Raw genomic sequence first — 60,034 nt, forward strand, 5'->3', positions numbered from 1 at the left:
CTAGTAATGCAGGTGTAGAAGCACGGTGGCTAGGAAAAACTCCCTAGAAAGGCCAAAACCTAGGAAGAAACCTAGAGAGGAACCAGGCTATGAGGGGTGGCCAGTCCTCTTCTGGCTGTGCCGGGTGGAGATTATAACAGAACCATGCCAAGATGTTCAAAAATGTTCATAAGTGACAAGCATGGTCAAATAATAATCAGGAATAAATCTCAGTTGGCTTTTCATAGCCGATCATTAAGAGTTGAAAACAGCAGGTCTGGGACAGGTAGGGGTTCCATAACCGCAGGCAGAACAGTTGAAACTGGAATAGCAGCAAGGCCAGGCGGACTGGGGACAGCAAGGAGTCACCACGGCCGGTAGTCCCGACGTATGGTCCTAGGGCTCAGGTCTCTCAGTTGGCTTTTCATAGCCGATCATTAAGAGTTGAACTCCAATGTAGTCATGTCAATGCACTGTTGGCTCTGAGTGAACCTGCGTCCCAAATGCCACCCTATTCCCTATATCTTTAGTGTGCATGGTCAGCTCTGTCATGGTGGTGTGACAGTGCCATTGGGTTAATGAAGTTTAGAAGGTTAAACCAGTACACCGGAACAAGCCCTATTTAATACATAAACTCAACATTCATAATGACACTTTTCCCCTAGAAAACCCCAAAACTGAGGTTTAGCCTATATTTTAACGCAAGCCTCATAGAAGACTGGATATGTGGGTGAGAGGTGGCCTTACCTTCTTGTGCCAGCATGGATATGAAGGTGAAGATGAACTTGTCATAATTATTGGTCCTCCTCTGGTCTTCGATCTGGTCAAAACATGGTTAGAAATCTTGATTAACACACCAACATACAAACACACACATACACTGAGTATATCAAACATTAGGAACACCTTCCTAATATTGAGTTGCTGCTTTACATGGTGTCGACTTTGGGTGGTGGACCATTAATGATACACACTGGAAACTGTTGAACATGAAAAACCCAGCAGCGTTACAGTTCTTGACACAAACCGGTGCGCCTGGCACCTACTACCAAACCCCGTTCAAAGGCACTTAAATATTTAATCTTGCCCATTCACCTTCTGAATGGCACACATACACAATCCATGTCTCAATTGTCTCAAGGCTTACAAATCCTTCTTTAACCTGTCTCCTCCCCATCATCTACACTGATTGAAGTGGATTTGACAAGGGACATCAATAAGGGATCATAGCTTTCACCTGGATTCACCTGGTCAGTCTGTCATGGAAAGAGCAGGTGTCCTTAATGTTTTGGATACTCAGTGTACACCGACCGAGATACTGTAGCTTTGGATGCAAACATACACAGGGGATGATGGAGAATTATTTTCTCTGGGTGCATATATTAATATTGTACAATGTGCCTAGAAGTCTCCAAAGTGAAACCATTGGAAGGAACCCATGTGGCGAGAGGCCTTGCTGACCATGGAGAAGTGTTGATGATATAACTGTATGTGACTAAGGGGGTTCAGCAGCACATCCTGGAGTCATTGCTACACCTCGTGGACATAGGCAGCAACTACACAGCATGGCAGCTTGGACATTCTCTCAACACTCACTCACTCATCCCAGTCGTGCTGGCTGGCGCATAGGGCCACAGCAAAGGCTCCTCAATTCTGTCCGCCATCTTCTGCACCGTGCCCCTGCTCTACTGATGTTGCTGGAGCTCAGTCTCGACTCTTCTCTGCTATGATGTCTTGGGCTTTCCCCTCTGGAGTACAATGGACAGCCATTATTGGAATGGAGTCTATTCTTCCTTAGAAAAGTATCCATCTCCAGCGATGTCTCAACATATAAAGCTATTGTAACGATCCTCGCTATATGATGCATGTTACAATTCCCACCAAGTAGATGAGTCCTATTGGCGCGAAGCATAAGTAAGGTGTTTGCATTTCACGCCTCAGCAGGTTCACTTTCTGCTCACTCCGTTCGTGACACTGAGGTCAGAGACGATGGTAGCGGACTTAACTCGGTCTGCTAAGAGGTTGGAAGTCTCTTTGTTAAAGTAATGGAAGAAATGCAGTCAAAGTCAAGTCCATGTGATTTTCTTTTATCTCACCAAATATATGACCCAGAGCATCCATCTATGTATGACATGATGAGAAGTGAGTGAGGTCAATAGTGCTTTTGTGGAGTTTATTGTAGTATTCATGTGACTAGGATAAAAAAAAACACTTATGTTACCACTGATGCTGAGCTGACACAAACAGATACATATGTACAGAAACATACACACTGCTTACACACTCCCCCACACATATACCATGCTCTCCAACGATTAGAATCTAAATTTAGAGATAATTTACAGATAAAAAAAACAATACGTGTAGATCTCCATTCATTTACAGGACCTCGAAAGAGATACAGGTTACGTCCCAAATGGCACCTTATACCCTATATATTGAACTACTTTTGATAAGCGCCCCAAAGGTAGTGCACTAAATAGGGAGCTACTTGGGACGCCCCATACAGTACTACCAAAGCATGATACAAGCAAGCAAATAGCAGTGAACAAGCCCTTCTTGACAGGAAAGAGGAGTCACATCACATGATCAGACCAACTCCAAGACTTCCAAGCAGCTTCCTGTGTCCCTCACAATCAGTTGTCACACCTTTGTGTTCATTAGGCACCAAATGGAAGAAACCAGACTGAAACAGGGAGGAACTTCCTGGAATTGCAAACACTCACTTTCGTTTTCCTTTGTAAAACGTTCAAAAAAGTTTGCCGCCGCGTGCCTAATGAACACGACCCAGTACACAGTGTGATGGCACAGACAGAGGTCCTTTTACATGGGGACTAAGTGTGTGTCCCAAATGGCACCCTATTCCCTATATAGTGCACAACATTTGATCAGGGCCCATAAAAAGTAGTGCACTATATAGGGCTCTGGTCAAAAGTAGTGCACTAGGGAATAGGGTGCCACTCGGGACACAATCTAACATACAGTACATACATCTGATAAAAAATTACTCTTCCTCTTACAGTAAAGCAAACATAATCTGATTAAATTAATCAACAGATGGTCCATTGGATGAAGTCAGAGACTGACATTAAAATACAGCAATATGAATGAGTCCTTTTCTCCCTGAAGTCACAGGACAGTGTCATGAGTGCAACAAGGGTTTTTGTATTTTCTCTGCTGTGATTGGTGATCGGTGACCCCAAGCAAGCACTTCCTGGGGTCACTGGCGCTTGGCCTTGTAGGGTCGCGAGCGTTTCCTGCGGTCTGGTTTCCTCTGTTTGTGTAGACGGCCGATGCTCACTCCCTGACGACGACGCACAGAGATATTCTGCTCGACCAGACTAGCCAACATGCCTGGGGAGAGAAGGAGAGCGAGAGATCAGAAAGAACTCCATTGATTTAAAGAGGTTCCTGTAAAATTGCCTCTGATCTAGTAAATGTTATATCACATTTTCCTACATGAAATCAGATAAAAACAGTTGTCAGAGAGGGAGATGTGGAGAGAGAGCACCATTTGTGGACCACTCTCAGACAGTGTGGGTCTCTGACTGCACAGCAGGGAGGTTAAATATAGAACTCAGGGATTAGCTAATAAGCAGAGAAAGAATAAGACCGGATGTGTGTGCATGCATGAAAATCCACCTTTTGTTCTACCAAAGGAAAGGGGTGAGAGGTGGCCTTACCTTCTTGTGCCAGCATGGATATGAAGGTGCAGATGAACTCGTCATAATTATGGGTCCTTCTCTGGTCATCGATCTGGTCAAAACACAGTTCAACATTTTCATTAACACAACAACATACAAACACACCACACATAACACACACATCATCACATAAACCCACCCACATAGCTTTGGATTTCTGTGATCAAACTCATTAACCCCACTACTTAGGAACTGTATTATTCTGTATAATAACCTTGTATTTCTTCCTCTTCTCCACCTCCTCCTTTAAAAACACTTCATAGTTGGCGATGTCCGCCTCCACACACTTGAGCAGAGCAAGCAGCTCCTGCAGGAAACAAGAGATAGAGAAGAAATCAACTAGGTGACATTTGGTTATAACATCAATCTGTTATATACAGCAAGTCAACCTCTAGCTCGAATGAGCCAATAGACACACAATACAGCGAAAGATGATGAATTTGAAAACAAAGAGAAAGAGATGCTAAATGAGAGTGGGAAAGAGGACAATAACTCCAAAGAAGAAAAAGAAAACGTGAAAAAAAGGATTGAGGAGCCATAAAATACAGAAATCTCCAGATGTTTCTAGCAAGAAAGAAAGAAAAAAATAGACTTACTTTAGGAGAGTATTTTTCCCCTGAGGGCTTGTTGCTTCCAACGGTTTCCGTGGAGATGACCTTTCCCTTGCTGGGCTTGACATCTTTGCTCTCCTCCTCTTTCACCTCCACCGATGGTCCCTCCTTACCTTCCTCCTTCAAACCTTCCCCCTTTCCTGCTGGGTTGCTCCCTTGCTCTTTGTCTTTTACCTTCTCTGGAGCGCCTGACTTTTCTCGCTTGGACCCCTCAGGATCAGCTGCACAGGCACAGAAACAACATCTATTGAGCAATAAACCCCAACAAAGATTCATCATTGCACACTGTATAAAAAAACCAAGAGTTTCTTATTAGACAAATTCAGGTAGTCCCTCCCTGTTTCAGTCCATTTTCTTCCGTTTAGTTTGTAGTGAACACGTCCCAGCTATTAACTCACCATCAGATTCAGCGGTGTCACCTTCCATACAGTTCTGTCTGGCTAATAGGAATGTGTATTTTTCCCTTTCAAGACGATTTGATACTTATCTAGATACATGGGCTCCGATAGGATACAGGAACGATACGTTTTAGTGCGATTCGGTTTGATTAGAGAGCGAATCGATGAGAGTCGGTTCGATACGATGCACTAACATTTGTTGCATAAAAATATTCATTTTACATTCAAAATTACAATCTGCTTCTGATGGAGCTCATGAGTTGGGTCTCTCTGAGCTGGATCTGTGTGTGTGTGTGTGTGTGTGTGTGTGTGTGTGTGTGTGTGTGTGTGTGTGTGTGTGTGTGTGTAAATGACGTACACTACCAGTAAAAAGTTTGGACACACCTACTCATTCAAAGGTTTTTCTTTATTTTTAACATTGTAGAATAATAGTGAAGACATCAAAACTATGAAATAACACATATGGAATCATGCAGTAACCAAAAATGTGTTAAACAAATCAAAATATTTTTCATATTTGAGATTCTTCAAAGTAGCCACCCTTTGCCTTGATGACGGCTTTGCAAACTATTGGCATTCTCTCAACCAGCTTCATGAGGTAGTCACCTGGAATGCATTTCAATTAACAGGTGTGCCTTCTTAAAAGTTAATTTGTGGAATTTCTTTCCTTCTTAATGCGTTTGAGCCAATCAATTGTGTTGTGACAAGATAGGGGGGGTATACAGAAGATAGCCCTATTTGGTAAAAGACCAAGTACATATTATGGCAAGAACAGCTCAAATAAGCAAAGAGAAACGACAGTCCATCATTACTTTAAAACATGAAGGTCAGTCAATACGGAATATTTCAAGAACTTTGAAAGTTTCTTCAAGTGCAGTTGCAAAAACCATCAAGCGCTATGATGAAACTGACTCTCATGAGGACCGCCACAGGAATGGAAGACCAGAGTTACCTCTGCTGCAGAGGATAAATTGAAGTCACAGACACATCTCAACATCAACTGTACATAGGGGACTGTGTGAATCAGGCCTTCATGGTCGATTGCTGCAAAGAAACCACTACTAAAGGAGACCAATAATAAGAAGAGACCTGCTTGGGCCAAGAAACACGAGCAATGGACATTAGACCGGTGGAAATGTGTCCTTTGGTCTGGAGTCCAAATAGGAGATTTTTGGTTCCAAGCGCTGTGTCTTTGTGAGATGCGGTGTGGGTGAACAGATTATCTCTGCATGTGTATTTCCCACCGTAAGCATGGAGGAGGAGGTGTTATGGTGTGGGGGTGCTTTGCTGGTGACACTGTCTGTGATTTATTTAGAATTCAAGGCACACTTAACCAGCATGGCTACCACAGCATTCTGCTGCGATACACCATCCCATCTGGTTTGGGCTTAGTGGGACTATCATTTGTTTTTCAACAGGACAATGACCCAACACAACTCCAGGCTGTGTAAGGGCTATTTTACCAAGAAGGAGAGTGATGGAGCGCTGCATCAGATGACCTCAACCCAATTGAGATGGTTTGGGATGAGTCGGACGACAGAGTGAAGGAAAAGCAACAAGTGCTTAGCATATGTGGGAACTCCTTCAAGACTGTTGGAAAAGCATTCCAGGTGAAGCTGGTTGAGAGCATGCCAAGAGTGTGCAAAGCTGTCACCAAGGCAAAGGGTAGCTATTTGAAGAATCTCAAATATAATATATATGATTCCATATGTGTTATTTCATAGTTTTGATGTCTTCACTATTATTCTACAATGTAAAAAATTGTAAAAAGAAAAGAAAAACCCTGGAATGAGTAGGTGTTCTAAAACTTTTGACTGGTACTGTAGGTCTATGGTGTAGGTACTATGTAGGCACCTGAGCTGAGCCATAAGGGAGACTAGGTACCACCCCACTACCAGATTAGAGGGGGGCAATGTAGCCAGTTTTCTGTTCCCCCACTTTGGTTCTGAAATCACCATCACCCACTAATTAACTTGTCATTTCTGCAGAAGTGTTTGAGCTAGTAATGCATCAAAATGTATCGATTCCAAATTAGCTATGACATAGCCAATGAATATAAAGCACAACTTTGGATTTCACCCCATCTCAAAATCGAATGGTTTTGACAATTTGGACGTTTTTACGGCGCCATCTTCTCCTCTCGCTTTGGCCATGCAGTGCACCTCGCAAAAGTGATTGCTGTCCTCATTATGCAATTATCACTTTACCCTGTATATCTAAAAATGACCATATACACTGACATAGACTGACCAGGTGAATCCAGGTGAAAGCTATGCTCCCTTATTGATGTCACTTGTTAAATCCACTTCAATCAGTGTAGATGATGGAGAGGAGACCGGTTAAAGAAGTATTTTTAAGCCTTGAGACATGTGTGCCAATCAGAGGGTGAATGTCAAAATATGTAAGTGCCTTTGAACGGGGTATGGTAGCAGGTGCCAGGCGCACCAGTTTGTGTCAAGAACTGCAGCACTGCTGGGTTATTCACGCTCAACAGTTTCCTGTGTGTATCAAGAATGGTCCACCACGCAAAGGACATCCAGCCAATTTGACAACTGTGGGAAGCAATGGAGTCAACATGAGCCAGCATCCCTGTGGAATGCTTTGGACACCTTGTAGAGTCCATGCCCCGATTAATTGAGTCTGTTCTGAGGGTTAAATGGGGGGGGTGCAACTCAATTTTAGGAAGTTGTTCCTAATGTTTGGTATACTCAGTGATTGTTTAAAGCTAAACTACCAAAACTATTGCTGATGGTGAACAATCAAAATAAAATATATTGTCAGCAGGTACAGCCAATGAAAGTTCTGTCTCCTATAGCTTACTTCTATTCCGGTAAAACACAATTTTCAACAGTGTATAGATAACTATAACCTAGCAAATGATATAGGTAGTTACTCAACTAATAAAGCCTAATATCATGCAAGCTATTTTAGCAATTGAATGCTGAAGGTGCCACGCAGATGTGCGAGATCAGGCAGCCTACCTCGCGTTGGTCAGCGCGCGAAGCTGGGCACAGTGTGCAGTTTGACTAAGCTACCGATATTGCCTGGGATTGTTCGGCATGCAAAATGACTGTCAACACAGTTACATGCAAATCAACACTGAAAGATGAGAGGTATTTTCAGAAGGTAAAAATAACGTAATATGAGCAAAACATTTTCGTGAACCGCCGATTCGTAACGTTTGAATCGATTTTCTGACCGATGCATGCTACATTTGGATCGGTTTGTGGTCCGCGGATCGATGCACTTGTATCGTAAACATTTGAATCGGGGACCGATGCGTATCGGTGAATTGTTACATCCCTACCAGTTAATGCATTGTTTAGCTCTTGCATGTCCAGAGCTGTGTCAGTCTGGTATTAGATTAGTATAATCCAGGTATTAATATGGTTTATGTAATTAGGTCTGAAGGTAAGCAGCTGCTCTTTGATAATAATCTTAAATCGAGTGCCCATGTTCACTTCCCCACAGGTCCAGTCTCTCACTCTACCTATCTCACACACACACACACACACACGTCCATCCATCCATCCTCACCGGGTGGCGGTACAGCATATATAACCCCGTCCTCCTGTAGATGCAGCAGGGCGGTGCTGACGGAGGGCCCCAGCTCTCTAACAGCCCGGTTGTGTCTGGCGTCCAGCCTCAGCAGACCCTCGTCCTCCCCGAACAGTACCCGGGACAGGTGGGACGCCACGGGGCTGGAGGGCCGCGTTGCCACCTGGGAGCGAGCCGGGGAGCGCAGTGGCGAGTTGAAGGCGCTGCCGATCTCCGAGGCGGTGTCGGTGCTCTCGTTGCTGGGCGTGGGCGAAGGCTGCGAGGCGGCGGTGATCACGATCCCCCCCGTGCGGCCCTCGGTGCGGACCGAGAGGGGCGTGGCCAGAGCGTCCTTCCTCTGGACTTCCTTCTTGAGTTTCTCGGCCAGGACACTCAGCGCCAGCTTGGTCTCCACGCCGCCGCCGCCGCCTACACGGCCCGTACGGGAACGCAGGCCCGCCTTCCGCCTGAACCTAAACACACACACACAAACTATCAAGTACCGAGGGGAACATTTTGGATTCAATTAAAAATAAGTGGTACATCGCTTTTTAGTCTGAATAACACCAAACACCTAAGGCCTTTACCACAGTCTTAATGGAAACACCATGCGATATGGAGCTGACCATAGAAATAGAATGGAAACATAATAGAATAGAATGACCATAGAAATAGAATGGAAACAGAATAGAATAGAATGACCATAGAAATAGAATGACCATAGAACTAGAACAACTCTAGTTGTGTGGAGCTGACCTGGTGGGTGTGCCCGCTGCTGTGACAGTTTCTACCTCCCCATAGTCATCATCATCAGAGTAAGGGGGCTGGTTTGTGCCAGGCACCCGGGGACGACCTACCCCCGTCACCCCTGCCGCAAGGTCCTCCTCCTCCTGTCAATCACAGAGAACAACCAATCATCTACCTTGTCACGGCAAACATATAGTATTGGTCCATGGGGCCGAATCCTAACTTGAGATATGTGTATGTAAGTCAAGCCTGTTGTGAAAATCATCACGCATTGATGTTAATGAGAGTTATGTGAGGAAATTTGAGTTGTGTCACATCATAACCAATCCCCCTCCTCCTGACCTGCATGGGGGACTTGGCATAGTTGTGGTTGTCCAGGAAGGCGGGCAGGCGCGGGACGATTAGGGTGGGGCTGTTGACAGGCTGCGTGGCTCCCCCTCTCCCCGATGGGGCGGTTGGTTTCCCCATGGCCTTCCCCTTGATTGAGGGGCTGGGAGTAGACTGGGACTGGGCTGCTGCACCGTCCGCAGAACAGGGGGAGAGACAGTCAGAAATTCATGGATGTCAGTGGAACTGTTGCAGCACATCATACCCTGAGACAGGATGAACCCCAAATGGCATCAAATTCCCTTTATGGTGCAGTACTTTTGACCAGAGCCCATATGGTTATGGTCAAAAATACTGCACTACATAGGCCAGGGGTTCTTAAACATTTTCAGCCTGGGACCCAAATGAGAAATTCTGTGTTTTCCTGGGACCCAAGCTTAGTGGGTCTATAACTATATGTAACTATATGTAAATATATATATATGTAAATATCAGTACATTACATTGCCCTTATGCCTAAAACAAATGCCATATAGACAAAATTCAAATAACAATGAAATTAAATATTCATATAAATATATATTCATGTTTATTTCCCCCATTAAAAACACTCTTACATATCTGTATAGGTTGGAACTGTTGCTGTTAAAATACAATAAATCATTTTTCATTCTGAACTGGAATAAACCGATTATAAACGAAATAAACGGAATAGGGTGCCATTTGGGACACACAACGGACTCACAGAAACCCTTCTTCGTGTCTATAAAGGTCATCTACATTGGGGAGGTTGGAGCTGAATGTAATACCTGTGGGAGGAGTCTGCTCGGCCCCCTGTGATGTAACAGGTTGAGGATCTGCCTCTTCTTTTTTGATAGCAGGGGGCGTGTCCTCCGAGGGGGAGGAGTCCTGCTGCTTTCTGTCCTGGACTAGCTCTGGCTGGGTGACCCGGATCAGCTGGAGAACAGGTCACATTCAAGTCAAGTCAATCAGACACACGTGGTCTATTGGTATGGGTGCATTCGTTTTAGCTCGCCAGGGGCACTGGTTGGGTAGAGTTTGCACATTTTAGACCATTCTATTGATCCTAAAGTGAAATCTCTGCTTAAACGGGACACCGGGCAAGCTAAAAGGAACACACCTGATCAGATACACCCCAGTGAGAAAGTGTGGGTGTGTGTGTATCAATTGGCTCCTCTGTGCGTGTTTCCTGACCTGCTGTAATCCCTCCAGAACGATCTGTCTGTTCCTCTTGAGGATCTCTAGTTTGGACTCATACTTCACCCTGCGGTCAGGAACCACTGCCATCAGGTTGAAGCGAATATCATGGTATGGCTCTCTGAGAGGCGAAAGAAAAGTGTGTGAGTGAGTGTGTGTGCGTAACATCTCATTCAGTGTTACTGAGGCAGGAGATTGGCCTCGGACTCACCCAGCTGTGGCCAAACCAATCCTCTCCATGATGACCCGTCGCGCCTTATCTGTCCACTCCTCCTCCTCTCCCCATGGCCCTGTGAGAGCGAGAGAGAGAGGCGAAGGAAGAAGAAAAGCTTTCATCTCGAGCCCATGTGGTCACCCTATTGACCCTGGCCAAGAGTAGTGGACTACATAGGGGATAGGGTGCCATTTGAGAATGAGCCATTGTGGTCTCACAGTAGTCATCAAGTGTTGTATTGTCACACAGTAGATTAGAGAAGTCATAGCAATGTGCTTTCCTTGACATTCCAGCTCTATGAAGACGCTAGGCCAGGGGTTCTTAAACTTTTTCAGCCTGGGACCAAACGAGAAATGCTGTGTTTTCCTGGGACCCAAGTTTAGGAAAACATGCAACTATAAATAAATATCAGTAAATGTCATTGCCCTTATGCCTAAAACAAATGCAAAATAGACAAAAACAAATAACAATGAAATTAAATATCCATATAAATATCTATTCATGTTTATTTTCCCCCATTAAAAACACTCTTATATATCTGTATAGGTTGGAACTGTTGCTGTTAAAATACAATAAATCATTTTCATTCTGAACTGGAATAAACTGATTGATCACATCACACAGATGAAGAACAGAACACACACTCAGTTTTTGATAGTGCAACACTAAGTAACAGTACAGATGAAATGATCAGGCCTACCGTACATCTTACTGTAGAAAGTAATGTTGAAAAAAAGGTTGCAACTGTTGCTGTTAAAATACAATTTTAAAAATTGTATTCTAAACTGGAATAAACTGATTGATCACATCACACAGATGTAGACCAGAATAAAACACACACAGTCCTAATGAGAGGTGTGTGGCTGGTTGAAGTTTTCAACAATCATGTCTATTCTGGGCTCAGTTTTTGACAGTGCAACCCTGAGGTCATGCTCAGCATTGAGTCTATTTCTGTACTTGTTTTTTAAGGACGCCAGAGTTGAGAACCCTGACTCACATAGGTATGTGGTGCCAAACTGGATCAGAACATCTACTGCTTTCTCAGGCAGGCAGGAGACCGCTTCCTGCTGTAGATAAGCAACCCAGAACTGTGAGTGTTTGCCTCAAAAAGCATATTGCTTCAATCAGTTTATTCCAGAATAAAAATGATTACTTGTATTTTAACAGCAACAGTTCCAACTTAGATTTGCTTTCAACAATAAGTGTCTACAGTAAGATGTACTGTTACTTAGGGATGCACTATCAGTAGCTAGCTAGCTTGCTTGCTTGCTTTGGCTAACTTTAGCTAGCTAGCTATTAGCTGTGTACAAGGGGATTGTTTGGAAGAGAAACTCACATCTACAACTATGAGAGATAGTACTTCCTTATTTCTGCTTATCGTCACCTGTTGACAAAATGACAACAATGCCTTGCTAGCTGACTTACTTTTCCACTGTCGAAGCACTGTTTCCTGAAGCATTCTGCCCTGTTCTGAAAGAACTCCCTGGGTTCCTCGTTATTTCTCAAAGTTTGTATGAAACCAAGAGAGAGAAACTCATCGCTGTATTTGCGTTTCATGATGATTGAGCTCAGTCAGAACTTGTGGCTAGCTTGAGTCCATTTGATGACAGCGGTGAGTGATGGCGATTGGGAATGACAAGTCAGTGGCTGACAGCGCATCATCTGCTGCTGATCTTCAATAAAACTGCAGAAAAAAGATCTGGTAAACCGCGAAGCACACGGGCATCTCCCTCCCACTCGCACAGCTGCCAAACTAAGCAGAGACACCACTGCTAAGCAGAGAGCGCACTGAACAGAGAGCGCAGTTGCACTTGGCCAAATCAATTCCAGTAATTAAATGAAAGAATAATACATTTACTCTGACAAATCGCGAGCCACCATTAACGAGCCACTTTGGGTCGTGACCCATACTTTAAGAAAGGCTGCGCTAGGCTGTCTCAACGTGAGTGAGCAGTACTACGCTGCTTCCTTTAGTCCATCACAGTGTGCAGTCTCACCGTGGTCAATGGGGTATGCCTTGAGGCCGTCTAGCTCAAACAGGCGGTCTTTGATGGGCACGTAGCTGACAAAGTGGAACGCTTCCATGGTCCGCACGGCACTAATCCCGTTCTGCTTCTCCGGCAGGTGCCTGGGCTCCGGTCTCCATGGAAACAAGAGAAGGAAGAGGAGTAAGAATCATTCATGGGTGGCAGAGTCACATTTGTACAAATCAGGGTTGTATTCATTAGTGCACACCGTAGCAAAAATGTTTTGCAACAGAAAATGAAAACAACTGTTTCTAATTGATCAATTTCAGGTAGGTTACTCCCTGTTTCAGCCTGTTTATTTTCATTGTGCCTACTGAATAAAACCTAGTGGTAGGAAGGGAGGGACATATGCAGCAGCGCCTCCTACCTGGCATGGCTGTTGTGTGCTTTGGCCAGCTCTGGGGCATTTCCAATGGCGTAGCCTTTACTCTGAAAGAACATGAAAGAAAGCGATGTAAAATTTGATTATAATCCTAACACCACAGCAGAAATAGGAGAGAGGTAGGTGTGTGTGTGTGTGTGTGTGTCCTCACCTCTGGTCCGAAGCCTTTAGTGAAGGTCTTCATGCGGCTGAGGGTAGTGCCCAACTCAACCCCACTACAGTTGAGGAGCACGCTCAGAAGTGCATGGGTGGCGCAGGAGTTGGGGATCAGCTGGGCACAGAAATAATAACAGTGTAAAGGAACTCAATGAACTCAAAAGAAAAACAATGCCTTCCTATGACACAGTAGGAAATGATGGAATGCACCACATTCTGACAACAATATAGCCTCCATGCATGCAAATCACTATTACTGCAAACTGACTGCCCTGAACCTTATAGTCAAGGATTAAAACAGACTCACCTGGTGGGCAAAGAACATGTCATTAACAATGTCATCATCAATGACAGAGGTCTCATCCACCAAGGTGGAGACTTTCCTCCTAGACCTTCGCTCCTCAATCCACTTGAACAGGAAGATGAAGCCATAGACAGGGCTGGGTGGGGGGACAGGAATCAAGAACATCAGAAAGCTGTCCACATATTTGGGTTTATACACTAGTAGGCCTAGGCTATATATACAGTGGGCTTATAATAGTGATGCTTTCAGAGTTTGTGACACAGTGACAGTGGCTTGATGATCATTGCTCCATACCTTGGACACTTGCTTTGTAGGTCATATATCTCCTCCACCTGAACCCCCTTCACACCTACATTACAAACACATATGCAAAATACACAAAGGGATGCTCAAACTATGTGCTGCTTATCCAGTACAGGTTTACTTTATCAACCAAACAGTCAAATCAACTCACCAAAATCCTCCACCAAGAGCGTGAATAGCCCTGCACACACCATAAGAAAACACACGTTAATTGAAAATGTAACACAATGGCATCGGTCATACAAACAGAGACATTGTAGGTAATTCCTCCTGCTGGTGCAACTAACGTTAATGAACAATGTACTAGCTAACTAGTGTGGAATTGATATATTACAAGCTACAGTAACTATCTATAGCCCTGCGCATCAATCTATATAACGTTTTTTGCTACTAAACGTATTAATGTGTTTACTGGCAGTAAAACATATTGAGATGATCAAACATTCTGATTGCAGATTAGATTATATCTGACAAAGAATTGTTCGCTAACATTCGCAGCTAACGCGTTAGCTTCTTACCCGGGTCACTCTCGAGTTCCAGCCACCCTTTGTTCATTTTTGCATGTAATTACAGTCCATCGACTTTTGGCTAAGTACTCCGCCAGTCCATCGTCACAGAAACACTACAAAAGTTTTACCCAATTAGCTAACGGAACGAAGACAAATTCACTTCTAAAACGTCGCAGTTGAGAGATAAACACAAAAGAACGACAGCTTGGACGCTTTAATTTTACGTCATTTAGGTGCGACTTCGATAGAGTCGCATTCAAGACTACTCCAGCAGATGGCGCCATACTTTGTCGTGATGAACAATTACAAGCTCTAATTCCTATGCTATTAACTAAATTATTTAGTGTTGCCGAGTACAGCATAAACTAAAATCAAATATGAATTTTGGGCCTTTCCTGATAGCAGTTTTGGGCTGCTTTTAAACAGTTTGAGTCATTCGAGTGTGCCTCCGGAACTGAGTTCTAGCGAGTTGTTTTTACATCCGTGCAGGGGAACATTGTTACTGTTACCCTTGAAGAAACCGTGAGGGGAAATTAAAAGAAATACAGTTAGTAAAAAAAAAAATATGTATTAATCATAAACATATCATCAATTCGATTTCCTAAGGGAATGCAAAACGTAAGTACATCGTTTGCCAACTTTTTGATTCGAACTTAATTTTTGTTTCAGTCTAACAATGTTACATAATGGCTTTCTTGATTAGCCATCCTCTGGACAATAGACGTTGGCTGAAAACAGCGATTGTATGGTAACATTACGCTAGTTCACTAACAACAACAAGCTAGCTAGCTGCTCAATCACGCACGCACGAGCTAGCTAACGTTAGCTGGCTGTATTTGGTACGACTTGTTTGTAAAATTTTATGGAAATCGTTAAACGTTAGCTAACTAATTGTGAGAAATTACCTAAGCTAACTAGCGTAAAATACATTGTCTTGGCTTGTGATCTGTTTATAGCCAGACATGTGCTAACGACGTTAGCTAGCTACCTACAATATATCTTAGCAATATTTCATCTCAGATTTGCGTTTAATAAGCCAACATCTCACTATCCAGCTAGTTAGCGTGCTAATAACAGTAGCTATTATGTTGATGTTTGCGAGTTAATAATGACATATCTGACGATGGGCACAAGGTAGAAAACAACAAGTAAGCCAGCTAGGTATTTTCTAATGATGTGCCCCCATTCTACCTAGTTAGCTACCTGTTTATGGTTGCACGTTATGGCTACCTACAGAAGCTAGAGTTGGTTATTATCTCTTGCATTTAGCATTTTATGTAACACACTGCAGTATAATTGCTCAATATTGTGTGTGTGTGAGAGAGAGAGAGGGGGGGAGTGAGTGACAGTCAGAGTTTAATGTTGGCATCCAGATTAAAGTGATTTGCAGGAATATTGACATTGTTGTTTGGAAACTCAGATAGTTCAGGAATATGTATTTTCCATTTTAATGTGGTACAATACCAAAAATGTGATATCTCATTTTTTTCTCCGAAATTCAAGTAACACAAAACTATCACGCCAAGGTGCAACAACATCTTTATGTCCTATGATTTGACACATTGAAATGTCAACAGAATGTAAAAATATACAGGGGTTGATATTGATTTGCCATGGGGATCATAGACTGTAGTTTTGATATGCAGGTGTGAGTGGGGGAGAAGAGGTATATAATCCACGTGCTGCTCAGTGTAGTGGTCATACAGTTAATATTTTATCAGCAGCTGTGCAGGGGTGTGTAAATATTTGATGCTGGACATGCACGTGGGTCGTTCCATGTCATTTCAGCAAGCCATGACACCCACCATCTCAGATTGCTCTGAAATCGTTTCTGTAGTTAGAAACAGATTAGATTACCATTCCTGCAACATTATTTTGTTGAAATATTTTGATCTCTGAGAAATTAAGCTAATTGGCCATTTAAATTTATAGGATTCATATAATAATCAATAAATATAGTACCTAATATCCGATTTGGACCTAACTTTTTTCTAACAGTGAATAAGACATGAGGTATCCAAACAAATGGTCAAACACCACCCACAGACCCTTTACTTACCATGTAAGCAGTCTCTGGACAAGGCTGTATTTCCGCTGCAGTCATTTATATGTGGTGCTGAGCCACGGCAAAATCGCCACCATGCCCAAAAAATATGGAACATGAAAAAATATTTTTACCAAGGTGCACTTTGAAGATGATAAAACAGTCCACATTAAATGTTCCTCTGCAAACAAAACGACTAATGAATAGAAACTATCTACTATGGGGTCTATCTATCTATATCTGATTTATCTATTTACCTAGTTGGCTCGGATTCCAGCTTTCCATTCCTACTTTATTTATTTCTCAACTCCTAAATATGTGTTGAGTTTTTACCAGCGGCAACCTTAGGGTAAACCACCACCCAACCTCAAAATAATTTTTGGTGAATGACTTGACTTAAATTGTGATGAGACAGATTACAATTTTTAGTTGAGCAAGAGTAGTGGCAACCAGGGAATGTGTTGGAGGGGAAAATGGTGACGTGAAGTGGTTTCTGTGACAAGTACAGACGTGGCGTATTGCCCCAAGTTATCCTAACAGATAGGCCTACATTATATTCACTGTGTTTACGTTTTTTGGGACATACAATTCATCAGTAGGATGCTAACTAATTAAAGTACAGCATTTGGAATCTAGCTAAGGATTAGCCCAATAAGGTAAATACAGATAGGCATGGGGTTGCCTACTGTATTTGTTTATAGACACTATGCTCCATCAGTTGAGCCTCAGGTAATTATGCTTATTGCTAATAGCATACCTGATAATATAAACCACACAGGCTATATGCATGGACCAATATTTAAAAAATCATTTTAACAGATAATTTTACTGATATGTTATTGGACTCATTTCTGGAGGTGGAAATTATATTTTAAATGGTGTCAGCATAATTTTATTTTAATTCAATTTGGATTAGTAAATCACCAGAACTGAGCTTCTCAGACATTCTACATAGAAATTATCCACGACCTTTTCCCCCACTGCTACACATTTTTCCAGAGGAAACACTGGGACAAGGTCTGACAGCAACCCATGCTTTGGTTTTGTTTACCTGGCTAACGTTTCAGCATTTATGGCACATCCACATAGGTACCATTGGGAACTTGTTTGTCTGCCCAATATTAAAGATAAAAATTGGCTGGGAAAAAAATGGCATAAATCAAAATATATACCAGTTCCATTTGAGGACAAAAATGCTGACGGCTGCGCCACACAGGTTACAAAAAGGCTGTGAAGACTTCTTCGATGTTCCGATCCCATGGCACTGGGTTTATGAACTGATATACAAAACAACGATTGATTAAAAAAATGTTTTTACATTTTGAATTATTATACAAAATTCTTGCTACCAACAAAATATTATATATATATATATATATATATATATATATATATGCAGTGCATTCGGAAAGTATTCAGACCCCTTGACTTTTTCCACATTTTGTTACATTACAGCCTTATTCTAAAATTGATTAAATTGTTTTTTCCCCTCATCAATCTGCACACAATACCACATAATGACAAAGTGAAAACAGGTTTTTAGACATTTTAGCAAATGTAGTAAAAAAATAAAAAACAGAAATATCTCATGTACATTAGTATTCTGACCCTTTTAAGTTTTTTGTATTTTTTAGTTTTGTTATTTTTTTACCCCTTTTTCTCTCCAATTTCGTGGGATCCAATTGGTAGTTAGTCTTTTCCCATCGCTGCAACGAGCCGTGCATCCTCCAAAACACAACTCAAAATGTGAAAACTCCAATGTGTTGGAGGAAACACAGTACACCTGGCGACCGTGTCAGCGTGCACTGCACCTGGCCCGCCACAGGAGTCACTAGTGTGCGATGGGACAAGAACATCCCTGCCGGCCAAACCCTCCCCTAACCTGGACGACGCTGCGCCCCATGGGTCTCCCGGTCGTGGCCGGCTGCGACAGAGCCTGGACTCGAACCAGGATCTCTAGTGGCACAGCCACTGCGCCTCTCGGGAGGCTACTCAGTACATTGTTGAAGCACCTTTGGCAGCGATTACAGCCTCAAGTCTTATTGGGTATGTTGCTACAAGCTTGGCACACCTGTATATGGGGAGTTTTCTCCCATTCTTCTCTGCAGATCCTCTCAAGCGCTGTCAGGTTGGATGGGGAGCGTCGCTGCACAGCTATTTTCAGGTCTCTCCAGAGATGTTCGATCGGGTTCAAGTCTGTGCTCTGGCTGGGTCACTCAAGGACATTCAGAGAATTGTCCTGAAGCCACTCCTGCGTTGTCTTGGCTGTGTGCTTAGGGTCGTTGTCCTGTTGGAAGGTGAACCTTTGCCCCAGTCTGAGGTCCTGAACACTCTGGAGCAGGTTTTCATCAAGGATCTCTCTGTACTTTGCTCCGTTCATCTTTCCCTTGATCCTGACTAGTCTCCCAGTCCCTGCCGCTAAAAAACATCCCAACAGCATGATGCTGCCACCACCATGCTTCACCGTAGGGATGTTGCCAGGTTTCCTCCAGACGTGACGCTTGGCATTCAGGCCAAAGAGTTCAATCTTGGTTTCATCAGACCAGAGAATCTTGTTTCTCATGGTCTGAGTCCTTTTGGCAAACTCTAAGCGGACTGTCGTGCCTTTTACTGAGGAGTGGCTTCCGTCTAGCCACTCTACCATAAAAGCCTGATTGGTGGAGTGCTGCAGAGATGGTTGTCCTTATGGAAGATTCTCCCATCTCCACAGAAGAACTCTGGAGCTCTGTCAGAGTGACCATCTTGTACGGCAGATAGCTTAGTGGGTAAGAGCGTTGTGCCAGTAACCGAAAGGTCACTGGTTCTAATCCCCGAGCCGACTAGGTGAAAAATCTGTCTGTGCCCTTAAGCAAGGCACTTAACCCTAATTGCTCATGTAAGTCGCTCTGGATAAGAGCGTCTGCTAAATGACTAAAATGTAAATGTAAATGTTCTTGGTTATCTCCCTGACCAAGGCCCTTCTCCCCCGTTTGCTCAGTTTGGTCGGGCGGCCAGCTCTAGGAAGAGTCTTGGTGGTTCCAAACTTCTTCCATATAAGAATGATGGAGGCCACTGTATTCTTGGGGACCTTCAATGCTGCAGACATTTTTTGTACCCTTCCCCAGATCTGTGCCTCGACACAATCCTCATGGCTTGGTTTTTGCTCTGACATGCACTGTCAACTGTGGGACCTTGAATAGACAGATGTGTGCCTTTCCAAATCATGTCCAATCAATTGAGTTTACCACAGGTGGACTCCAATCAAGTTGTGGAAACATCTCAAGGATGATCAATGGAAACAGGATGCACCTGAGCTCAATTTCGAAGTCTCATAGCAAAGGGTCTGAATACTTATGTAAATAAGGTCTTTCCGTTTTTTTTATTTTTATAAATGTGCAAAAATTATAACAACCTGTTTTTGCTTTGTCATTATGGGGTATTGTGTGTAGATTGAGGATTTGTTTTTAGAAATCCATTTTAGAATAAGACTGTAACGTACCAAAGTGTGGAAAAAGTCAAGGGGTCTGAATAATTTCAGAATGCACTGTATATGGGGCATACAATCATGTCAGCTTTGCAGATTTTGCTGTGAAGAGATGGAATCACTTGATCGTCTATTTTGGTAGCTGGTTTCTGGTCATAGGTTCAGGAGTGGCTAAAAAGTCATAATATTGTTCTAAAATTAACCCTACAAATAGCACTGTTTGGCGATCTGGGAAGCCATAGTCAATCAATCAACAACATAATACTCTTAGCAAAAATATAAAAAATGTAATTACAATCTGTTGATTAATATTTGATTAGAAATGTTCAGAATCTATGTAAGACAGCACAGTTGAAAAATATATGGCACAAGGAAATCAAGAGAGGCTGTTCAATGGAGATACGTGGGATGGGCTGAGAGGTGGATTTAATCTGTAATAGTTAATCATCTGTAATAGTTGTCACTGAAAATAATATACACTGAGTATACCAAACATTAGGAACACCTTCCTAATATTGTGTGTGTGCCTCTGAATGGCACACATACACAATCCATGTCTCAATTGTATCAAGGCTTAAAAATCATTGTAGAATCCATGCCCCGGAGAATTTGGGCTGATCTGTAGGTAAAGGGGGATCCGACCCAGTACTAGATGAGTGTACCTAATAAACTGGCTGGTGAGTGTATATAGGTACCATTGACTTGCATTGGATTTGTCCCACAAATGCAAAAAAGTTAGTATTTGAAACAGTGACCAACAAAACCAAATCATGGGTTGCTGTCATACCTTGTCAAGACTTCTTACAGGGTAAGGAAACAATGTAATTTGGGTGAACTAACCTTTTTCACCTAATGGCAGGAACAGCACCATCTAGTGGTAAGAACATGGTCATATCAGGATGTAGGATGGGACATAAACCTAACAACTTCAATGACAAATTTCTCTGAATGGGAAGAAAACCATCACCAAATTCACTGGGGATACATTACATAGGATGAAGAAAAAATACTCAGAGCCGCATCTCCATACTACTTGTCAGACACAGAGAACTAATACTATATACTTGTTGTTGGGGTGGGATTGGCGTGGGGGGTCCGTGGGTGGCTTTTGACCATTCCTTTGGATTCCTCATGTCTAACTCATTGTTAGAAAAAAGTTTGTTTGATATTGGATGTTAGGTACTATATTTATTGAATAATAGATTCATCCTATAAATTGAAATGGCCAATTTGGATGCAATCAATTAGCTTAAATTCTCAGAGATCAAAATATATTTTAACAAAATAATGTTGCAGGAATGCTAATCTAATCTGTTTCCAACAACCAAAACAATTTCAGAACAATCTGAGATGGTGGGTGTCAAAATCCTCTTTCTTGTTCTTTTTGAGGTGGATTGACCCATGTATTATTGAAAACCTTTCAATACTCTCTGAGTATTGTCTGAATCTGGCTGGGTCACCATGGATACCGATTAAGGTTTGAGCTGTTGAGCTTCGTAGGGTTTGAGAGTGGCAGACAGTGATCTGTGATTCTTTCTGATTCTGACTGTGTACGGTGCAGCAGCTTCCTCTGACAGATTGGACACTAGGTTTTTTTCACACTAGGTTTTCACCTCTAGTGTCTAGTGTGTCCTCTCAATCAATAGGAAACATGAATAACGCAGAGATGTTATGTATAGCCTATAGGTTATGTTAATTGATTACAATGTTATTTATATTTTGATCAACCAAAACAAACTCGGGATGGTTGTGTGTGTTGACATGGTCCTATTGCAAGGGTAGGCAACTATATTCAGACACGGACCAAGTTTTGTCGGTGCGGATGGTCAGGGATCCGGAACATAATTATAATAATTTGTACACTGAAAATTGACCACAAGCAAGTGTAAAAAGAGATTGTATTTGAAAATAACAATAATTTCATACCTTGATTACATTGAGACACGATCACGGCAATTGTTTTTGCTGAAATCCTGGGGATTTTAGTCTTTTGACCCCAAAAAACGAAAACATGTTTTACCTAAACTTTGAGGGGCCAGAAAATATTACTTGAGGGCCCCCTGTTGCCGACCCCTGTCTTATTGGATTCATTTGAGTGGCTAATCATCACAGATAGTTTCCCCATATCAACTGACGACCTAGTATGCGCCTTGCCAAGCTTGCTGGTCCACACATTATGAGAAACATGACACGAGCAATCTAATTTCTAGCTTTGTAGCACACTCTGCAGCTATGTCATTATTAGGAGAACAGTAGGCAGTGAGTGAGAGAGAATGTTTATTTACCATTGGGTAAGACATCCTTCTCCTAAAAGAGTGCACTTGCGCACATCTCCTCCTCATGGATTGAGAAGCATAGGATTGGTGTAAGTGGCTGAAGGGAGTTTCTACAATTGTTAAATTCTTGACGGGAGTGTGCAAGTGCACACTTGGGAAATTGGGGACGCAGCCTCTGTCTGCCAGTGTGTGTGGGTGGGAGGCGGGGGGATGTGACACTCAGACCTGACGGTTGTTGCATAACCATCTGAAGGAACAGTGTACAGGCTGACAGCCTTTGTATGTGGGGTGAGAGAAAAGGGTAGTGACCACTATGCTCTGGGTGTCTTGGGATAGCCTATATATCCTGCTGTTTAACTTAACTCACACAAGGGAAGGCACAGGCGGTCTGAGTGGCAATGGCCTGTTATGGAACTGAGCTCTTATGTAATTGGCCAGCTCTCTGACACTCTTGCCGCCTCGCTCGCTCACACACACTCTCACAGAGCTCCCTGTCCTCTTTTTATCTCTGACACTTTGAGAACGCTTTAGGAGTGAGGAAGGTAAAGCAACCTACCAAGCAACGACAGTTTGTTTTACTCTATTGCTCTATTTCATGCATGCCTCTGTCATAGATGATGAATGTGAAAATGAATTGATTTATTGATAATAACCGACTTGCTGATGTGATTAATGTAATCATGCTTTTGGTGTTTTTCCACATAAATGTGTATCCTATTTTCCATCCTGAATAAGCAAAGGCTTTGATTTCTGGTCAAACAGATGGAAAAGGGGTCTTAGACCACATCTACCAGAAAAAGTCAAAAGGTATTAGAAATCAATTTTATTTGTCACATACACATGTTTAGCAGATGTTATTGCAGGTGTAGCGAAATGCTTGTGTTTCTAGCTCCAACAGTGCGGTATATCTAACAATTAATAATAACAGGAATAACAGAATATTATAATATAATATAAGGAATATAATAATAGCAGGAAGTGGTACAGGTCCTAATCCAGGCACTTGTCATCTCCCGTCTGGATTACTGCAACTCGCTGTTGGCTGGGCTCCCTGCCTGTGCCATTAAACCCCTACAACTCATCCAGAACTCTGCAGCCCGTCTGGTGTTCAACCTTCCCAAGTTCTCTCACGTCACCCCGCTCCTCCGCACACTCCACTGGCTTCCAGTTGAAGCTCGCATCTGCTACAAGACCATGGTGCTTGCCTACGGAGCTGTGAGGGGAACGGTACCTCCGTACCTTCAGGTTCTGATCAGACCCTACACCCAAACGAGGGCATTGCGTTCTTCCACCTCTGGCCTGCTGGTCCCCCTACCTCTGCGGAAGCACAGTTACCGCTCAGCCCAGTCAAAACTGTTCGCTGCTCTGGCACCCCAATGGTGGAACAAGCTCCCCCACAACGCCAGGACAGCGGAGTCACTGACCACCTTCCGGAGACACTTGAAACCCTACCTCTTTAAGGAATACCTGGGATAGTATAAAAGTAATCCTTCTACCCACCCCCCCTACCCCCAAAAATAAATAAATAAATAAAATATATATAAAATAGAAAAAGATAATAGAAATATACTCTACAAATATATGTAGAAATATACTCTAAAAATAAATTGTGAAGTGGTTGTCCCACTGGCTATCATAAGGTGAATGCACCAATTTGTAAGTCGCTCTGGATAAGAGCGTCTGCTAAATGACATAAATGTCATGTAAATGTAATTCACAACAATACACACAATCTAAAAGTAAAAGAATGGAATTAAGGAATATATAAATATTAGGATGAGCAATGTCGGAATGGAATAGACTAAAATACAGTAGAATAGAATACAGTATATACATATGAGATGAGTAAAGCAAAAATATGTCAACATTATTAGAGTGACTAGTGTTCCATTTTGAAAGTGGCCAGTGATTTCAAGTCTATAGGGCAGCAGCCTCTAAGGTGCAGGGTTACGTAACCGGGTGGAAACCGCCTAGTGATGGCTATTTAACAGTCTGATGGCCTTGAGATAGAAGCTGTTTTTCAGTCTCTTGGTCCAAGCTTTGATGCACCTGTACTGACCTCGCCTTCTGGTTGATAGTGGGGTGAACAGGCAGTGGCTTCAATAATGTTGAAGGAAAGACCTCTGCCAACTAATATCATCACTTATATTTAGCTTTGTATAAATTATTTGCCTTCTGTAAGTTTAAGAAACATTGCATTGTAACGGAATTTCTGCAATTTAATTGGCTACAATGGGAAATCATAGTAATCACAAACCACAGTTGGGTTCACACGTTTGGACAGTAGAGCAGTGTTTCCCAACCCTGGTCCTCGAGTACCCACAACAGTACAACGTTTCGCCTTGACAAACGCACCTCATTCAACTCATTGAAGGCTTAATGATTAGTTGAATCAGGTGTGCTTGTCCTGGGTTACGATACAGATGTGTACTGTTGGGGGAACTGGAGGACCAGGGTTGGGAAACACTGTAGTAGAGGACAGTAAAAAGTAGAGTACAGTAGTGTTGTCACGATACCAGAATTTTTACTTCGATGCCAGGTTTAGTATCACAATACTCAATAATAAAACAATACCATGGCAAAAAAAAATAAGGCATATTAGCCAAAGTCACAGAATGGCAGATGATCCAGACAGATAAACTCAGCTTCTGCTCTTTTCAATCGTTTTTATTTTTCAGAGACAGCCATGTATGCGTTAATGAATCAATTACACAATCATACAAACAATTTGACTTTGTTTTTACCAATCTAACTAAATAACAGCATAATGGTAATCATTTATTTGAATGGTAAATCTCTATTGATAAACTGGGTAAATCAATATGTAGCCTAGGCCCATACACAATACAGGGGAATGCATATTCAATAGGAGTGTGTGCATGCATTGAGTTATTGAGCTTGTTTTGGCTGATTTCATGGGGCTACAGATGGCAAACAATCTGTTTCCCTTCCATTTGGGACTTATTTTATTGTACTGATCAACAACATTTGCATAGAAGTAGCTTATTTTGTAAAAGTGAGCTTTGTCTCTTTAACCAGTAATGACGTCATTCACAAGGCAAGAGGGAAGCAGCCCGACGGAGCCTTATTCAGTTCGCTGAGGCAATAGATAATATTTGGGAGAGACGTGAGAGAGAGGTCGATCAGCTTTGAAATCAAAATATTTTGTGTTATTGTTTGCAAACAAAATACTGGGGAAGTGAATTGATGTTGGCTTCAGCTGTAAGCTAGCAATGATAGTTAGCCTACAAAGCTGGAAGATACCGGTATCGTCTTGCATTGTAAAGTGTTCTAGACTGTATGGACATTGTTTTGCGAACAGTAATTAACAGTTTCAAAATGCTGTGTCGCATTATTAAAGTGTGTTAACTTCTGTGCAGCATGAGTGGGGAGCTAACATGATGCAGCCCAGACTCCCAGTGCAGGCTAAGTGGAGCAGGCACGGTGGGGAGCTAACATGATGCAGCCCAGACTCCCAGTGCAGGCTAAGTGGAGCAGGCACGGTGGGGGAGCTAACATGATGCAGCCCAGACTCCCAGTGCAGGCTAAGTGGAGCAGGCACGGTGGGGAGCTAACATGATGCAGCCCAGACTCCCAGTGCAGGCTAAGTGGAGCAGGCACGGTGGGGAGCTAACATGATGCAGCCCAGACTCCCAGTGCAGGCTAAGTGGAGCAGGCACGGTGGGGAGCTAACATGATGCAGCCCAGACTCCCAGTGCAGGCTAAGTGGAGCAGGCACGGTGGGGAGCTAACATGATGCAGCCCAGACTCCCAGTGCAGGCTAAGTGGAGCAGGCACGGTGGGGAGCTAACATGATGTAGCCCAGACTCCCAGTGCAGGCTAAGTGGAGCAGGCACGGTGGGGAGCTAACATGATGCAGCCCAGACTCCCAGTGCAGGCTAAGTGGAGCAGGCACGGTGGGGAGCTAACATGATGCAGCCCAGACTCCCAGTGCAGGCTAAGTGGAGCAGGCACGGTGGGGAGCTAACATGATGCAGCCCAGACTCCCAGTGCAGGCTAAGTGGAGCAGGCACGGTGGGGAGCTAACATGATGCAGCCCAGACTCCCAGTGCAGGCTAAGTGGAGCAGGCACGGTGGGGAGCTAACATGATGCAGCCCAGACTCCCAGTGCAGGCTAAGTGGAGCAGGCACGGTGGGGAGCTAACATGATGCAGCCCAGACTCCCAGTGCAGGCTAAGTGGAGCAGGCACGGTGGGGAGCTAACATGATGCAGCCCAGACTCCCAGTGCAGGCTAAGTGGAGCAGGCACGGTGGGGAGCTAACATGATGCAGCCCAGACTCCCAGTGCAGGCTAAGTGGAGCAGGCACGGTGGGGAGCTAACATGATGCAGCCCAGACTCCCAGTGCAGGCTAAGTGGAGCAGGCACGGTGGGGAGCTAACATGATGCAGCCCAGACTCCCAGTGCAGGCTAAGTGGAGCAGGCACGGTGGGGAGCTAACATGATGCAGCCCAGACTCCCAGTGCAGGCTAAGTGGAGCAGGCACGGTGGGGAGCTAACATGATGCAGCCCAGACTCCCAGTGCAGGCTAAGTGGAGCAGGCACGGTGGGGAGCTAACATGATGCAGCCCAGACTCCCAGTGCAGGCTAAGTGGAGCAGGCACGGTGGGGAGCTAACATGATGCAGCCCAGACTCCCAGTGCAGGCTAAGTGGAGCAGGCACGGTGCGCTCGCGCTATAAAGCTGGACATCGGCTGCGCTGATACAAACTTGAGCCATGAGACACATTTGACAGAAGTACCGAAAGTAACAAAAATTCTAGTACTAAACCATTTTTCATTTTCTTGTATCGAAAAGGTACTGAAGTTTTGTTATACCGTGCAACACTAGTACAGCACAGTACAGTACAGTAAAGAAAAGTAGAGTATAGTACAGTACAATACTGTACTAAACTACTTTACTGTACTGTACTGAACTCTGCTCTTCTGAGTGCTACCATGCTGTACTTTGATTGTACTTTGATGTCCAAACTTGTGAAACATAGATGATTGGTTCAGATTTGGTCCAGTCCTGTCCAACCTCTTGTTTGGGGTCGGAGCTCATTCAAATAATAGGCAGTGTGTAGAATAATACCCAAAGATGCAAAGGAGGATATTGCATATTTCTACTTTTGTGTACCTATTCAGGATACATCCCCATGAAGAGCATGACATTCATATCTATAGTTTGCTTTTCTGTGTAGTACAGATCAGGGACCCATGCTGTAATTCCGTTACCGGAATTACGTTCAGGCTCTGTCGTAGCCGGCCGCGACCGGGAGACCCATGGGGGCGGCGCACAATTGGCCCAGCGTCGTCCAGGGTAGGGGAGGGAATGGCTGGCAGGGATGTAGCTCAGTTGGTAGAGCATGGCGTTTGCAACGCCAGGGTTGTGGGTCCGATTCCCACGGAGGGCCAGTATGAAAAAATAAAATAATAATGTATGCACTCACTAACTGTAAGTCGCTCTGGATAAGAGCGTCTGCTAAATGACTAAAATGTAAATGTAAATGTGAAGACACTTCATTTTGTTTGGATTAAATGCGGAAGACACATTTCAGTTGTACAACTGACTAGGTATCCCCCTTTCCTTCCTTTGCTTAATATAGTTCAATAACCAAAACAGTTTTGTTCAAACTCAGTGTTTCATGTCATGCAGATATCGTTGAATCTTAATTCGCAGCAGATATCTACGTTTTTTAGAAAATGTGGACACATAAAAAACTGAGGGAGATTATAGACTTTATAGAATTGTGATTTTGTAAAGTAGTCCTTGTGCATGGAGTTGTATGGTTTGTTCAACTTTGAAATCAATGGTTTTTGTTTGTCTGTGTAATTCCGTTACCGTGGAATTGCACACATATTGGTTTCCTTATCCTGATTTAGCCTAGGTGAACTATCCCTTTTAAAGGGGGTCTCCATTTTGTTGTGCTTTGTTTGACAGTTGGCTTAAAGCGATGTGTATTGTATTACAGGTACCCCCAGTGAATATGTGTGTAGGTAATGCTCTCTGAGCCCTGTGGGACGCCATGTCTGAAGAGGCGATCTCAGGAAGCGACCTGGACCCCAGTGTTAACAGCGAAGACGAGGATCTGGAAGAGGAAGACGAGGAGATTGAGGATGAAGATGAGGGTGACAATGATGGGGATGATGAAGATGATGCAGTTGGTGAGTGACATGGCTGGTGTGTTGCCTCCGACTTAATACTTACAATTCATACAGGTTCTTCAGTCAGAACAGAAGACATTCTAGAAGTGATTCTAATTCAATCTAAAGACTAACTCCGTTTAAAGGGAAAGTTGGTGATGCAGGAAGTAAACAGCAGAGTCGGGCTGACTTCCGCAACAACTGAAAGTGCGAGGCTTAACATCTCCGCTGTTGTTATGCCGCAGCTTTTACGTTGCAGCAGAGGGAAGTCTGGCACCCTATTCCCTAGAATAGTGCCCTACATGGGAGGACCCGGTCAAAAGTAGTGTACTACGTAGGGAATAGGGTGCCATTTTGGATGCAGAAACAAGAGTCAAGCAGTGAGCTGGGTACTTGGAGAGAGTCTGATCCCACATTGTCAGACAGACAAGTTTGAACATGTTAGAGCAGACAGAGCAACAGGTAGGACAATTCAGGTCAGGGTTTGATGAATGCTGCTGTAATGAAATTTCCAGCCTGGAGCTGCCTGCATCTGCTCTGAGCAGCGTCTCAACTATGTGTTCAATGCCAGGAATGTGAGAGGCTGCCAGGGGTCACACCGGGCAACCCCCACTCATACTCATACACTCAGGCCTGACTGCCTGGAAGGATGGGAGTGTAATGAAGACACTGGTTGTGTCCCAAATGGCACCCTATTCCCTATTTAGTGTACTACTTTTGACCAGGGCCCATAGGGTCAGAGCCTTGGGCAAGCCCCACTCACACACTCAGCCTGGCTGCCTGGAAGGATGGGAGTCACAAATTGCACCCTATTCCTAGTGCACTACTTTTGACTGGTTAGACGTAGTGCACTATTTAAGGGAATAGGGTGCCATTTGGGGGACAGACACTGTCTGTAACATCTGTCTGACTGGACCATAGAGAAGATGATCGGTTGGCCCAGTAAAGAATACAAGAGTTAGGATTTAGGGACGGTTTCCCGGATAAATCACGAAGCCTGATCCTGGACTAAGAATCTTGTTCAATGGAGATTCTTCAGCTCATTGACCCCAGAAACTGATAAACCAATGGTTTGGTGAAAGTTCCTGACAAACCATGCTTTCCCAAAAGGGTTTGTCCATTTCTCAAACCCTAATGGCCAGTTTCCCAGACACAGATTAAGCCCAGTCCTGGATTTTATAATTAGTTGATTGATTGATGTCATTCTCTGCTCCTCTCTCCAACAGAGCGGCCAGAGAGCGGCCAGGGCAGTACAGAGATGGAGACCCAGGGAGGGAGGGACTACCCCTCAGCTACCTCACCTTCGGAAGAGACTCCCTCTGATCCCCCGTCTCAGCCAACCTCCCAGCCCCCCTCCAGGCCTTCCTCCCGGCCCAACTCTAGGCCTGAGTCTCGCTCCCAGCCCCCGTCTGGCCCCAGTTCCCAGCCTCCTTCCTGCCCTGAGAGCCCCAGCCAGGACAAGCCCTCTGTGAGCAAAAAGAAGAAACCGAGGGCCTCAAAATCCCAGGCCCCTTTGTCCCATCCTGAGACCCCCAGCAAGGACAAGTCCTCAGTTGGAAAAAATAAGAAACAGAGGACCTCTAAGTCTAAGGAGCCTGCTAAACCCTCTAAGACAGCACACATGAGGAAGAACATCAGGTAGGTACACTCATCTGTTCGATAGGGTGGTTTCAATTCCCTGTTATCTACCCTCTCCTCTAACCCATCCCCGTCTCCCTGTCCTCTAACCCATCCCCCTGTCCTCCTCTCCTCTAACCCATCCCCGTCTCCCTGTCCTCTAACCCGTCCCCCTGTCCTTCTCTCCACTAACCCATCCCCCTGTCCCCCTTTCTCTCCTCTCCTCTAACCCATCCCCCTGTCCTCCTCTCCTCTAACCCATCCCCCTGTCCTCCTCTCCTCTAACCCATCCCCCTGTCCTCCTCTCCTCTAACCCATCCCCCTGTCCTCCTCTCCTCTAACCCATCCCCCTGTCCTCCTCTCCTCTAACCCATCCCCCTGTCCTCCTCTCCTCTAACCCATCCCCCTGTCCCCCTGTCCTCCTCTCCTCTAACCCATCCCCCTGTCCCCCTTTCTCTCCTCTAACCCATCCCCCTGTCCCCCTTTCTCTCCTCTAACCCATCCCCCTGTCCTCCTCTCCTCTCCCCCATCCCCCTGTCCTCCTCTCCTCTAACCCATCCCCCTGTCCCCCTTTCTCTCCTCTAACCCATCCCCCTGTCCTCCTCTCCTCTAACCCATCCCCCTGTCCCCCCTTTCTCTCCTCTAACCCATCCCCCTGTCCTCCTCTCCTCTAACCCATCCCCCTGTCCTCCTCTCCTCTAACCCATCCCCCTGTCCCCCTTTCTCTCCTCTAACCCATCCCCCTGTCCTCCTCTCCTCTAACCCATCCCCCTGTCCTCCTCTCCTCTAACCCATCCCCCTGTCCTCCTCTCCTCTAACCCATCCCCCTGTCCCCCTTTCTCTCCTCTAACCCATCCCCCTGTCCTCCTCTCCTCTAACCCATCCCCCTGTCCTCCTCTCCTCTCCCCCATCCCCCTGTCCTCCTCTCCACTAACCCATCCCCCTGTCCTCCTCTCCTCTAACCCATCCCCCTGTCCCCCTTTCTCTCCTCTAACCCATCCCCCTGTCCTCCTCTCCTCTAACCCATCCCCCTGTCCTCCTCTCCTCTAACCCATCCCCCTGTCCTCCTCTCCTCTAACCCATCCCCCTGTCCTTCTCTCCACTAACCCATCCCCCTGTCCTCCTCTCCACTAACCCATCCCCCTGTCCTCCTCTCCACTAACCCATCCCCCTGTCCTCCTCTCCTCTAACCCATCCCCCTGTCCTCCTCTCCACTAACCCATCCCCCTGTCCTCCTCTCCTCTAACCCATCCCCCTGTCCTCCTCTCCACTAACCCATCCCCCTGTCCTCCTCTCCTCTAACCCATCCCCCCTGTCCTTCTCTCCACTAACCCATCCCCCTGTCCTCCTCTCCTCTAACCCATCCCCCCTGTCCTTCTCTCCACTAACCCATCCCCCTGTCCTCCTCTCCTCTAACCCATCCCCCTGTCCTCCTCTCATCTAACCTGTCCTCCTCTAACCCGTCCTCCTCTCCTCAAACCCATCCCCATGTCCTCCTCTCCTTCTCTCCACTAACCCGTCCTCCTCTCCTCTAACCCACCCCCTGTCCTCCTCTTCTCTAACCCATTCTGTCCTCCTGTCTTCCAAACCATCCCTTCTTCCTCTCCTCCCAACAGGAAGCTGCTGAAGGAGCACCAGATGGAGGCAGTGACCAAAGCAGCCCAGCAGGAGGAGTTAGAGAGGCTGAGGCGTCTGGAGCAGCAGAGGAAGGACTTCACGGCACCACCCGTCCAAGAGTTTCCTCCACCAGGTGAGAGTCCTACTTCAGCCTGAACCGCTCTGGACACTGACTGTCATAGAGGGGCTCCATTTGGTGGTCTGTCATACAAAGGATTCTGGAGGGCCCTATAAAATATTTAAAATGTTTGCCTGATTCATTTTTTTCCCCAAATTCCGTTTTCTCTGTTTTGTTTTTCCAGGTTTCAGTTTTTTTTTCAGTTTTCTCATGTTTTCGCTCTAAAAATCACACCGTTTTTTGTTGTATAGAAAAACCACACAATTGGATGTTCTAAGTCCACAACAATGCTTAAACCACACCAGGAGACCACTTTTGAGGTCTGTGGAAAAATCTAAGAAATTAAGATTCTTGGGTGTAGTGACCCTTTAATTCAAGTGTACACCAGCAAAGAGGCCATTGTTTGGTTAGCAATGTTTCTGTAGCGCTCATGTGATTGCATAGTTTGTAAATTAGTTAATAGACCAATAAAAAAAGAGTTCCAAACCTCTCTGCCAATAACAGCTTGTTTTCAGTTTTCCCCTCCTTGCTCAGACCACTCCCATACAGTCCTAGCAATTATTTATTGATAAATTGCTCTTTTGAGCATTTAAATGAAAACATAGGCTACTTTGTAGTTAACATTTAATTGGGAAAGGCTTTCCCAAAAACCTTCTATCTCTACTAGAAGATGGTTATCATCAGGACAGCGGAATCACTCACCACCTTCCGGAAGGTGGTGAGTGATTCCGCTGTCCTGATGATAACCATCTTCTAGTAGAGATAGAAGGTTTTTTGGGAAAGCCTTTCCCAATTAAATGTTAACTACAAAGTAGCCTATGTTATTTATTTATTATTATTTTATTATTATTATTTGAAACCCCACCTCTTTAAGGAATACCTGGGATAGGATAAAGTAATCCTTCTACCCCCCCTTAAAAAAATAAAAAAATAAAAGATCTTGTAAAGTGGTTATCCCACTGGCTATAGGGTGAATGCACCTATTTGTAAGTCGCTCTGGATAAGAGTGTCTGCTAAATGACGTAAATGTAAAATTAGCATCACCGCTAACAGATACTCTAATCGCTACTAACTGCATTCCTGTGCCGTTTCAGAAATGTGCAGGAAAATATGAATCATTGATGCAATTTGTTCATGTCTTATGATTAACTTGGGCCAATTAATGACTTTTCTAGTAAGCTAAATACATTTGGATGATTTCCTACTAATAAGTTCAATACATTTTTGAATATTGTTGAATACCGTTTTAATGTCTGGATTCCGTCTGCGTACTCCACAACACAGATTTTATAGAGCCCTAATTCTGCCACCCCACGGTCGAGGGAGATTTATTTTCCTAACCCCTTTTACTTATTTCTTGTCTCTCTCGCTCTCTCTCTCTCCATCCATCTCTCTCTCTCTCTGACCTTATTCACATGGAACGTTAAAGCACTTACATTGTCAAAGTAAACATTTAACAACAATGGTCAGTGCGCTCTTCTCTCTATCGCTCATCTGCCCCTCTCCTCCAGTGGAAGCGGTGTCAGGGAGGCCTGGAGACGAGGCGTTTCAGGGCCAGGGGTTGTTAGAGGCTGCTTTCCTAGCCAGGCAGGACGTAATCTGTCTGGACAGCAGCGACAGCAGTGGAGAGGAGGAGGAGGAGGAGGAGGAGGACGCCAAGCCACCAGCTATCCCCACTATCCCGCCCACTATCAGAGACGGTAAGACCAGGAGAAGGACTGCTAAAACACAGGGAACAACCACCACACTCTGTCTAGTAGGGTTGTCACGATACCAGTATCACGAGACTCGATTTTCCATGGCAAAAAACACAAAGCAGACTTAACTATTTGGTCCTTTTTAAAGAGTCAATGAGGCCCTTTATCTGCTTCCTCATAGTCAGATGAGCTCGTGGATACCGTTTTTATGTATCTCCGTCCAGTATGAAGGCAGTTGGAGGTAGTTTTGTGAGCGTTAGCGCAGTGACTAGAAGTCTACAGGAACAACTAGCATGCTAGCTGTTCCCATAGTAGTTGTTAGTCATTGCGCTAACGCTAGTTAGCAATTGCGCTAACGCTAGCGACTTCTTTCAAACTGCACGCAGATAGATAAACGGGATACACAAGTTTAACTGACTCTGGGGAAGTAGATAAAGGTCCCGAACTATCCCTTTCAGAACCGGTTGTATGTATTGTGTGCTATAGCTTGGAAAATTAACACATTTGACTCTGGGTGACAACACAAGGCTGTTTGTTTCCAATTAGGACTTTTCCTAGAGAAATGAAGTCTTATTATTGTGTTGTTTCCTTTCCATGATATTTCTGAGTATAGCGATAAAGGTATTGTGACAAACCTGTCTACACTACAGGCTAGACCCAGACGTTCTAGGTAAAACCTTCTAGTTAGAAGGTTCCTTGGTTAGACAAACAGGAATATATACACAGTTCTTGGTTAGTACTTAAAATGCTCTATCTAGAGGCAGCACAGACCTGATAATGACTTAATAATCGATGTCAGTCATAACGTTGTTTTAGCTGTCAGGTTATGAACGCTTAATGTCATGAACTATAAATGTCAATTCCCCTGCTCTGAATCAAGCCTTCTCTCCGGGACTACATTGTAGCTCAGTTGGTAGAGCATGGCGCTTGCAACGCCAGGGTTGTGGGTTCGATTCCCACAGGGGGCCAGTATGAAAAAATGTATGCACTCACTAACTGTAAGTCACTCTGGATAAGAGCGTCTGCTAAATGACTCAAATGTAAAAATGTACATTGGAAATAAATGTGCTATAATTCTTTCACCTGTTATCCTCTGAGATTTGTACATTTTTAACAGTTCCCCCCCAAAAAGTTATAAATACATCTATTCAATCAAATTCCTCCCCGACCCAGACGTGATCGAGCTGAGCTCGGGGGACGACGACACACTGCCGATCAGCAGCGACTCGGCCAATGATGATGAAAGTGCGGGGGCCACGGAGGAGAGCAGCGGGGCGCACATCAACGACTCACTCAACCAACCAGACGCCCAGGGGAGGGTCCTGGTCAACATCAACCACCCAGCGGAGGAGGAAGACCTTTACCTCGCCCCGCAGCTGGCCCGCGCAGTCAAACCTCACCAGGTATTACAGGGGAGCTACACTGGGTCATCAGTAGGGTCCAGTTTCCCGTACACAGATTAAGCCTAGTTCTGGACTAAAAAACCTTCTCAATGGTGAATCTCCATTGAAAGTGCTTTCAAGTTCAGGACTAACGTCAATCCATGTCTGGGGTCCTCTAGCTGCTGCATTGGACACGTAACTTTGGCTGGCGTGGGCGGAGCGGGAGCCACTTTATCAAGTGGTCTTGGGCGTGAGCCATATATACAATTCTTGAAAAAAGAACCGTTGTAATTTTACGCTTAGGCTTCATTTTAAATTTTTGGGAGTGTGTCACGCTCAGCAAAAGTAACGCGGCCAGTGTAGCCTGTTAGCCCTTACCCTGTAGCCTGTTAGCCCTTACCCTGCAGCCTGTTAGCCCTTACCCTGCAGCCTGTTAGCCCTTACCCTGTAGCCTGTTAGCCCTTACCCTGCAGCCTGTTAGCCCTTACCCTGTAGCCTGTTAGCCCTTACCCTGCAGCCTGTTAGCCTGCAGCCTGTTAGCCCTTACCCTGCAGCCTGTTAGCCCTTACCCTGCAGCCTGTTAGCCCTTACCCTGCAGCCTGTTAGCCCTTACCCTGCAGCCTGTTAGCCCTTACCCTGCAGCCTGTTAGCCCTTACCCTGCAGCATGTTAGCCCTTACCCTGCAGCATGTTAGCCCTTACCCTGCAGCATGTTAGCCCTTACCCTGCAGCCTGTTAGCCCTTACCCTGCAGCCTGTTAGCCCTTACCCTGTAGCCTGTTAGCCCTTACCCTGTAGCCTGTTAGCCCTTACCCTGTAGCCTGTTAGCCCTTACCCTGCAGCCTGTTAGCCCTTACCCTGCAGCCTGTTAGCCCTTACCCTGTAGCCTGTTAGCCCTTACCCTGCAGCATGTTAGCCCTTACCCTGCAGCCTGTTAGCCCTTACCCTGCAGCCTGTTAGCCCTTACCCTGCAGCCTGTTAGCCCTTACCCTGCAGCCTGTTAGCCCTTACCCTGCAGCCTGTTAGCCCTTACCCTGCAGCCTGTTAGCCCCTTACCCTGCAGCCTGTTAGCCCTTACCCTGTAGCCCTTACCCTGCAGCATGTTAGCCCTTACCCTGCAGCCTGTTAGCCCTTACCCTCCAGCCTGTTAGCCCCTTACCCTGTAGCCTGTTAGCCCTTACCCTGCAGCATGTTAGCCCTTACCCTGCAGCCTGTTAGCCCTTACCCTGCAGCCTGTTAGCCCTTACCCTGCAGCCTGTTAGCCCTTACCCTGCAGCCTGTTAGCCTGCAGCCTGTTAGCCCTTACCCTGCAGCCTGTTAGCCCTTACCCTGCAGCCTGTTAGCCCTTACCCTGCAGCCTGTTAGCCCTTACCCTGCAGCCTGTTAGCCCTTACCCTGCAGCATGTTAGCCCTTACCCTGCAGCATGTTAGCCCTTACCCTGCAGCATGTTAGCCCTTACCCTGCAGCATGTTAGCCCTTACCCTGCAGCCTGTTAGCCCTTACCCTGCAGCCTGTTAGCCCTTACCCTGCAGCCTGTTAGCCCTTACCCTGTAGCCTGTTAGCCCTTACCCTGCAGCATGTTAGCCCTTACCCTGCAGCCTGTTAGCCCTTACCCTGCAGCCTGTTAGCCCTTACCCTGCAGCCTGTTAGCCCTTACCCTGCAGCCTGTTAGCCCTTACCCTGCAGCCTGTTAGCCCTTACCCTGCAGCCTGTTAGCCCTTACCCTGCAGCCTGTTAGCCCTTACCCTGTAGCCCTTACCCTGCAGCATGTTAGCCCTTACCCTGCAGCCTGTTAGCCCTTACCCTGCAGCCTGTTAGCCCTTACCCTGTAGCCTGTTAGCCCTTACCCTGCAGCATGTTAGCCCTTACCCTGCAGCCTGTTAGCCCTTACCCTGCAGCCTGTTAGCCCTTACCCTGCAGCCTGTTAGCCCTTACCCTGCAGCCTGTTAGCCCTTACCCTGTAGCCTGTTAGCCCTTACCCTGCAGCATGTTAGCCCTTACCCTGCAGCATGTTAGCCCTTACCCTGCAGCCTGTTAGCCCTTACCCTGCAGCCTGTTAGCCCTTACCCTGTAGCCTGTTAGCCCTTACCCTGTAGCCTGTTAGCCCTTACCCTGTAGCCTGTTAGCCCTTACCCTGCAGCCTGTTAGCCCTTACCCTGCAGCCTGTTAGCCCTTACCCTGCAGCATGTTAGCCCTTACCCTGCAGCCTGTTAGCCCTTACCCTGTAGCCTGTTAGCCCTTACCCTGCAGCCTGTTAGCCCTTACCCTGCAGCCTGTTAGCCCTTACCCTGCAGCCTGTTAGCCCTTACCCTGCAGCCTGTTAGCCCTTACCCTGCAGCCTGTTAGCCCTTACCCTGCAGCCTGTTAGCCCTTACCCTGCAGCCTGTTAGCCCTTACCATGCAGCCTGTTAGCCCTTACCCTGCAGCCTGTTAGCCCTTACCCTGCAGCCTGTTAGCCCTTACCCTGCAGCCTGTTAGCCCTTACCCTGCAGCCTGAGAGGTGAAGGCCAAGGTGTACTCTAAGGTACATGTAGGAAGACAGACTTCAGACGTGACACGCCGTTCACTTTTTCCATCATCGATCTCCTCTTCACTCTGCTCTTGATTCACCTCTCGCTCTCACCCCTTGCTTACCATCTCTCTCTCCTCCTCGTTCCCCTCCCTCCCAGGTTGGTGGGATCCGGTTCCTCTATGACAACCTGGTGGAGTCTCTGGAGCGCTACAAGGGCAGCAGCGGGTTTGGCTGTATCCTGGCCCACAGCATGGGCCTGGGTAAGACCCTGCAGGTCATCTCCTTCATAGACATCCTGCTCCGACACACCGGGGCCCACACTGTACTGGCCATCGTCCCTGTGAGTTGACCGATAGGTTGGTTGTGGGTGGGTGTGTGTTCGAGTAAGTGAGTGTGTGTGTGTGTGTGTGTGTGTTTCTCTCTCTCTCTCTCTCTGTTCTCTATCTCTCTGATTGCTCTCTCTCTCATCTCACCTGTCAGTCTGTATCGCTGTCTGTCTTCCAAGCTGTGTGTGTTTGCATACATCTATCTAGCTTTTCTCTCTCTCTCTCCCCCCTAGGTGAACACCCTCCAGAACTGGTTGGCAGAGTTTAACCTGTGGCTCCCGTCCCAAGAGGCCCTGCCCCCAGATAGTGACCCTGCCACGGTCACAGGACGCACCTTCAGAGTCCACATCCTCAACGACGAGCACAAGTGCGTACCATTATATAGTAGAGCTAGCTAACACACTGACTAGTGTGTCTGTGTGTGCCCTCGTGTGTGTGTGTGTGTTACAATTCTGACTAGTCTACCTGTGTGTGCCCTACAGAACCACGGTGGCCCGGGCTAAGGTAGTGGAGGACTGGTCACGTGACGGGGGTGTGCTCCTGATGGGGTATGAGATGTACCGCCTGCTGTCCCTGAAGAAGAGCTTTGTGACTGGCAGGAAGAGGAAGTCCAAGAAGCCCCAGGGACCTGTCATCATCGACCTGGACGAAGAGGACAGGCAGCAGGAGCTCATGAAAGGTCAGGGGTTAGAGGTCGCTGCAGGGCCACTGTAGGTGATCTAGGGCCGTAGTAGTAGTCTGAGTAGGAGTGCTGATCTAGGATCAGGTCCCACCTGTCCATCTAATCTTATTCATAGTGATCTAAAAGGCAAAACTGATCCTAGATCATAACTCCTACACTGATCCATTGAAAATGAGAAATTGCACACCAATATAACAATGATACAATACAGTATACTGAGTTGACGTTGGGGAATAATGCTTTGTAGAAATCTGCATAAATTACAATTATTCAAATGCCAAGGCTGATGAATTGCCTGCACATCAATGACATCATAGTGAATGAAAATGATGGTATTAATCACCACTGATAGTAGATTAGAGAACGTTGTTATTTGATTTATACATCAGACATTCCCATAAGGTGTGTTTTTCTCTCTCTCTCTCTCTCTCTCTCTCTCTCTCTCTCCTCCACACATTTCCTCAACCTGTGTTTTACTCTCTGTCTACCCCTCCTCACCACCTACCCACCCAGGTATCGAGAAGGCCCTGGCCAGGCCCGGTCCAGACGTGGTGATCTGTGACGAGGGCCACCGCATCAAAAACTACCACGCCAGCACCTCGCAGGCCCTGAAGAACATCCGCTCCAGGCGACGCGTGGTCCTAACGGGCTACCCCCTGCAGAACAACCTGATAGAGTACTGGTGCATGGTGGACTTTGTCAGGCCGGACTTCCTGGGCACCAGGCAGGAGTTCAGTAACATGTTCGAGAGGCCCATTCTGAACGGGCAGTGTGTGGACAGCACGCCGCAGGACGCCAGGTTGATGAGATACAGAAGCCACGTGCTGCATAGCCTGCTGGAGGGTTTCGTCCAGAGGTAAGAGCCAGGATTTCGCCTGATTTAATCAATTCCCACTTTGTTCACATTATCATCCATTCACATATCATTGAGACAAACCTATCCCCTGACTTAGCCAAAATCCTGATCTCAAGTTGTCCTGGAGCCATTTGTATTGAGCGTCTCAATGTAGCAGTGCTGGTCTAGGATCATCTGTCCGTGTAATCTTGTTAATTGTGACCTAAAAGGCAAAGCTGATCCTAAGTCAGCACTCTGGCTCTGATACATTGATACATGCATACGACCCATTGTAACATTACTGAAGAGCAGAGAACAGCCTTACTGGTGTTTAGGGAGAATATTTTGGGTGACCCAGGCATCATTCCCAATCCCAAATCAACCCCTAGCACCTACTCTCTCCTATAGCTCTTTGAATTGGCTAGGTATACAATATAGTAATAAGCTGATTTTTGCGTGTTGTGTTTCCTCCGTGTCTGTCCCAGGCGAGGCCACGACGTGCTGCGGGACCAGCTCCCCTCCAAGGACGAGCATGTGATCATGGTGCGCCTGTCGCCCCTGCAGAGGGCCCTTTACACTGAGTTTATGAACCGCTTCAGAGAGGCAGGCAACAGCGGCTGGCTGGGCCTCAACCCACTCAAGGCTTTCTGCGTCTGCTGCAAGGTGAGTCTGAGATTGCTGTACTAGTGCTGTAGGGTTAGACAGACAGACAGACAGACAGACAGAGAGGCAGGCAGGCAGGCAGGCAGGCAGGCAGACAGACAGACAGACAGACAGACAGACAGACAGACAGACAGACAGACAGACAGACAGACAGACAGACAGACAGACAGAGAGGCAGGCAGGCAGGCAGGCAGGCAGACAGACAGACAGACAGACAGACAGACAGACAGACAGACAGACAGGCAGGCAGGCAGGCAGGCAGGCAGGCAGGCAGGGGCACTTTAGGATGATCTGGACATGAAACGTGGGGGAAAATGCTAATACTGGGGATATTGATTTGTGCTACAAATTCTAAAAAGTGGCCAGGTAAACAAAACCGAGCATGGGTTGCTGTCATACCTTGTCCATAGACTGCTTACAGGGTAAGGAAAGATAAGAAAACCAATATGTCATTTAGTAATCCCTTTAAGCAGTCAGTCAGACTGGCCAGGCTAAACAGCCTAATCTTGACAACTGGACCAGAGTAACACTATTGGAGTCAGTTCATTAATCGTGTGTGTGTATGTGTGTAGATCTGGAACCACCCTGACGTGCTCTATGAGACCCTTCAGAAGGAGAACCTGGCCAACGAGCAGGATTTGGACCTGGATGACATCACGGCGGCCACCAACCCCCGCTGCCCTGCCCCTGGCGCCGGCCTGAAGGCCAACAGCCGGTCCAACGTCACCCTACCCTCACTCAACCCCATCCAGGAGAGAGCCAATCAGGTCATCACCTACGAATGGGTACGCCTTGACACATCTGTCTGTCCGTCCGTCCGTCCGTCCGTCCCCCCCCCTTCCCTTGGTGTGAAAGAATGACAGCTTCATTCACCCACCTCCCGTCCTGTTCCATGTATCTCTGTTCAGGCCAAGGACATCATGAGCAGCTACCAGACTGGTGTTCTGGAGAACTCAGCCAAGATGCTGCTGCTCTTCCATCTGATCGATGAGAGCGTGATCAGAGGAGACAAGATCCTGGTCTTCAGGTAGGACCTATTCCTACGGCTGTTTGGAGTGTGTTTATATACATCATTGGTTTTAATGAAGTGTTTGTCACTCTCTATGAGCATACTTTTATAATATAACTTTATTTACCTTTTATGTTTTTGCAGAGGATGGAAATGTGTATTTTTGCTTTTAGCCTATAAGTATCCATAATATGGATGTGGTTGTGTTTTTAACGTGTGTGTGTTTGACGTGTGTCCATCAGCCAGAGCTTGTCCACCCTGACCGTCATTGAAGACTTCCTGACCAGACGGCTAATGCCAGCAGGCCATGTCTCCCCCGACAACCATGGCCAGAACCAGACCTGGGTCCGCAACATCAACTACTACAGTGAGTCATCATCATCCGCACGACCCTGTTCCCATGGCAATCACTACTACCGGGACAGTGTCGTCATTCCCATGGCAACCCTTTTACTCTTTTCCTGTGTCAGCTCAGCTGTGAACCCAGATCCAATTTAATTTACCACTAACGTACTCTGTTGTTCCAGACTATTAGATTGGAGTTAGCTTGTTTTCACAGCAAATTGTCCCATTAAATGTTTTTGGCTTCAAACTGATAACTTTACTCATCTACACTCTCACTTAGACATTTTCTCAACCATCAGCGCCCATATTCATAATCTCAGAATGGGAGTGCTGATCTAGGATCAGGGTACCCCTATTTATTTGTTATAATCTCAGCCGAAGTCTTACGGCCCCCTACTGGACTGACCACCACACTACACTCGATCCACTAGAAGTATGGCGGTGTCCCAAATGGCATCCTATTCCCTACATAGTGCACTACTTTTGACCAGAGCACTACATAGGGAATAGGGTGCCATTTGGAACGCAAAACTATTTGTCTGGAATCGCCCCATGATGCTGATGTGGTGAATGTGTCTCGTCTGTCAACCCCCAGGGTTGGATGGGAGTACGTCTGCTTCGGAGCGAGAGAGACTCATCAACCAGTTCAACGACCCAGAGAACACCTCCACATGGGTCTTCCTCTTGTCAACAAGGTACTAGACTGTACACACACACTGATACGCATAGAAATAGAAGTGAAATTGCTGTGGTCTCATGGCTACTGCCCTTTCTAATAATTATATATCTATACTTGTATATTGTTCACTCAAATATGCAACAAAAGCTGTGCTTTTTCCACTAATTGGTATTTTGACCAATCAGATTTTGCCTATAATTGGGCAAAGGATCAGAATTGGGCTGCCTGTGTAAATGCAGACAAATACACTCAATTAGACACACTCACACAAATATATTTATTCACACACATAATTGCATATATTCCCCCACTTACACACACAGGGTAACACACACACTTGTGCATGTTGTTAATAAGCCTGTGTTGTGTTACTTGCAGGGCGGGCTGCTTGGGGGTGAACCTGATCGGGGCCAACCGGGTGGTGGTGTTTGACGCGTCGTGGAACCCGTGTCACGACGCCCAGGCGGTGTGTCGGGTGTACCGCTACGGCCAGAAGAAGCCATGCCACATCTACCGCCTGGTCTGTGACTTCACCCTGGAGAAGAAGATCTATGACCGACAGGTCTCCAAGCAGGGCATGTCTGGTAAGAGAGAAGGGGGGAGTGTGTAATGATGTGGGGGTACAGTGATGCACGACGTGTGTGTGTGGAAGTTGCTGGATTCATTTAATTGAGAAACTTCGTAATGAATGGCAGCATATAGAATTTGAAGTTGAAATGTGAATGACGGCGTAGTACAAGCCAGGGGAGTCTAATTGGTCAGTAACACACTGTGATTGGTTGTCTCAGTGGTCAGTAACACACTGTGATTGGTTGCGTCCAGACCGCGTGGTTGATGATCTGAACCCGGTTCTGACGTTCACCCGCAAGGAGGTGGAGTCTCTGCTGCACTTTGCGGAGGAGGAGCCTGACCCGGCCAAAGCCCCTCTGCAGCCCCACAAAGAGATGGAGACGGTCATCAGCCAGGCCTGTCAGCTCTACCCCCACCTCATCACTAAGGTACACACACACACACAGATACACACTGTCATGTCATGCATCACTGTACATCATTACTATGGCACACACACACACGCAATCTATCAACCCTGTTGATCTGTACCCCACCAGGAACCCTTCCACCATGAGTCTCTGCTGGTGGACCGGAAAGAGTCCAAGCTCACTAAAGCGGAGAAGAGAGCCGCTAAGAAGAGCTATGAGGATGAGAAGCGTGCCTCCGTGCCCTACTCTCGCCCCTCCTACGCCCACTACTACCCAACCAGTGACCAGACCCTCACCAACATCCCAGCCTTTAACCAGCGCAACTGGTGAGTGACAATTTCTCCATTCTCTTACCTGCGCTATCACAGCACTAACATACAGGTAACTGACTAAATAAAGGAAACACCAACATAAAGTGTCTTAATAGGGGGTTGGGCCACCAGAACAGCTCCAATGCTCCTTGGCATAGATTCTACTAGTGTCTGGAACTCTATTGGAGGGATGTGACACCATTTTTCCACGAGAAATTCCATCATTTGGTGTTTTGTTGATTGTGGTGGAAAACACTGTCTCAGGCGCCGCTGCAGAATCTCCCATAAGTGTTCAATTGGGATGAGATCTGGTGACTGAGATACACACACACACACACACACACACACACACACACACACACACACACACACCCTTTAAATCCCTTATGCTCATTTGAGACCTCTCTTTCAAAGTCACTGACATCTCTTCTTCTAGCCATGGTAGCCAAACAAATTGGGCAACTGGGTATTTTTATACATGAGCCTAAGCATGATGGGATGTTAATTGCTTAATTAACTCAGAAACCACACCTGTGTGGAAGCACCTGCTTTCAATATACTTTGTATCCATGATTTACTCAAGTGTTTCCTTTATTTTGGCAGTTATCTGTACATACCCCATATGTAGTCCTATACCCCTAATACTTCAACAGCGCTGTGCAAGCCCAATAAGCAGGCCTAAACCACTACCTATCCATACAAATGATCCCTTTGGATCATTGTCACGAAACTGGCATTTGACAACAAAAATCACCAAATTCCTCTTGGATCACTTGAATTATCTATTTCATAATTATTATTATGTTTATATGTCAGATATTATGCATGTTATGCATGTTTTCAAAGTCCCCAAAAGTTATAAACAAAAGTTAATATATTTTTTTACATTGCTCACCTAATGAAAAGGCCTGAGTCAAACATAACACTGATAATACATAGATTTAAAATGAAATTATTAAAATGTATTTTCTAATTTCTCATTAACTTAATGAATATTTTCTGTCATCTTCTGAATCTTGTTTTTTGTCATAATAACTTGTGTATACATGTTATTTTTCTGTAGGGTGTTCACCCAGAAAATGATTATTTCATTCATTGTTTATTAATCAAATCAAATGTTATTGTTCTGGCCTAATAACATAAGAAATAATACATAAAAAAAAAAAATACTGCAAAGTTTCCGAAGAGCTCGAAGCAAGGCAGCCCTCTGTCGCCGCCATTTTCTACTACCTATATGGTTCAAACGTTTGACGGTTTACTCAGAGGATTAAGCATGATTAAAGTGAATAGAATGTTATTACGACCATGGTCAAAAAGTGGTTGCTGCTCAATAGAACTGTCACTGCTCCATGGGCAGAACGGCGCTAACTTCAAATGTCAACTGACAAGCTAGCTAGCGGCTGCAGATGTGTGTGATAACATGGGCTTTTTCTAAATGAAATCCGCAGAATACCAAACAAAATTTAGCCTGTATATACACTGAGTATACCAAACATTAGGAACACCTTCCTAATATTGAGTTGCAACCCCCGCCCCCTTTGCCCTCAGAACAGCCTCAATTCGTCAGGGCATGGACTCTACAGGGTGTCGAAAGCGTTCCACAGGGATGCTGGCCCATGTTGACTCCAATGCTTCCCACAGTTGTGTCAAGTTGACTGGATGTCCTTTGCGTGGTGGACCATTCTTGATACACATGGGAAACTGTTGAGCGTGAAAAACCCAGCAGCATTGCAATTCTTGACAAAATCAAACCGGTGCGCCTGGCACATACCATACCCCATTCAATGGCACTTAAATATTTTGTCTTGCCCATTCACCCTCTGAATGGCACACATACACAATCCATGTCTCAGTTGTCTGTCTCAAGGCTTAAAAATCCTTCTTTAACCTGTCTCCTCCCCATCATCTACACTGATTTAACAAGTGACATCAATAAGGGATCATAGCTTTCACCTGGATTCATCTGGTCAGTCTGTGTCATGGAAATGTTTTGTATACCCCGTTCACGAAAATGGATCGCTCCTACAGACAGTGAGTTACGTGGCCTTTAACTTGTGCTCATCTAAGTACTACTCATCTAGATGATGCATCATGGGTGAATTAAAAATGTATTTAAAAACTGATTGGAGTTTTTACAGGAACTTGAAAAAGTGTTACGGTAATGAGACATGTCCACAGACACTGTTTTAATGTAATAAATATTATAGTAAAATGTAAACTTCAGCTAGTTTACCATTGTTATGAATTATGGACATACTACAGCAACATTATTTGTGTTTTATTCTAATAAGTTAGGTTTTTCTAAAGTAAGATTGTATAAAATGACCTGAGAATTTAATCCGGATGTATTTCGGTAATGAGAATTAGGGGTGAACGTTCACAAAATTCAAAAGAAAATGGATACAAAATAAGACACTTTGCCATAAACTATGCATCTCACTCTTCAGAATGATAGTATATTTTTGCAGTTGTGTCATGGTTTTGTAACTGTATTTTCTACGGACATGGTAAAAACTGGTTTCATGAGAATCACCCTTCTAGCCTCCAAACTCAACCATGCCATCTGAAGCTATCATCTGTCTTGAAAACTGTCCCACATCAGACTGTGTATGATCCTCATCCTTGTGTGTTTTGGATCCACTAGGCGTCCCATAGCTCGGGGTGATGAGAAGCCCGTGGCCAGCGTCCGGCCCGTCCAGTCCACCCCCATTCCCATGATGCCTCGCATGGCGGGCATGGGCGTGGCGGGCTCCAGCTCAGGGGTCAGCTTCCCCGTCAACTACCTGCAGAAGGCTGGCGTCTACGTCCAGAGGATCGTCACTACTACTGGTAAAATAAATTTCCCTGCAGGGACAATAAAGTTTGAATTGAATAGAATTGGTGCTGATGAACACTGATACGCTTGCCATGGTCCTGTTCATTAGGGCACACCGTAGCAAAACGGTTTGCGACATAAAATGGAAATTAGCATTTCTTATTGGATTACGTTTAGATAGTACCTCCCCTTTTCAGAGCGCTTTCTTACGTTTTGTGCCTACTGAACATGACCCAGGGGTAGGTTTAAGGAATAACTCCTGGTCCTCGTCAGGTGAAATGCTGTGGGGCTGCATTAGGATAGGGTTTATGTCCCAAATAGCACCCTGTTCCCTATATAGTGCACTACTTTTGACCAGCGTAGGGAATAGGGTGCCATTTGGCATGCAGCCGTGGTATTGTTTTGACGTCTTTGACTCCTTGTTTTTGACCTCTCAGATATAGTGATCCCAGGAGCCAACAGCACCACTGATGTCCAGGCCCGTATCGGTGCAGGAGAGAGCATCCACATGATCAAAGGGTCCAAAGGTAACAAGAACACCTTCAGAAAGTATTCATACCCCTTGACTTATTCCACATTTTGTTACAGCCTGAATTCAAAATTGATTAAATATATGTTCTTTCCTCACCCATCTACACACAATACCCCATAATGACTAAGTGAAAAAATGCTTTTAGAAATGTTAGCAAATTTCTTGAAAATGAAATATTACATTTACAAACGTATTCACACCCGTGAGTCAATACTTTGTAGAAGCACCTTTGGCGGCGATTACAAGGTCCTTGCCCGGTTAGTCAGTTTGGTCGGACAGCCAGCTCTAGGCAGAGTCTATTTTTTTCATTTGCCAATGGAGACCACTGTGCTATTGGAAACGATCAACACTCTACAACTTGTTTTATACCCTTCCCCAGATATAGGCCTCATCACAATTCCATCTCGGAGATCTACTGACAGTTCCTTGGACTTCATGGGATAGTTTCTGCTCTGACGTGCACTGTCAACTGTGGGAAACAGCGTTTCTTTCTAAATCATGTCCAAACAATGGAATTGGCCACAGGTGGACTCCAATCAAGTTGTATTGACATCTCAAGGATGATCAAAGGAAATTGGATGAACCTGAGCTCAATTTGGTGTATCATAGCAAAGGGGTGTGAATACTTATGTAAATGAAATATATTTCTGAAGGCACTATATATACTGTAGAAGCTGTGGCCCCTTATCTACCTGCATGTGTAGTCAAATTAATTCTCTACCTACTCTAATCCAAATACTGTACACACCTTAGAGTGGTTTACAACAGCCACATGGGCACCTGAATTCCCCAAGTTATCTCATTTAGATAAAGGGCTCGGTAAATTAACCTAAGCATCAAAACTGACTGGTGCTTCCCTGCAACCGTATATTTTACTGAATACCTTTTATACTTTTATTAGCTAATGTCATGAGAGGAGGGGAGTAAGTCAGCATTTCATTGCACTGCGTTAACTTCGCTGTATCCCGTGCATATGACAAATAAAGTTTGATTTGATTTGCTATCATCCATTAACTGCGGTCTTCCTCACAGGTACCTACATCAAGACCAATGATGGGAGGATTTTTGCCATCCGCTCAGGGAAGCTCAGCAGAGCAGTGCAGGGAGGAACTTCTACCAACAGAGGTGCACTATACTTTAAATTACATTACATTTGATAAGGACTCCATTTGACAGGATATGATAGAACCGAGTGACTTGGTGTACAGACTACAGAGAGGACCTAGAACCGAGCCCTGGGGGACACAAGTAGTGACTTAAGGGAATGTAGTTGTAGCACTGTTTGAAAAATGAATAGTTACTCTATTTTGACCCTCTCTTTTCCTCAGGTTCCCAGGTTTCCCTTCTTCGCGCCATCGGTAACGGCTGTTCGTCTCCCGCGGAGCGCCAACGGCTGACCCCCGATAGCGCCTTGTGGCCCTCCACCCCCGAGAGCCCTGAGATCCTCCGAGAGCTCAGCCGCTACGCCGTCACCGCAGATACCATTGCCGTGGGCAATGAGCTGCCGTCACCATCGGACACGTTTACAGGGGACAGAGGGGGAGGGAGCAGAACACAGCAGCACAATCAGACCACAGAATCGGACCTCAGCCGGCAGTTCAGAGCGGACATCGGAATGAGCATCAGCGAGGCTCTGCAACGCTCCAAACGCAAGATGGCCGAGAGCCGTGGACACAAGCAGGCGGGGGGCAAACGCAGCTCATCAGCAGCCGGGTTCCCGGGCCTCTCCCTGGGCAGCAGCGGCCTCAGCTTCCCCCCCCTGAACCAGGCCCTGGAGGGACACATGAGCCACCCGCTGCTGATGGGAGGCAGTTCCTCGTCCCCCTTCCTCCAGTCAGCAGGACAGACTCTGGGAGACCTGCAGGCCATGTTCCCCTCGGCAGGGGCAGATCTCCTCAGCCACGCCTCCTCAGCCACAGGAAGCAACGGACACCTCCCCTCCTCCTCCTTGTCCCCCACCTCTTTCTCCTCCTCCTCCACCAACACCATGCCCGTGTCCTCTGCCTCCACCACCCTACCCCCCTACCTGATGAATCCCAGTGTGGCCGACCTGCTGTCCCCAGGCTTCCCTCTGAACTACAGTCAGTCCCTGCTGCCTGATCCCAGGATGTACCCCAACACCCTGGGAGGAGGCCCAGCCAGCTCTGGAGGAAGCTCCAGCTTCCTCTCCCACTTCCCCTCTTCCCCCTCCAGCCTCCTGGGTGCAGCTCTGAGCCGGCCTGACACCCATCACATGGCCACGGAGAACGGTGGCAGCAGCTCGGACGATGATGTCATCGAGGTGACAGGACAATGAGCCAGCATTCATTAACCCTGAGGTGGATAAGTTGAAAAAACAGACCTAACCCTCTTAACCACCCTCCACACACACACAAACACGCACACAGACTCTCCTATGAGCGAGTGAGTGAGAGGGAACGAGTCGTACCTCAATGTACTTACCAAGAGAAAGTAACAAAATCCTTATGCTGAATATCTTACTGAAGAGACTGAAGATTTGCCCGAGCCCCTGAGGTTGGTGAGGCTGAGCACCAGAGACCACAGATGGGAATGGATGGACTTGTTGTTGTAGGGGACCAGTTGGATACACATGGGGCTTCCAAGCACTGCCTCTCCTGCTATATCTTCTAGCATGGCCCAGCCATGCAGTTATTTTATCCCCATCATGATTACTGAGGCCAGTCAGGACACTATCTGCTCGGAGCTCACATCAGATGGAACTATGTGATCGTCTGTTGGACCGTTAGCATTCGAAATGTAAAAAGGTGATTTTAGAGTCGTTAGCTGTTTGATAGACATTGTAGTAAACCCTGTTGGAAAGGAAGAGAAGACAATATACACTCCCCTACAAATTTATTTGGACAGTGAAGCTAACATTTTAAATGTGGCTCTATACTCCAGCATTTTGGATTTGAGATCACATTTTTCATATGAGGCAACAGTACAAAATATCACCTTTTATTTGAGGGTATTTTCAAACAGTGAAGGAAAAAAGTATTTGATCCCCTGCTGATTTTGTACGTTTGCCCACTGACAAAGACATGATCAGTCTATAATTTTAATGGTAGGTTTATTTGAACAGTGAGAGACAGAATAACAACAAAAAAATCCAGAAAAACGCATGTCAAAAATTTTATAAATTTATTTGCATTTTAATGATGGAAATAAGTATTTGACCCCTCTGCAAAACATGACTTAGTACTTGGTGGCAAAACCCTTGTTGGCAATCACAGAGGTCAGACGTTTCTTGTAGTTGGCCACCAGGTTTGCACACATCTCAGGAGGGATTTTGTTCCACTCCTCTTTGCAGATCTTCTCCAAGTCATTAAGGTTTCGAGGCTGACGTTTGGCAACTCGAACCTTCAGCTCCCTCCACAGATTTTCTATGCGATTAAGGTCTGGAGACTGGCTGGGCCACTCCAGGACCTTAATGTGCTTCTTCTTGAGCCACTCCTTTGTTGCCTTGGCCATGTGTTTTGGGTCATTGTCATGCTGGAATACCCATCCACGACCCATTTTCAATGCCCTGGCTGAGGGAAGGAGGTTCTCACCCAAGATTTGACAGTACATGGCCGCGTCCATCATCCCTTTGATGCAGTGAAGTTGTCCTGTCCCCTTAGCAGAAAAACACCCCCAATGCATAATGTTTGACAGTGGGGATGGTGTTCTTGGGGTCATAGGCAGCATTTCTCCTCCTCCAAACACGGCGAGTTGAGTTGATGCCAAAGAGCTCGATTTTGGTCTCATCTGACCACAACACTTTCACCCAGTTCTCCTCTGAATCATTCAGATGTTCATTGGCAAACTTCAGACGGCCCTGTATATGTGCTTTCTTGAGCAGGGGGACCTTGCGTGCGCTGCAGGATTTCAGTCCTTCACGGCGTAGTGTGTTACCAATTGTTTTCTTGGTGACTATGGTCCCAGCTGCCTTAAGATCATTGACAAGATCCTCCCGTGTAGTTCTGGGCTGATTCCTCACCGTTCTCATGATCATTGCAACTCCACGAGGTGAGATCTTGCATGGAGCCCCAGGCAGAGGGAGATTGACAGTTATTTTGTGTTTCTTCCATTTGCGAATAATCGCACCAACTGTTGTCACCTTCTCACCAAGTTGCTTGGCGATGGTCTTGTAGCCCATTCCAGGCTTGTGTAGGTCTACAATCTTGTCCCTGACATCCTTGGAGAGCTCTTTGGTCTTGGCCATGGTGGAGAGTTTGGAATCTGATTGATTGATTGCTTCTGTGGACAGGTGTCTTTCATACAGGTAACAAGCTGAGATTAGGAGCACTCCCTTTAAGAGTGTGCTCCTAATCTCAGCTCGTTACCTGTATAAAAGACACCTGGGAGCCAGAAATCTTTCTGATTTGAGAGGGGGTCAAATACTTATTTCCCTCATCAAAATGCAAATCAATTTATAACATTTTTGACATGTGTTTTTCTGGATTTTTTTGTTGTTATTCTGTCTCTCACTGTTCAAATAAACCCACCATTAAAATTATAGACTGATAATTTCTTTGTCAGTGGGCAAACGTACAAAATCAGCAGGGGATCAAATACTTTTTTCCCTCACTGTACATACAGTGCCTTCAGAAAGTATTCACACCTCTTGACTTATTCCACATTTTGATGTGTTACAGCCTGAATTCAAAATGGATTAAATATTTTTTTTTCTACACACAATACCCCATAATGACAAAGTGAAAACATGTTTGTAGACATTTTTTGAATTGTATTGAAAATGAAATAGACATCTCACTTACATAAGTATTCACACCCCGGAGTCAATACTTTGTAGTAGCACCTTTGGCAGCGATTACAGCTGAGTCTTTCTGGGTAAATCTTGAAGAGCTTGCACAAACCTGGATTGTGCAACATTTGCCCATTATTCTTTTCAAAATTCTTCAAGCTCTGTCAAATGTGTTGTTAATCATTCAAGTAGATTAAAGTCAAAACTGGAACTCGGCCACTCAGGAACATTCACTGTCTTCTTGGAAAGCAACTCCAGTGTAGATTTGGCCTTGTTTTTAGGTTATTGTCTTGCTGAAAGGTGAATTCATCTCCCAGTGTCTGGTGGAAAGCAGACTGAACCAGGTTTTCCTCTAGGATTTTGCCTGTGCTTAGCTCCATTCCATTAATTTTTTTATCAGTTTTAAAGTTACAATTGGCCTCATGGTGAAATCCCTGAGCGGTTTCCTTCCTCTCCGGCAACTGAGTTAGGAAGGACACCTGTATGTTTGTAGTGACTGGGTGTGTTGATACACCATCCAAAGTGTAATTAATAACTTCACCATGCTCAAAGGGATATTCAATGTGTGCTTTTTACCAATAGGTGCTATTCTTTGTGAGGCATTTGAAAATCTGCCTGGTCTTTGTGGTTGAATCTGTGTTTTAAATTTACTGCTCGACTGAGGGACCTTAGAGATAATTGGGGGGGGGGGGGACTTGTTAAGCACATTGTTACTCCTGAATTTTAGGATTGCCATAACAAAGGGGTTGAATACTTATTGACTCAAGACATTTCAGCTTTTCCTTTTTAATTAATTTGAAAAACATAATTCCACTTCGACATTATGGGGTATTGTGTGTAGGCCAGTTACAAAAAATCTATATTTAATCCATTTTAAATTCAGGCTGTAACACAACAAAATGTGGAAAAGGTCAAGGTGTGCGAATACTTTCTGAAGGCACTTTATCTGTATCTAGTCCCCCCATTTGAATACGTTTTTTTCTTTACATAAGTATTTGGACAAATTCACTTATAGTGTATTAAAGTAGTCAAAAGTTAATCTGTGGTTGGTCAATACCTTTCTCAGTCTGTGATGTCATGTCAAAATCATTATGTGAGTGGAATGGATCGGGTCTCAAGGTTATTTTTCTCCACTGGAATAAAATCTGCAAATGGACTTGGAATAAGCCTATTGGAGTTTCAGTTTAGTCTCTACTCCCTATTTCACCATACACTCCTCACAACCTCCACTCTACCCACCCACTACTGCTTACAGCCTGTTTCTAGTTGGTCATATTTTTCTCCACCTCACCTCAGAACCTCCTTAACCTTTTTCTAATTGGCCATGTCTATCAAATGATTTAGCCAATCATCCCAGTCCTTTTAAAAGGGAACACTTTCTTTGAAGGAGGAGTCCCCATCCTCCCTCTCAATCAAAATAGTTTTACTGTGCTTATTTCTTAGTGGTATCATGAAGAGAACATGATCCATTTTATTTTTTTATAACATCTTGATAATGTTAGCTTGCCTCGACTAGTTTGTCATTTATTTATGATGGAAACGAATTCATCTGTTACTTATTTTTGTAAATTACTTATTTTTGTCTCCGTTGATCTTTTGACCAGTGTCTGTGAAAGAGCAGAGCAGAGGCACAGACTGACTGTGAGATCGGGAGGGACAGTCACCCCATGTATCCAGCATATGACAACTGTTACTTCGTTAATGTTATTTTAACATAATAAAACACGTCTGTGTTGTTTCTTCATTACACTGACATGATTTTTAATGGGCTTTGTATGTTCTATGCACAATGTTTTTTGAACGTAGTGCATTTGGAAAGTATTCAGACCCCTTGACGTTTTCCACATTTTGTTACAGCCTTATTCTAAAATGGATGAAATCATTTTTTTCCCCCTCTAATCTACACACAGTACCCCAATGACAAAGCAAAAACAGGTTTTTTAATTTTGCTACTTTATTAAAAATAAACTGAAATATCACATTTACATAAGTATTCAGACCCTTTACTCAGTACTTTGTTGAAGCACCGTTGGCAGCGATTACAGCCTCGAGTATGTCACTACAAGCGTGGCACACCTGTATTTGGGGAGTTTCTGCCATTCTTTGCAGATCCTCTGCAGCATCGCTGCACAGCTATTTTCAGGTTTCTCCAGAGATGTTAGATCGGGTTCAAGTCTGGGCTCTAGCTGGGCCACTCAAGGACATTCAGAGACTTGTCCCTAAGCCACTCCTGTGTTGTCTTGGCTGTGTGCTTAGGGTCGTTGTCCTGTTGGAAGGTGAACCTTCGCCCCAGTCTGAGGTCCTGAGCACTGGATCCTTACTCGTCTCCTAGTCCATTCCGCTGAAAAATCCCCACAGCATCACGCTGCCACCACCATGCTTTATCGTAGGGATGGTGCCAGGTTTCCTCCAGACGTGTCGCGTGGCATTCAGGCCAAAGAGTTCAATCTTGGTTTCATCAGACCAGATCATCTTGTTTCTCATGGTCTGAGAGTCCTTTAGGTGCCTTTTGGCAAACTCCAAGCAGGCTGTCGTGCCTTTTACTGAAGAGTGGCTTCCGTCCGGCACTCTACCATAATGGCCTGATTGGTGGTGTGCTGCAGAGATGGTTGTTCTTCTGGAAGGTTCTCCCATCTTCACAGAGGAACTCTGGAGCTATGTCAGAGTGACCATTGGGTTCTTGGTCACCTCCCTGACCAAGGCCCTTCTCCCCCGATTGCTCAGTTTGGCCAGGCGGCCAGCTCTAGGAAGAGTCTTGGTGGTTCCAAACTGCTTCCATTTAAGAATGATGGAGGCCACTGTGTTCTTGGGGACCTTCAATGCTGCAGAAATGTTTTGCTACCCTTCCCCAGATCTGTGCCTCGACACAATCCTGTCTCGGAGCTCTACGGACAATTCCTTCGACCTCATGGCTTGGTTTTTGCTCTGACATGCACTGTCAACTGTGGGACCTTAATATAGACAGGTGTGTGCCTTTCCAAATCATGTCCAATCAATTGATTTTACCACAGGTGGATTCTAATCAAGTTGTAGAAACAGCTCAAGGATGATCAATGGAAACGGGATGCAAAGGGTCTGAATACTTATAAATAAGGTATTTCTGTTTTCGCTTTGTCATTATGGGGTATTGTGTGTAGATTTTATTAGTTTTTATTTAATCAATTTTAGAATAAGGCTGTAACATAACAAAATGTGGAAAAAGTCAAGGGGTCTGAATTCTTTCCGAATGCACTGTATATGCACATGGAAAAACACCAATATGCAAAATGTATTTTTTATTGAAATTGCATCAAGATATAATTTTGACAAAACATGTCAACAATGATCAGTAATAATCTATAGTATATTCCAATAATTATGTTTAACTCTACCTTCAATTGCACTCCTGCAGCTGGGAATCTATGAAACACCCATGTGAGGATAGTGGATTTGAATATGACGCAGTTATGATGATGAATGTATCCAGTACAAAATATGTATGCACTCATTAAGTCGCTCTGGATAAGAGCGTCTGCTAAATTACTAAAATGTAAAATGTATGATGCAACTCTATGCGTACGTCCTTTCCGTAAAACAATTGAGGGTGGAGTTACAGAATGGATGGGAGCAAACACTACACAGTTTGACACTTCATTGCAGTCAGTCTACCACATCAGTAAATATGACATCTTACGTATTTGGCTGGAATTTCACACCTCAGTGTAAACTAGTACACAAATGTATCACCTTATAAAAACAAATGAATCACAAGAAATGTGCTTTGGTCCATTCAAGCCTAAAGGCAAAGAAAACCAAGCAGCATCAGTGGCCTCTAGGAGTTGTTTGCATGGTTGACAACCAATATTAGTACTTCCTTAGACACATAACAGGCTTTATTTTTCTCCTTGGCTCTCAGATACAAAATACTACTGTACTATACACTACTAAATACTCCAAGGACTGAGGCCTGTCATGAAAAAAACATCCCAAAAAAGGCAGAAGATTAGCAGCAGTGGTGCTCTCTCGTGGAAGCCTTATGTTCCACAGAGGAAGTTAGTAAGTATACACTAATAAACTACACTACCGCTTGTAATTCTCTGCAATAGTACTGTGCGATGCTATGCACATTGGTGATTCCATGCACTTTTTTGCTCAAGGTAGAATTAACATACTAAAAATGTAAACTTTAAAATTAGAACTAATTCAGCAGTAGATGTGACAAAATCATAATTGCACCAATGTAAGGCACCGCTACTTTTGGGCATTAGGCAAAATGCATGTTGGTCCTCCAAAGAGAGCCCTACGGCAAGCTCTACACTAAAGCTTTTATTAAAGCTTCATTTGAATACAGTAATAGTTTATGGCTGCTGTTTGTGAGCTTGGTGTTGGTGGGCCAGCCTGGTTAGGACACCAGCCGTTTCTTAGCCATGTAGGTATTGGACACCTGGCTCATGATGACCAGGGTGCTGAGGGCAGGGCACAGTGCTGCCAGGTACCAGGTGTATCCTCCCACAACGCCTGTAAACCACACTGAGCAGATGCCCAGGAGCAGACTGACACTGCCCAGCAGGTAAGTGACTAGGCCGGACGCTGCGTGGTAGCGCTTCAGCCTAGCCAGGGACCAGCCCTTAGCCAGGGAGTGGTAGAGGAGGGGCAGAGCGGCAAGAGACTGCACCCCTACAACGCACACCGTCCCCAGGCCCACCAGGCCGTGCCACGAGGCGAAGTGGGGCTTGCCGTTCAGGTGCTTGTTGTAGAAGATGGATGCCAGGCCCACAGTGGCACAGCTGGCACAAAGGCACTGCAGGATCCAGTGGACACGCCTCTTGGTCTTGTGGGGAAGCTTCTGAATGGGAGAGCAATGTGGAGAGAAGAGAAGCACAGCCTCTGTCATGAAGAGGGAGAACTAAGAGGAAAGAGGGGGATCAAGAGGAGATGGGGAGAGAACGGCAAGAAAAGAGAAGGTGAGAGTGGTGGAGGAAAGATGGAATGAACTTGAATGGTTGTGACACTTCTGCAACATTTTAATGAGATGAATTCGCAGACTACATTATGCACACACAGATGTGTCACCTTACCGCCAGTGTCATCAGGAAAGGGTGCCAAGAGAACAAACCTAAAAAACAGATAAACCCCAAAAAATATTGGATTGTTTAATCAACTCAATATAAAAGTATTCCATGTGTTATATGCAGATATGCAACAGCATTGATGGGGGCCAGGATGGGTTACTCACTTGTTCCTGGCTTGGCCAGTACCGTGATAAACACAGTGAAGACAACACAAAGCACGTGAGTCAGTATCCCACATGCGACTTTCCCATAACTGTAAAGTTGGGGCTCTGATTCGGAGAGTTTCGCCATGGTTTCCTGCCTTTCCCTCGCACACGAGACAGGTAGAACTGTGCGCATCCAACGTCAGTGCAACCACATTTGAACACACAGCTACCCGTTTACCCCACACGGGAGAGTTGATACATTTTCCTAAAAAGTGAAAACAGAAAAGCAAAATGTTTTGTTGATTCCTCGAAACCCATAGAGACACTAAATACCAAAGCATTACACCATTACATTCCTCACTAAATTGATTCCGTAAAGTGAAATATGCTTCACGAGAAAGCTGTTGCAAACGCTTTTTGACAAGCGAGAGTGGGATAAGCACGTCAAACAGTAGCCGACCACAAGTTTAGCTAAATAAGACAAATACCTACCGGGATGTCAATATTTAAATTGCATAGAGATTATGAAAATGGTCCGCAATGTTTGATTCTCAATCAGCATGACTATGCGGAGTTTTCTTGATGTTGAAATTCGGGCTGCGGTGTGACGTGGAAAGAATCGCTATACACTTCCTATTTTCACAGGTGCGTTATGGGAATTGTAGTTCATTTAAGCAGTTGAGTTGAAGAATATCAAAGCTTTTGGAATGTACTGAGCGCAATCTTCCTGACCATGACCCGACTCCATAAAGAGAGTGGTTAATTACTTAATTTCCATTGTGGAACAGACTGGATTCCAACTGTGGCACCAACACTGTGTTATATTCAGAAGGAATGCTAAAAAAAACAATGATCATGGAGCACAAACCAACAGCATGCCGACATTGTATTTTATTTTCTTCACTGCACTGATTAACCTTAACCTTTCCTGATCATTATTTTTGGAGAAAGTCGAATTTTGCCAGTAGAGCAAGCACCAAGCAGTAGGCCTAGAGAATGAACAAGGAATCAAGAATACAACGGAATGTCCAGAAGTAATTTGCTAAATCTAGAATAAGGTAGTCTGTAAACTCATCATGGTGCATACTGATCTCTCTGTGGAGCCATGGTATGATTGTAGCATTGTGCTGTGTGTTGCTCACTGTTGTTAAATGGGCACCTGGAATAGGCTACCGCCCATTCCAAACTGCACCATTCCATAGACACAGTGCTCCTCCATTCAATGCTCATTGTGCTCCAATTCCTCCCAAACAAGCATGAGACGTGCAACACAGCTAGACACTAGAATGACACATTCTCACTAGGGCATAAAGGCCCTTGTCCACTCAGATACACTGCAACCAACTAGTCCAGCGGATAAGTGAAATAATTGTTCCATTTTATGATACAAGTATCAAACTTGGTACACTAATAACACCTTAAGGAACAATTTAAAGATTGGAGGCAGTCTGGGAAGCCTGTCAGTCAACCAGGGCTTTCTGTTAGAAGAAAATCATCAACATCAATAGATGTACACTTATATTAACATACAGTATAAATATCCATAATTCTATTATGACTTTCCTCATCCTGATAATAAATACAGATCATTATCTCAATGCATTCCTAATACTATTAATTTAGCAGTGTATATACCTACTACCCAAATTAGCAAATTTAGATAAATCCAATTTTATTATCAACACAGCTAAGCAACCCCTTTTTTCTCCCGGCACTTAAATCTTCTGGCGTCTCTTCATTATGTTCTTCATACATCTTCACATGTCAAAATGACTTGCCCATGACAATGTCACAACTACAATGTCTCATCCAAGTCACCACCAACTCTACAACCTCATTTTATTGTCCATTTGCCAACCATTATACCCACAACATTATAAATGTTGCCTTTGAACATATCCTTCTCCATTCTCACTCAATGGTGGACTCCTGTCCCACTCCCTTGATATAAAAACATGATAAAATCTGTTGATAGCTTCGATTGGCTGTTGTACACCAGTTGCATGTAGAAGTGGTGCTTTACAGGAACATCTTCAACGCCTCTGATATTCATCTTCAGCCGGTTCATAGGTTGTTTCTTTTATTTAGGTTCACACCATTCTAGGACAAATTATCCCTGCTATGATTCAAGACACCATCTGTATTTACCTCACTAGAAGACAAAACATAACAGTTTAATAGATTTCATTTCTAATCGAATAAATCCATATGATCATTGACTATATTACCAATTATTCTCAATACCAATTTATAATATACTTCCCAATTTCTGTTAACATCGCTCTGTGTAGTGTGTCCTTCTTGCATCGCACCAATAGGGAAGTCGAGATTCACTGCTGCAACGACACACAGACATAGACACAAACACAAATACAATGCTCCACAGTGGCAGTTCCATCTTCCTCCTCTGATTTTTATTTCCTCCTACAAATAGATGCAGGTATCTCTCTCTGCTACTTTCCCCTCCATCTAGGTAGCCAGCAACACCTATTACTGACCTCCCCACCTAGATTCTGTACAGCTCTTACTTCTGTAATCCTCTACTGCCACATAGTCTCCCATGCTCAGAAAATGCCCAGATTCTTCTGTTATGTTGGCCAGAGTTGCCTTCACCTTTTGAAAGAAAGTCTTCCGAACATTGTTAGGTGAGACATAGTATTCCACTTTACCCTGTCTTCTTATCAGTCAGGAAAAACCTCGATTAGGAAGTGCACATTATTGCAGCTTGTTATAGTCACTAGTTTCATAGACATGCCTCCTCTACATCCTGCCTTATACCACAAATACATTTTCACCTAAACATTTAATCTAACCCATAACACATTGATTACTACTGCTCATATTCTTACTACAATATGCAACTTCACCAATACATCCTCATGCGATCAGTACTTCCCCCTCTTTGGACACATGACTCACATCGTGATTCATGCTTTCAAAAACAAACAATGACATTGTTTGTTAAACCAAAATAATAAATGAAATTAAAATGACAACATTTGATAATACCTTAACTTACTTTTATCCCGTAAAGTAATTCAAGAATAGTACAATTTACTAGCAACAGTTATCCCTCATTCAGGGGATAGCTCTCTCTCCCTGTTCTTTTTCATGGTCCGAATCATATATATATTATTACCACATTACAAACTTCTTCATAATTATCATTATTATAACTAACCCCCCAATTCGGTGAAATAAATTACCTTAAATTCCTAAACCCATGCCTCTTGGATTTCCAGTGTGGGTGATCAATTCACACTAGAAAGTCAGGACAGAGTTCAGAGGTCATTGAAATCCTTCAACGAAGTGTTCCATTCTATAGTAGACTAATCATTACCAACATTCAAGACATTTCATAAATGTTGTGTATCCCAAGTGTACATTAAGTCCTCATGACATTCCTTCTCAAAAGAAATCACGTTTGTACCCAAAACTCACTCAAAAAAGATGAAAAAAACGTCATAAAATTCACTGTGTGCCCCTTTAAGACTTATCACCTTTGACACCCTAAAATCAAAATAACAACCCTTTATAAACCTTGTAATAGGTGGGTTGTGAGTGGTTATATGAAAAACCCTATTGGAAAACAACCAACAAAAATAGCCAGGCCTTTGTTAATTTGGT

At 44.8% G+C, this 60,034-nt stretch overlaps 3 protein-coding genes across 5 annotated transcripts; 1 reads left to right on the forward strand and 2 right to left on the reverse strand.

The window, feature by feature from the left end:
• Positions 1-2,895: 2,895 nt before the first annotated feature.
• On the reverse strand, positions 2,896-14,632 carry LOC121575486 (ubiquitin carboxyl-terminal hydrolase BAP1). The gene is made up of 17 exons (XM_041888603.1): positions 14,426-14,632; positions 14,059-14,088; positions 13,899-13,953; positions 13,608-13,740; positions 13,296-13,415; positions 13,130-13,191; positions 12,733-12,875; positions 10,733-10,811; positions 10,519-10,642; positions 10,113-10,260; positions 9,319-9,491; positions 8,986-9,119; positions 8,230-8,702; positions 4,280-4,515; positions 3,898-3,990; positions 3,663-3,735; positions 2,896-3,333 (listed from the first exon to the last, which is right to left on the reverse strand). Exons 1-17 carry the CDS (start codon positions 14,460-14,462, stop codon positions 3,200-3,202), a joined length of 2,247 nt encoding a protein of 748 aa, XP_041744537.1. The 5' UTR covers positions 14,463-14,632; the 3' UTR covers positions 2,896-3,199.
• A 294-nt stretch (positions 14,633-14,926) lies between these two features.
• Positions 14,927-49,485, forward strand: LOC121574651 (helicase ARIP4-like). Of its 2 annotated transcripts, XM_045222992.1 has the most exons (22): positions 14,927-15,034; positions 28,173-28,365; positions 29,571-29,982; positions 31,578-31,711; positions 33,208-33,396; positions 34,567-34,796; positions 37,444-37,626; positions 37,846-37,979; positions 38,095-38,291; positions 38,808-39,150; positions 39,615-39,792; positions 40,365-40,577; positions 40,701-40,819; positions 41,044-41,168; positions 41,742-41,841; positions 42,204-42,409; positions 42,648-42,823; positions 42,935-43,131; positions 45,761-45,945; positions 46,369-46,458; positions 47,496-47,588; positions 47,792-49,485. In XM_045222992.1, the coding sequence occupies exons 2-22, from the start codon at positions 28,227-28,229 to the stop codon at positions 48,757-48,759; spliced, it is 4,611 nt and encodes a 1,536-aa protein (XP_045078927.1). In that variant the 5' UTR covers positions 14,927-15,034; positions 28,173-28,226; the 3' UTR covers positions 48,760-49,485. The 2 variants fall into 2 exon arrangements, with proteins under 2 accessions (XP_045078927.1, XP_045078928.1); XM_045222993.1 differs by lacking the exons at positions 47,496-47,588; positions 47,792-49,485 and adding an exon at positions 46,843-46,949.
• Positions 49,486-54,439: 4,954 nt separating this feature from the next.
• Positions 54,440-57,043, reverse strand: LOC121575487 (transmembrane reductase CYB561D2). 2 transcript variants are annotated; one of them, XM_041888605.2, is made up of 4 exons: positions 56,900-57,043; positions 56,426-56,672; positions 56,268-56,305; positions 54,440-56,035 (listed from the first exon to the last, which is right to left on the reverse strand). In XM_041888605.2, the coding sequence occupies exons 2-4, from the start codon at positions 56,598-56,600 to the stop codon at positions 55,592-55,594; spliced, it is 657 nt and encodes a 218-aa protein (XP_041744539.2). In that variant the 5' UTR covers positions 56,601-56,672; positions 56,900-57,043; the 3' UTR covers positions 54,440-55,591. The 2 variants fall into 2 exon arrangements, with proteins under 2 accessions (XP_041744539.2, XP_041744538.2); XM_041888604.2 differs by having other exon boundaries at positions 54,471-56,095.
• Positions 57,044-60,034: the final 2,991 nt, after the last annotated feature.

The sequence above is a fragment of the Coregonus clupeaformis genome, chromosome 10 (genome assembly GCF_020615455.1).
Source record: "Coregonus clupeaformis isolate EN_2021a chromosome 10, ASM2061545v1, whole genome shotgun sequence".
NCBI classification, from domain to species: domain Eukaryota; kingdom Metazoa; phylum Chordata; class Actinopteri; order Salmoniformes; family Salmonidae; genus Coregonus; species Coregonus clupeaformis.

Excerpts from the sequence above, each read along its gene's own strand:
- LOC121574651 (XM_045222992.1), top strand. The coding sequence starts at position 28,227 with ATGTCTGAAGAGGCGATCTCAGGAAGCGACCTGGACCCCAGTGTTAAC. Across the intron at positions 34,797-37,443 it reads GCGCAGTCAAACCTCACCAG|GTTGGTGGGATCCGGTTCCT; the intron begins GTATTACAGGGG and ends CCTCCCTCCCAG. Across the intron at positions 38,292-38,807 it reads GCAGCAGGAGCTCATGAAAG|GTATCGAGAAGGCCCTGGCC; the intron begins GTCAGGGGTTAG and ends CTACCCACCCAG.
- LOC121575487 (XM_041888604.2), bottom strand. The coding sequence starts at position 56,600 with ATGCGCACAGTTCTACCTGTCTCGTGTGCGAGGGAAAGGCAGGAAACC. Across the intron at positions 56,306-56,425 it reads ACTGGCCAAGCCAGGAACAA|GTTTGTTCTCTTGGCACCCT; the intron begins GTGAGTAACCCA and ends TCTGTTTTTTAG. Across the intron at positions 56,096-56,267 it reads CTTTCCTGATGACACTGGCG|TTCTCCCTCTTCATGACAGA; the intron begins GTAAGGTGACAC and ends CTTTCCTCTTAG.
- LOC121575486 (XM_041888603.1), bottom strand. The coding sequence starts at position 14,462 with ATGAACAAAGGGTGGCTGGAACTCGAGAGTGACCCGG. Across the intron at positions 13,741-13,898 it reads CTACAAAGCAAGTGTCCAAG|CCCTGTCTATGGCTTCATCT; the intron begins GTATGGAGCAAT and ends CCCCCCACCCAG. Across the intron at positions 10,261-10,518 it reads TTCTGGAGGGATTACAGCAG|CTGATCCGGGTCACCCAGCC; the intron begins GTCAGGAAACAC and ends CCTGTTCTCCAG.